At 39.2% G+C, this 72,089-nt stretch overlaps 2 protein-coding genes and 1 pseudogene across 2 annotated transcripts; 1 reads left to right on the forward strand and 2 right to left on the reverse strand.

Annotated features, from left to right (window-relative positions):
- Positions 1-5,391: 5,391 nt before the first annotated feature.
- On the reverse strand, positions 5,392-16,019 carry LOC132350617 (guanylate-binding protein 1-like). The gene is made up of 11 exons (XM_059899926.1): positions 15,884-16,019; positions 13,778-13,977; positions 13,128-13,255; positions 12,125-12,234; positions 11,664-11,860; positions 10,817-11,059; positions 9,674-9,954; positions 8,821-9,033; positions 8,085-8,187; positions 7,647-7,840; positions 5,392-6,559 (listed from the first exon to the last, which is right to left on the reverse strand). The coding sequence occupies exons 2-11, from the start codon at positions 13,965-13,967 to the stop codon at positions 6,443-6,445; spliced, it is 1,776 nt and encodes a 591-aa protein (XP_059755909.1). The 5' UTR covers positions 13,968-13,977; positions 15,884-16,019; the 3' UTR covers positions 5,392-6,442.
- A 1,465-nt stretch (positions 16,020-17,484) lies between these two features.
- Positions 17,485-36,571, forward strand: LOC132360616 (guanylate-binding protein 2-like; annotated as a pseudogene).
- A 14,664-nt stretch (positions 36,572-51,235) lies between these two features.
- On the reverse strand, positions 51,236-69,414 carry LOC132367459 (guanylate-binding protein 4-like). Its single transcript, XM_059925890.1, has 11 exons — positions 69,298-69,414; positions 65,691-65,886; positions 62,337-62,464; positions 59,708-59,817; positions 59,307-59,503; positions 57,675-57,920; positions 56,513-56,793; positions 55,062-55,274; positions 53,100-53,202; positions 52,578-52,771; positions 51,236-51,595 (listed from the first exon to the last, which is right to left on the reverse strand). The coding sequence occupies exons 2-11, from the start codon at positions 65,878-65,880 to the stop codon at positions 51,356-51,358; spliced, it is 1,902 nt and encodes a 633-aa protein (XP_059781873.1). The 5' UTR covers positions 65,881-65,886; positions 69,298-69,414; the 3' UTR covers positions 51,236-51,355.
- Between the last annotated feature and the right edge of the window lie 2,675 nt (positions 69,415-72,089).

Consider the following 72,089-nt stretch of genomic DNA (forward strand, 5'->3'; position numbering starts at 1 on the left):
TAATAAGAACCTGCTGTATAAAAAAAAAAGTTATGTTTAGTTTTCAGCCTCATGTAGCTATTTAAAATGGAATATTTTGAGTATGCATATGTATTATTACTGTAAATTAATGCTTTTCAACCAGGTAATTATAGCTGTACAAACCTTAGCTTAAATATTTCAAAAACTGTAGTAGAAATTGTTCATTTGCTCACAGAAAGGTTGCCCAGCGTAACTGTGTATCTATTTATCTATCTGTTCGCCTGCCTGTGTATCTTTTCACATACACATTTGGCTGGATTTATACCAGTTCAACTGTTAGTATTGGTTACTCAATATGAGAAAGGCTTCACAGTCTTTGAACAATTTTTTAAAAGAGAAAATGAATTTTGACTTTACAAATCAGTTGGTTAGAAAAAATTCATTCAAAACATGGGTTCCATATGTAACATATAACAATAAAAATTGTTCTGTGGACACACTGACAAGTACTATGCCCTCCAAAACATGGATTAGGTTGCGGCTTCTGGCTAATGTGTGTTAAAAAATGCTGCTACACAAGTAAGTATCACTGCCTTAGAACCTGGTAGAAATTGCTCTTCTCAGGAAGGTGTTGTGTTCCTTTATCATTCTGACTTTACCTCTGGAATTCGTGGCTCACACTGGAGCTTTTCAGCTTTCAGAGTCCTCTAGGCAGGTTCTCAACTCCTGGAGGATCTCTATGGCTACTGACCTTTGCTCCCTCAATTTGTTATGGTGTGCAGTGTCCTTTTGGCACTGCGGCTGGTCCAAAGTCAGTACTGCATGCTTTATGCCAGGTAGATCCCCAAAGCAGTGGCAGGAACATAAATTGACACCAGGTTCTCTAGGTCTCTAAAGAAGGGATAATGACGAAATCCTTTGTGGGGAGAAAGGAGAAGATTCCTTTCTAAATAGTACAAGAATACAAATAACTATCAAATTCTAGAAACATTCAGTATGACTTTAGATAATCAAATGGTAAACTTTCAGGGAAAAGCATCAGGAATGCGGTTGGGATGATAAATGCTGTATATAAGATAGTCATTCATGTGTTTAAAAATACTTATTGTATGGAGGGTTTACTATGTGCCTGACGGCCTTCTAGATCCTGCTGATTCCATGATGAACAAAATAGAGAAAGTTTCTGCCCACGTGGAGCTTATATTCTACTGAGGGAGACAGGCAATAAATATGAACAAATTTAGGTGATATCAGGTAGTGATAAAATACTGTGAAGAAAAATTAAAATACTTGTATTGGCCACTAGATGGAGCTCATTGCTCTCTTCATTTCTTTCACCAATCGCCTGAAAAAGAGAAGCTGAGTGCATGATACACTATTATCATGTTATGTTTTGGGGCCAGGTGATAGACCCTTTGTTTCCTCAGTTTGTCTCTCTTCCTATTTCTCCCTCCCAATTTGGATTTCTTTTCCTACTAATTGATTGATAAGGGGAAACATGGTTAAGACATATTAAGGCATCATCTCAAGATATCTTGGTATAGGTGGATTAGATCAACTCCTTCCTAAATCATAGAAATCCTCTCCCCTCAGTTTCCTGGGTATTTAACTTCCTGCATTTATCTGTTTAATATCTGTATTCACCATTAGACTGTTAGCTCCTTAAGAGAGAGATTTCAACTGTGTTTCTCAGTCCTTGGCAGAGTACAAATCTTTTGAATAGATGATTCCCTTTAGTCTGAGCAATTGCTGATTTCCAGGTAGTCTCATTTAACTTAATAGGGGGATTGTTTTGGAGTTAGGTTGGAAAAAAATCTCCACAATAAAAACTGGGTGAGTTTGCCTGTCTTGTGTTCTATGACTGACTCTCTGTCAAGGACCTCCCAGTGGATGGGAAGAGTGGGATATGTGTGTTTGTATATGATAGGCAAATTATTTGGCATTCTGAGTTCCTGCCCATATTTTTTCCTCTTTCTGTTTGGATAAAAGCCCAATGCAACAATGGATGTATTTCTAGTCCATTGGTTAAGCTCATTTGAACTTAACCAATGTTAGGCACATGCTTTTGTCAGGGTTAACTCTAGAAAAAGCGTCTTAAACCTTCTACTCTTCAGAGAGTGGAAGGGTCATTGTGAAAACTACTAGGGAGATGGAATCTATCCTATAATCTCTTGGTCTTAGATTGGTTTTCAACATCTATACATGTTTTGTTAGATTTACGCCTTAAGTATTCATTTTTGGTAGCTATTGTAAATGGTATTAATTGTTCAGTTTTGGTCTACTGTGGTTCATTGCTTGTATATAGAAATACAATTGAAGGTAGATTTTTGTGTGTTGATCTTGTGGGTTACAACCTTGTCAAACTCACTTATTATTTCTAAGAGGTAGATTTCCTGGGACTTTCTATATGGATGATCTTGTTGTCTGAAAATAAGGACATTTTATTTTATCCTTTCTGATCTATATGCCTTTTATTTCTTTTTCTTGCTATATTATGCTAAGACTTTCAGTATAATGTTGAACTAGACTGGTGAGAGCAGACATCCTTGCTTTTTCCTTTAGTAGGGGCCAAGCACTCAGTTTTTGATCATTAAATATGATGTTAGCTATAGGTTTTTGATAGATGTCTTTTATCAGCTTGAAGAAGTTCATTTTTACTCTAGTTTGCTGGGAGTTTTATCATGATAGGTGTTTTGTCAAGATTTTTCTGCATCTATTTATATAATTAAGTGGTTTTCTTTCTTCAGACTTTAAGTAGGGCGAATTGCATTAATTGATTTTTAACTACTCTTGCATTCACAGAAGGAACCCCACTTGGTCGAGATGCATTATGTTTATGTATTGCTGGATTTGACTTGCTAATATTCTGTTGAGGATTTTTGCATATATTTTCATGAGGATAATCGTCTGTAGTTTTCTGTTTTTTGTACTGTTTTTGTCTGATTGTGGTATCAGAATAATGCTTCCCTTGTAGAATGAGTCAGGAAATCTTTCCTCTTCCATTTTGACTTGGTGTCATTTTTTTCTTTAAATGCTTGATAAAATTCACCATTCATAAGGGACCATCTGGCTTGTAGAATTGTTTTCCAAAAGTTTTTAAATGGTTTTATTGAGGTATAATGGACATACAAAGAGCTACATACATTTAATGTAAAATTTGATGAGTTTGCACATATGCAAACACACATGATACCATCTCTACAATCAAGGTAGTTGACATTTCCAACACCTCCCATAACCTCCCCCCACCTCACTTTTTGTTTGCCGTAAGAACACTAAAAATGTGTTCTACTCTCTTAACACATTTAAAATGCACAATAGCATACTTTTAACTATAGGCATTATGTTGCACAGCAGATCTCAAGAACTTATTCATCTAGCATAACTGAAACTTTATACCCTTTGGACAATAAGTTCCCATTCTCACCCCTTCCCCAACTCCCTGCCTACCACTATTATATTCTCTGTTTCTATGAGTTTGATGATTTTAGATACCTCATATAAGTGAAGTCATAAAGTATTTGTCCTTTTGTAACTGGTTTATTTCACTTAGCATAATGTCCTCCAGGTTTATTCACGTTGCAAATGGCAAACTTTCCTTCCTAATTAAGGCTGAATAATATTCCTTGTATGTATCTATCACATTTTCTTTATCCAATAATCTGTTGATGGACACTTAGGTTGTTTCTATATCTTGGCTGTTGTGAATAATGCTACAATGAAAGTGAGAATGCAGATATCTCTTTGAGATCCTGATTTAAACTCTTTTGCATATATACCCAGAAGTGGGATTGTTGGAACATACAGTAGTTCTATTTTTAATTTTTGTGAGGAATGCCCACACGATCTCCATAGCTGATGTGCCATTTTACATTCCTACTAACAGTGTTTGAGGGTTAAACTTTCACCACATCCTCGCCAACACTTGTAATCTTTTCAGGTTTTTAAAAAATAGTAACCATCTAATAGGTAAGAAATGATATCTCATTGTACTTTTTAAATCTTATTTATTTATTTACATCTTTATTGGATTATAATTGCTTTAAAATGTTGTGTTATTTTCTGCTGTATAACAAAGTGAATCAGCTATATGTATACATATATCCCCTCCCTCCCACCCTCCCCATCCCACCCATCTAGGTGGTCACAAAGCACTGAGCTGATCTCCCTGTTCTGTGCAGCAGCTTCCCACTAGCTATCTATTTTACACATGGTAGTGTATACATGTCAATGTTACTCTCTCACTTCTTCCAGCCTCCCCTTCCCCCCATGTGTCCTCAAGTCCATTACCTACATCTGTGTCTCTATTCCTGCCCTGCCACTAGGTTCATCAGTACCATTTTCCTAGATTCCATATATATGCATTAATATATGGTATTTGTTTTTCTCTTTCTGACTAACTTCACTCTGTATGACAGACTCTAGGTCCATCCACCTCACTACAAATGACTCAGTTTCATCCCTTTTTATGGCTGAGTAATATTCCATTGTGTGTATATATATATATATATATATATATATATATATATATATATATAGCAAATTTTCTTTATCCATTCATCTGTTGATGGACATTTAGGTTGCTTCCATGTCCTGGCTATTGTAAATAGTGCCTTGAACTATTTATAATGAACTATTAATAATGAGCATTGTAGCACATGTCTCTTTTTGAATTATGGTTTTCTCAGGTTATAATGCCCAGTAGTGAGATTGCTGGGTCATATGGTAGTTCTATTTTTAGTTTTTTAAGGAACCTCCATACTGTTCTCCATAGTGGCTGTATCAATTTACACTCCCACCAACACTGCAGGAGGGTTCCGTTTTCTCCACACCCTCTCCAGCATTTATTGTTTGTAGATTTTTTGATGATGGCCATTCTGACTGGTGTGAGGTGATACCTCACTGTGGTTTTGATTTGCATTTCTCTAATGGTTAGTGATGTTGAGCATCCTTTCATGTGTTTGTTGGCAATCTGTATATCTTCTTTGGAGAAATGTCTATTTAGGTCTTCTGCCCATTTTGGGATTGGGTAGTTTGTTTTTTTGATATTGAGCTGCATGAGCTGCTTGTATATTTTGGAGATTAATCTTTTGTCAGTTGCTTCGTTTGCAAATATTTTCTTCCATTCTGAGAGTTGTTTCTATTATATAAAGCAAGGGTCTGCAAACTGTGGCTTCTGAGTGCCACCTGTTTTTGAAAACAATGTGTTCTGGGAACATGGCCATGCCCACCCATTTATGTATCATCAATGGCTGCTTTATGGCAGAGTTGAGTAGTTGAGTCAGAGACCATATGGCTCACAAAGCCATGAATAGTTACTATCCCATCTTGTACAGAAAAGTTAGCCAACCTTGGCTATATAAACTAGAACCTTATTTTTTTGGTGAAAAACTTTAAAAAATCAGAAATGTAAAGTTCAGTGATGCATAATTTATTTCCAGATTGAAAATAATTCTCAATTGCTTTAAGAAACTTCAACCACATACCTAGGGCTTTTGACAATTGTGATAAAGTCTATACTAAGTAATATCAAGAGCATTACTTTACTGGTCAAAAAAAGTAAAAAACAACCCATATTCTCTTGGGGGAAAATAAGCAGGCTTTCAAGTATGACTCTTAAGAATTGGGAAAAGATAGCCTAAACTCTAGGGTTATAAATGATCTAATAATTAATTTAGCTCAGTTTTCTAACACATTATCAGTCATCATTTCAAGTTCATCTTTGCAAATTATAAATTGCTACAAACACACAATGTATAGTTGTCATCATGTTACTATGTTTAGTCCAGGGTCACTTACCTAAAGATCTAAAGAGTCCCATTAAAGTTAAAATCTGGTTGAACTGAGCAAGAAGGGAAAGTTTCCTTCTTTAGCCCATTTATTTATGATCCAACTCATACTCATGCTAATGGTTTCTTCCATCTTCCTATGGAAATTCTGTAGAGCTTCTAGATCACTATATAAGGTGATTTGCTTTAGCTTGGAATTCACCAGTAAGCATTGCCCATTCCCAGTGTCCAGGAATCACATCATTGCTGACAGAATATACAGTCTTGAAACAATGGGACACTGTATACTGTCTTCACTAAGAAGCTAGAATGGTTGTCCCTGATATTGGAACTTGTGGTGCACTTGGCCAAACCCATGACCAACTATGTCTCAAGACTTTAACCTAAGACTTTGCTCAGTATCCACTTGTCTAACTCATAGTCATCTGGAAGAAGAAGCTCCTGGGTGGTACCAGGTTATGATACCTCCTGGGTTGGCACAGAGGTAAAATGCATCTTGTTACACAGTTTACAATATTGTGAGGAAGATGGACATGATTTCAATTATAGTACTGCATGTCTTTGCAAATATTTAGTATAATAAAACTGTGAAATCTAAATATTATCAAGTGTGGTGACATTTTTCTTAATTTTAAACTGCTTGAGTAATGCCTCTGATAAGAGTGACCAGGAAAGCTCTATTTTTTAGTTCTTTAGCTTAGGCAACATTGCTGCCTTGGTTTGTTCATCTTCTTCTGGAGATTCTGTATTTCATTATGAAGTCGTCTGTTCTCTTCTTGGAATCCTTCCTGTAGTAGTTGGGCCTGCTCCTAAAAAAGTACAAATGGAGACTGAATAACGTGTCACATTAAGTAAATCCCTAACTTCTATCTAGTTTCCACATTCATAGATTTTTTAAAAAATATTTAATTTCTTCTTGAAATTTTCTCTACCATTAATTTCATTATACTTTCTCTTGGGCCTTCTAGCTCTGTGATTACTTTTTCTGAGTCTCCTTGAGTCAAGAAAGATTTGGGACTTATATCTCCCAATATGTTGATGAACCTAAATTACCAGTATTAATTGTTTTGTTCCATTAATTGTACACAACCTTTGTCGGCAATCTTAATGAAATGTTTGGCTTCAGATCTTATCTATGCGTTATGATTTTTTTATGCACACACACACAACACACACACAATAAATGAAGAATTTTCAAAATCTGATGCAGTATCTGAATCTCAGATCAGGTAATTTGATCTAAGCTTCCACAACTTGGTGGCAGGGGGAGCAAAATACAGGTAAGGGAATCAGGGCCCCAGACAGACCATACTGGATTTCTGCACATAATTCCCAACTCAACACATACTAGGAGCAGGACAAAGAAAACAGGTAGGAGTGATAGACTGACACAGTGGTGTGAGAGTTGAGTCCTTCTGCTTATGAAGGTTCTCTTAGAGCTAAAAGCTGTGACAGAAGAAAAATTCATGGATTCCTCTAACTGGTGAAGACTGTTCAGATATCTTCCCAAGCACTGTGGCCCTATAAAAATTATTTAGTCTTGTCTGAACCTCTGTTTCGTCTCCTAAGTAATACGGACATAGCAGCTCTTGCTTCGTATAGTACTAAGCAAGAGATATGGATAAGACTTTTTTATAATGTCTAGCAGATAATAGCTACCATGATTGGCAGATATAGTGATAATGGACTGGGTGTGGCATAACTGCAAATAAAATCTTTTAACAACCAGACATTGTAGGGGCCAGTTCAGGCTGGCAGATAGGGATTGAAAAGTACAAGTGGGCAAGCAAGGTCCTTTTCTGGGCTTCATGTTTTCACTGCCATGCCAAGTTTGTGAACAGGGAGTGTGGAGAGAAAACAGAATAACAGGAACCTCAAGGTGATGCAATTAAATACCTGAAGTTTGAGAGAGAGAGTTCTCTCTTGCTCTTCCAGCAACTGGGCCCTGTCCGTCTCCATCTTCTTAGTCAGTTGTTGCACATGTTCCTGATAACTCTTTTCTTTCTGTTCCATCATCTGCTGATTCTTTATTTGCATTTCCTCCAGCATTTTTGCTGCAGCCTGTGCAGATTCAGCTTTCACACGTTCCACTGTCAGGAGGAAAAGGAAAAAGAAAAATGAATGTGGGTGACCATGTTGCTTCTCTCTTCCATGTACACTTAACCTGTCACTGTTGCTACTGACTGTGTATGCCCTACTCAAGAATGACTTTAGTGAGTAAGAGGCATCTTTTCTCATCTTGCTATAGTTTAAGGATCCTGGGTTCACCCAGCCGAATTAATTAGAACTTTTAAGCGCTTTCAAGGCTGTCTAGTCTCTTGACTCGCTCCTCACCTTCAATCAACTTTTCCTTCTCTGAGAGAGTCTGGTCTGTCTGTAGAATTGCACCACTCACAGACTCCTTGGACTTCAAATATTCCTGAAGAATTTCTTCAGCCTAGGACCCAGAAAAAAATGGGGTTAGTAATAGGAAATGGCTGTAAGCACTTATTCCTATTTGCCCACCATCTTTCCCTCTAGGAATTGCTCCTCTTGGTCCTGGCATGCCTGGTAGTCAAGATTCCCTGTCACTGGGGTGAGCACATGCGCCAGGCTGGCCAAGCATGACAGCTTCTTGAGCAGAATCCTTTATAAGAGATTGATATAGATATAAATAGTGATTCTCTGTTCTTTTAGACTGAGGGCTCTAATTTTGGAGCTGTTGGTACTGTGGTCTCATATGGGGTGAACTTGTTGGAGAATGAAGCCATCATTGAGAAAGCAGATCAGAAAAAGGGATGGAGGGAGGGAAGTGTGAGGTTGAGGGGAGGACCATGCAGAGAGATAAATGATGACATTATTTGAAATTTTGGATACATCTGATAATCCAATTTGTAACTCAGTTGTTAATTGAGTGCACTCTTTTGGATGAGCACATAGGATATATCTGGTATAACAGGCTCCCTGTATGTGTTTATTAGATGAGAGCATGAATGCTGTCGGTCCTGTAATTGCGCATCTGTGTGCAATACGCTTGGTCATATTGTGTCAAGGAACACGTCAGCAGCTTCCCAGAATCAATTTTGGTTACCTGTATTCCCTTCCTGGGCTCCTGAAGATACTTTTTCTTCAGCTCTTGTATCTTTTCAATGAAGAGGCGATAGCCTCCTGGTTTAGAATAAATCCCTTCTTTCACACCTTCTTCTAGAGGACTGAAAATATCCTTAAGTAAAGCTGAGCAATGATCTGATGATGCTTTAAGATTCTTGTTACAAAAGTCATCTCGCTTTTTGTCTAGCTGGGCCTTTAATGTAAAAAATAGGAAGTAAAAAGAATAGTGAAAAGATGTTAAATTGACCTCAGAATTTCTGGAAAGTCTTCTCAAAAAAATAAAAATATAAAAGGTCTGTGACCCCCCTAGAAGAACTTACAGACACTCAGCAACACCATATCCTTCCTGCTGATCCTGACTTTCTACAAAGGTCCCTTTCACCATGGGGGTGATCTTCGGAGCAGAGATTACTAGCTATATACTACACCTTTGGAGCTAAACTCCTGCTTTTCAAACTGGACCAGTGATTGCATATGCAATAAATGTGGTTCAGCATAAGCCTGCTCATGATAACTAAGGCTAAAATTTTCTTTGCTTTTGGCCAAAATATCCAATCAGCCTGATAACAATGAGCATGTAATTTGATTAGAAGCTCTGATTGTTACTTATATGTATGTAATGAAATTATAGGGAAGAATATTAGTTTATTCATGAAAGAAAAAAGTTTCAATGCACCATAATAAAGTATATCATAATAAAATTGTTTCCTCTTATGATAATAACAAATAGTGTTTGTCACCATTTAAAAGTCTAGTAAAAATTGCTTTTCTCAAAATAAGCACCCATTTCATTTTCTAGAGCCTAATCTGTATAAACTTAAGAAAAAAATTACCGCTAATTCCTTTTGAAATAAATGGTCTGTATCTTTCAAGGACCTCCTCATGAAGACTTCAATGGCCTCCTTCTCAATAGTCCTGTGCAGGTCCAGCAGCTCCTGGAGGGTTTCCGTGGGCAGCTGCAGCTTCTGGCCCATCTGCTGGTCATAGTGGGCAATGGCCTTTTTCACTGCAGCTGCGTTCTCGATCTCGGCCAAGGCCAGGACTGCATTCTCCATGCAGGGCAGATCCCCGCTATTGATGGCATTGACATAGGTCTGCACCAGGGTCTCTAGACCTACAAATAGAGAACAAATGATGATGTTTATTGTAGGAGGAGTGAGGAAACTTTCTATTCCATGCAATTCTGATGATGTCTAGTACCAACCATTTGCCTTACAGCCTCAATGTCCTCAGTATCACCTGAAAACTGGCTAAAAGTGCAGACTCTCAGCCTCTGCCCCAGTTCAACTGACTTAGACCCTCGTCTTTGGCAAGAGCCTCAGGTGGTACATATGCACATCAAAGGTTGAGAACCTCTGTTCTAGATAGCCTAGGCCTGTGTTTATTGAGTACATTTACTTCACCCCCAAGCATTGTTAGGACAGAAACCATATCTCTCTCATTTATGTCTGTATCATCAGCCCTGGTAGGTCCGTGGGAAACATTCGATTAATATTTGTGGAACAAATCAAAAGGAGTCCTCCATTTTGTTTATTCTAGCAGAGCATTGTCCAGAAGAACTTTCTGTGATGATGGAAGTATTCTATATGTGCTGTCCAGTGTGGTAGCCACTAGACATGTGGAGTGTGAGCCCTTGAGACACAGCTGTGTGACCAGAATGTTAAATTTCTTTAATTTTAATTAGTTTACATTTAAATTTAGATAGCTGCCCTTATCTAGTGACAACCATATTGGACAGGGCAGGTCCAGTTTGCTAGGACAGTTTTAAGCTTTTAGAGCTATTTTCCTTTGGCCTTTTCTATCTTTCCTCACCTAAGAAATGTGACTAATAAAACCTGTTAGAAGTGTTGGTGCCATCTAGAACTTAACACAATAATAGCAGTAGATGTGCATTTTTCAAAGCCGAAGCTAGGTGGATGTTATTACACCATCTTTTAGTCTTAACAGTGAGAGTAAAGACTGGGAAGAGAACTCACGAGGTCCATTGACCTTGATGCCTCCTGAAAGGGTTTTAGTTTTGGAATTTCTAAAGATGTAGGAACAGAAGACTGCAGCTTGTTGCACAAATTCGGAGTCCAGCTCATCATCACACAGTTTCTCAAGCTGGCCCAGTTTCTTCCTATTAGTGGGCCGATCGAAGATAAAGCATTTCTTCTTTGGGAAGAACTTCCGGATACAGAGTCGAGGCAGATTAAAATTTTTATCTTTTTGACTGGTACCTGGAAGAAGACAAAAAGAATTTGCCTAATATAGGGGCTTGCAAACTTTTTATGTAAAGGGCCAAACAGTAAATATTTTAGGCTTTGCAAGCCAGATGGTCTCTTTTCCAAGTACTCAATTCTACTACTGTAGCATGAAAGCAGCCATAGACAGTCTATAAATGAATGGGCATAGCATTATTCCAATAAAACCTTATTTACAAAATCAGCTGGCAGGCTGGATTGGACATTATTTGCCTGTGAGCCATCCTTTGCCAACCCCTAGACTAGTGCACGGTTCATGCTTTTATTTATTTTCTTCAAATAAATTACCTATTCTACTCCATATTCTTTGGTTAATTACAGCACCACAAGCCCTAAGCAGGGATATAATGTAAGTCTAATCACAGCACAGGGAAACGTGAAAGAAATGAAACCTGTTCTTAAAACAGGGAGTAAATAAAATCAAATCTATTAATTCAGATAGTAAACAAGTGTTAATTTTTAGTAATCACCCCGAAAAGAAATAGAAACTATAAATATAAGAAAACTGTTGATAGAAAACTAAAGAACGATAGTTTTTAGTGTTTTGTCATCCCATTTACCAATTCTAAGTTCCCTTTACCTTTCTTAAGCTTGAGTGAATTCTCCAGGTACTCGTCTGCTGTGATGGATTGTCCATCTGCCTCCAAGTCTAGGGAGAAATCCCTCAGTGTCCATACAAAGTCTGGAAAGAAGCTCACAAAGTCAGCTGAATCCTCAACCCCATCCACTTCAGGTGAGACTTTTGCCCTGATTCTATCTGTGAGCTCCGTCACATAGCTGAGCAGCAAGTTAAGGAAAACTGGCATAAAAGAACAGTGCCCACCACCCTATATTAGTTACATATACAAAACCCTTGTTTCGCCTTTGTTCTTAACCCAAGTATCAATTCTTCAGTAGGTATTGATACGTAGGATTTTCCCCCTGCCCTTGAATTATTTTTTATGTTTCCCTTTTTGTGCTTGATTCACAAGGACTCACAGTTAGGCAGCTGTTTTATTAATACCTCTGACTTTGATGCTGGTTTGAACCTGAAAAGGATACTGAAGTTGGTCCATGGCCTGCTGGTTGATGGTTCCCATACTATTGTACACAAAAGTGCTGCTCAGGAGTATTGCTAGGGCAAAGATCCAGGAGTCATTCTGGTTGTCACCCTGGAAATCAGAGTACATTTGGACCAGGATTATTTTTCATTCTCATGGCACTTTTCAGATCAGCAGTAGTAAAAGGATGCTCATTTAATTAGAGTTTTTTTTAGACTAATACCCTATAAGAGGAAACCAAATCCAAGCAAAAATGATCGTTAGTAGGACTTGAACTTTGAATAGTTTTCTGATTAGTGTTTTTGGTTTACCCTGATTCTCACTAGACTGTCTTATAATCATTGGTAGATAATTGCAAACAAATAGTCATTGCTTGTGGGCATTCTAAGGCCTTAAATATAATTTAAATGTAAACTTTTCTCTTTATTTTTACAGAACAATTGTCTTAATATAAGGGTAATAATACATGTATCTATCTCACTGAGCAACTGTTGTGCACCTAACACTTTCCATTACTTATATTTTAAGTATTCAAAACAATACTATGAGGCAAATGTAGATCTATTACATCTGTTTTACAGATCAGAAAGCTGAGGTTAAAAGAGATCAAATAATTTGCTAAGATCATTGAATTACTGACAGACTTTAAATTTAAAGCCAAGGGTATGGGACTTCAGAACCTAAATCCTTAACTAAAATTCTTTGCAGGATAAGATTCATTATTTTGAATTTATTTGTATTCCCTTTATGCATCTGGGTTAACTGGCTTAGCTTACAGCCTTTTAAAAATTAGAATACTGTCAACTGACCACTATGCTCTTCCTCTAGGATTCTGCCTTATAAATATTTTCCTGACCCCTCATTGCTAAACTGGGTCTCATGGCATGTAAACAGAAATGAAAAAACGTGGTTAAGTGCAAGGTCTTATTTAAAGAAAAATTAAATAGTGTAGAGAATATTCAGACATGAGGGGCTTAGTCCAAATTTGAATCCTCAGTCCTTACCTTCTCCACATCCCCCAGGCCCTCAGTATCAAGCAGAACTAGAGTATGGTCTGGCTTCTTGGGATGAGGCACACACCACATCCAGATGCCCTTCGTGTGAGATTGTACCGTGGAGCCCAGAGAAAAACCTGCAAGGGGGCATGGGGTTAAGAAAGGGTGGAGTTTTAGTAGCAGATGGATCTTGAAATTGAGATAATAGTTAACAAAATCAAGGTTTAAAGACACAAATGAAAACATAATCAGTATTGATCTTAATTGCAACCAGAAAAAGAGAGAAATTAGAACATTCAGTACAAACTGAAATATTTATTTTACCTTAAAGATCAGTATAAGCTTGATGTTAATCCACATACATTTTAGTAAATGTTTTATTGTTTATTATTATCTGCATTAATTTTCTTTATTACTACCTTACTCCTTCCAGAAAGGCATATTTATACTTTAAAGAGAAAATTAAGGCAAAGTGGTGAGAAAGAGTTGACTCTTATCTTCCAGCACAGAGTAAGTGTAAGAAGCCCATCACTGTATTGAAAGTTAGCTTTCAATATTCCTCCCAGATCTCTAACTTCCTCTCCTCACATCACTGTTCTGCACGCTGGGAGTGTGGGTGGGCAGAAGGGACTCGGCTGGGCTTTGCTAGTGCCACTCACCCTTGTTCTTCCCAGACAGCTTGTTCATCAGGTAGGATTTGCCGGTGCGGTAGAGGCCCACGATAGCCACCACCACAACGGGCTGCTGAATGGCAGACAGGATCTTCAGAGCTCTCGGATTAACCAACAGTCGCCCATTAGTGTTCTCGATGAGGCACTCTGGGCCTGACATGTGGATCTCTGAGGCCATGTTCCCTTGTCTGCAGGGGAAGAGATGGGATGAATTAGAATTTCTGGTCTAAGCAGATCAAGAGCTTTCGCAAGGTTATTTTGCATTCAGAAGGAGGAATCATAAAATCCCCCAACATGACCTAGTTTTGTGTCAACAGTGAGATAGATGAGGGAAAGACATTTTAGAAAGTTACAGAAGTATTATCAAAGTAGTCCATTAAAAAATATTGATATGACAGTGATTTATCAACATTCAACCACCCTCATGAACAAAATCTTCCATTTAGTTTACCATGGAAAACTTTTATTTTGGACTTTCATTTAAAAATTTATACTAGACATTAAATGTAAAATAGAATAAGATTCAGAGAGATTCGTTGTACATCCTGGCTATGTGTGAGAAATACAATATTTATTTATTTATTCACTAATTCTTACTATGAATAAAGAATTTCATGAATAAATGTTCGTCATTTGATATATGTCTCTGAACAATTTCCAGTGATTTGAAATGTGTTTTTTCTCACTAGTTATCCTTATTTTTACTGGGATAAGGGTCCACAGAACTTCTCACACTGCTATTCTAGAAGTGGAACTTACTTTGGCAAATTTTATAAAAATATGTGACCTTGTGAAACACATGGCTAGGGACCCTTGGTATGGGCTTGTGGAAGCAAGGGGCTCTGAAACTTAAAATTTATTAGCTTCAAAATAAATTAGCCTCCAACTAAGTGGGGGTAAAGTGCACATCTGCAAATACTGCATGTTGCTAAAAATCGTATTTGTACGTGTGTGTGTGTATATGTGTGTGTGTGTGTGTGTGTGTGTGTGTAAGGGAACAAAAGACAATGAAATAAAGATTAAAAGCTCAGGAGACGGATCAGGAGAACTAAGGAAGAAAGTTGTTGATAGAAAATATCTATATTTCCAGCCATGCACTTCCAGGTTTTCTGTTTTCTTCTTTTTTTCCATTTTGTAGAGGAGAAGTAGAAACAGGTAGAGGAGGAAGAGGAGTAGGGGTAAAGAGGAGGGGATGGGGATGGAAAAGGGGAGGGGAAGCTGAAAAGAAGAGAGAGGTGTCAGACAAGGTAGGTGATGAATAAGCTAATGCCAAGCCAAGGAATTCAGAGGAAGAGTTTCCAAAAGGCAAGATCAAAACTTCTTGAGAGCACAGAGAGGGCAAAGTAAACAAAGGTGGTGCCTTCAGTGCTGCACCACAGTAGATTCTTTAAAGAGGAAGCTTTTTAGTAAAGTAATGGGGCTGAATTCTGCTCCTAAGGGGTAAGGAGTGAGTTGACACCAAGAAATTGGATCTAGTGAACTTGAGCTATTTCTAAAAGAAGAAGTCCACTTTGAAACAAAGTTCAAATGTAGGACTGAAGAGTATGGTATTTTCATGAATCTACATCTTTCACTTTGGGTTTCAGTTATTTTCTTTGTCTTTAACAGTGTCATGTAGCTGATTCCACTGCATCTCATTTACTATTCTTTCCTTCTCATGAAAATAACATATTTGTCGCCCTTTCAGTTTCTTAGCTGCAGTCACATCAGTATTGAGCAAGTTGTATCAAAGACAATGGTAATTTAATTGTGTCCCCAGTCAACACAGACAACATCAGCAAAGAGAAAGACAATCCTAATGCATTTCAAGATCTTAGTTTAGCTCCATGTCCCTGGTGCCTAATTCTACACAAGCACAGTAATGACCCAGGGATGTGCTGCCACCTGATAACACCAGGATTTCATCTGACCTCGTGTCCCACATTAGGCTCAGCTGCAACCTATTTTAATGCTGGTCATTTTTTAGAAAACTAACTAACCCTTAAAAATCCCTTCCCACCCCTGCACTAATCTTAACATGGGCTCCTTTTCCCAGAGCAAGGCTGCTTTAGCACTGGAGACAAAGCTGCTTTGAGGAAAAAGTAGAGTTCTTACCTGTTTTCTTCTCAGTTTAGGTGGAGTGGTTCTGTAACTTCTCTGTCTCTCACTAGATGGTTAGACTTTTATTTCACCCATCCAATGTCATGGGGCTTGCCTGATTGCCTGTAGAGACCAGACAGAAGAAGTGAAGCAACCTCTGTAAGAGATTTAGAGTAATATGAAACTGAAAGCACTGAAAACAGAACAGTGACTCAATAACTGTAAAAGGAATTTTTGGAAGCTATCCTCTTTGGAGGGAACACGGGTTTGACACTACTTCTCAACTAGAACCTTCACATTAATTTTTTTTGAAAGACATCTTAGAAACAATTTAGTGTTTAAAAAAGTGTCTATTAGATGCTTAAATATAATGGAATGTATCCCGGGATTGGGGGTCACTTTGGGAAACCTAGAATGAGGAAGCATATTTTTAGGTTTAATTTCTTTAAGTAATGGACACACTTACAGTGGACCTGGCTCCTCATTTGTGCATGCCGTAAGTGAGGAAAAGGACACATCTTACACATTCGTGAACATGCAGCCCCTGGAACTTAATACCCAGTGCACAGGCTGGAAGGGGCTCCATGTGTTGCACATGTGTTCCAGGCTCAGTGCTGTCCGTTCTACATGGGTTAAATAACTGATATCTCATAACAAACATTTCCCCACCATTTTATAGAAACTGAGGCACAGAAAGATTTAATGTCTTGTCCCAAATCACAGCACTGTAAATAATCTGAACCGAATCATTCTTGATTCCAAACCCTCTTGTTAAGCCACTTCATTATACTGCCTTTCCATGTTTGCTAAATGAATAGCAGAAGTAACAGTTTTATTTCTTGATTGCTTTCTAAGAGGTACACATGTTACATGTCTAATTCAGTCCTGAATACAGTCATGCAAAATAAGCGGTATTGTCTCCATCTTGCAGGAGGCTTGAGGGAGGGTAAAATAATATGCCTGTTCAGATTCATTAAGCAAGTTATAGAGGTGGGATGCAAATTTGAAACTCTGTTTACCCTTAAACTATGTTTTTTCTCCCCCTGAACAATGTTTCTGAAGGAAGGAATAGGGACGTGAGGAGAAAGGGAGATATCTGTAAGTTTCTCTCCTGATCTCATAGTATAAACATATTTCTCCACACCTGGAAGCCAGTGTCTGAAATTTAACAAATAAAGTACACTCCTTTCTTTCCTTCTTTGCCATTATCTTTTAAAGTGTCTCTGAGTAAGTAGCACTTTAACTTGCTTTGAAAAATGTGATTTATCTGGGTCTTTCAGTTGCTGGAACACACCTAGTTTCTTCCTGCCTTAGCGATCTATGTACAGCAATTTTCTGCATCTGAAACTTTCTTACCCCTGATCTTGGCAAGATTGGTTCCTTCTTAATCTACTGATCTCAGCTAAATGGCATCTTCTCACTGAGGTCTTCCATGAAAGTTAATCTCCAACCCATCACCTTGCTTTTTTTTTTTACTTTTCCCTATGACTACCTGAAATTCAAGTTCATAAAAACAGGGACCTCATGTGTTCACAGATGTGTGTGTCTCCAGCAATTAAAACAGAGTTTGGAAGAGAGTATAAACTCAATGGATATTATGTGTGACTAAATATAAAATGGCTCCAAATATGAAGGTAACCCCACATTTTTCCAATTTGAAGTGTAGAAGAAATAGTAAAATGCCTATGTAAAGTATTTTGTTTGTCAATTTAGTTATGCTTTTAAAATTATATATTTTATGTATATATAATATTGATATGTTGGTTTTTTCTTACATTTTATAAAATAACTTTTAAATTGAAATATAGTTGACATACAATATTATATTAGTGTCAGGTGTACTACATAATAATTTGACATGTGCATACATTATGAAATGATCACCACAATAAGTCTGTAACCATCTGTCCTCATACAAAGTTATTAAAATATCATACAAAGTTTTAAAATATCATCTGACCATATTCCTTATGCTGTATATTATACAAAGTTATTAAAGTTATTAAAACATCACTGACCATATTCCTTATGCTGTATATTACATCCCTGTGGTTTATGCATTATATAACTAGAGGTATGTACCTCTTAATCCCCTTCACCCTTTTGCCCACCATGGCTCTGTATTTGCAAAAGTGGACTGAAACACTCTGGTGCTGTAGCCTTATTAACTATACTAACATTCTGATTAGTCATTTTATAAATTAAAAGCCTCTGGCTCTCCTCTACTTTTTCTCATGAGAAAAGGTTTTCTTATGTCAATTAAAGCCAACTTGCAACTATTTTATTGAACACATGCCAATGGAAAGCAAAAGCAGGTATAAACTTAGTTTCTCAGAAATTGACCGGATGTTAGGAAACCAGCTCCTTCCTGATTGGTACAGGAAAGAGAAACTGACTCATAGATACTATTTTTAGTTAATTGCTTTCACTTTGGAGTATCGATTGTTGCTTTATTTATTTAAAACTCTTTTTTAGTCTTTCAGTATTATTGTGCAGTTTTCTATATTTCAGTTCAAATTGTTATGCATATTCTTACATTATTATGTTTCCTTTTTAATTGTGGTTAAAAAACAACATAAATTTTACCATTCTATTTTAAGTGTACAGATTAACTATACTTACATGTTAATTATATTCCATCATTGTGGAACAGATCTCCAGAGCTTCTTCATCCTGCAAAACTGAAACTCTATACCCATTGAACAACTCCCCCTTAACCTTTCACCCTAGCCCTTGACAACCAGCATTCTACTTTATGTTTCTATGAGTTTGACTACCTTACATACCTCATATAAGTGGAGTCAGAAGGTACTGAACTTTTTCTAACTGGGTTATTTTTTTAAAATAACATCTTCATACTTAACCCATGTTGTAGCATGTGACAAGATTTTCCTTTTCTAAGGCTAACATTTTTTTAAATTTTAATTAATTTATTTTTTATACAGCAGGTTCTTACTAGTTATCTGTTTTATACATATTAGTGTATATATGTCAATCCCAATCTCCCAACTCATCCCACACCCTCTCTTTCCCCCCTTGGTGTCCACACGTTTGTTCTCTACATCTGTGTCTCTATCTCTGCCTTGCAAACTGTTTCATCTGTACCATTTTTCTAGATTCCACATATATGTGTTAATATATGATAATTATTTTTCTCTTTTTGACTTACTTCACTCTGTATGACAGACTCTAGGTCCATCCACATCTCTAAAACTGACCCAATTTCATTCCTTTTTATGGCTAATATTCCATTATATAAATATACCACATCTTCTTTATCCATTCATCTGTTGATGGGCATTTAGGTTGCTTCCATGTCCTGGCTATTGTAAATAGTGCTGCAGTGAACATTGGGGTGCATGTGTCTTTTTGAATTATGGTTTTCTCTGGGTATATGCCCAGTAGTGGGATTGCTGGGTCATATGGTAATTCTATTTTTAGTTTTTTAAGGAATCTCCATACTGTTCTCCATAGTGGCTCTATCAATTTACATTCCCACAAACAGTGCAAGAGCGTTCCCTTTTCTCCAAACCATCTCCAGCATTTGTTGCTTGTAAATTTTCTGATGATGACCATTCTAACTGGTGTGAGGTGATATCTCATTGTAGTTTTGATTTGGATTTCTCTAATGATGAGTGATGGTGAGCATCCTTTCACGTGTTTGTTGGCAATCTGTATATCTTCTTTGCAGAAATATCTATTTAGGTCTTCCACCCATTTTTGGATTGGGTTGTTTGTTTTTTTGATATTGAGCTAAATGGCATGCTTATATATGTTGGAGATGAATCCTTTGTCAGTTGTTTCCTTTGCAAATATTTTCTACCATTTGAAGTTTGTCTTTTAGTGTTGTTTATGGTTTCCTTTGCTGTGCAAAATCTTTTAAGTTTCAATAGGTCCCATTTGTTTATTTTTGTTTTCATTTCAATTTCTCTAGGAGGTCAGTCAAAAAGGATCTTGCTGTGATGTATGCCATAGAGTGTTCTGCCTGTTTTCCTCTAAGAGTTTTATAGTGTTCGGTCTTATATTTAGGTATTTAATCCATTTTGAGTTTGTTTTTGTGTATGGTGTTAGGAAGTGTTCTAATTTCATTCTTTTACATGTAGCTGTCCAGTATTCTCAGCACAAGTTATTGAAGAGACTGTCTTTTCTCCATTGAACATCCTTGCCTCCTTTGTCAAACATAAGTTGACCATATGTGCGTGGGTTTAACTCTAGGCTTTATATCCTGTTCCATTGATCTATATTTCTTTTTTTGTGTCAGTACCATACTGTCTTGATTACTGTAGCTTTGTAGTATAGTCTGAAGTCAGGGAACCTGATTCCGCCAGCTCCGTTTTTCTTTCCCAAGATTGATTTGGCTATTTGGGGTCTTTTGTGTTTCCATACAAATTGTGAAATTTTTTGTTCTAGTTCTGTGGAAAATGCCATTGGTAGTTTGATAGGGATTGCATTGAATCTGTAGATTTTTTGGGGTAGTATAGTCATTCTCACAATGTTGAATCTTCCAATCCAAGAACATGGTATATCTCTCCTTCTGTTTGTATTGTCTTTAATTTATTTCATCAGTGTCTTATAGTTTTCTGCATACAGGTCTTTTGTCTCCTTAGATAGGTTTATTCTTAGGTATTTTATTCTTTTTGTTGCAGTGGTAAATGGGAGTGTTTCCTTAATTTCTCTTTCTGATTTCTCATTGTTAATGTATAGGAATGCAAGAGATTTCTGGGCATTAATTTTGTATCCTGCTACTTTACCAAATTCATTGATAGCTCTAGTAGTTTTCTGGCAGCATCTTTAGGATTCTCTATGTATAGTATCATGTCATCTGCAAGCAGTGACAGTTTTACTTCTTCTTTTCGAATTTGGATTCCTTTTATTTCTTTTTCTTCTCTGACTGCTGTGGCTAAAACTTCCAAGACTATGTTGAATAATAGTGGTGAGAGTGGGCACCCTTGTCTTGTTCCTGATCTTGGAGGAAATGCTTTCAGTTTTTCACCATTGAGAATGATGTTTGCTGTGGGTTTGTCATATATGGCCTTTATTATGTTGAGGTAGGTTTGCTCTATGCCTACTTTCTGGAGAGTTTTTATCATAAATGGGTTTTGAATTTTGTCAAAAGATTTTTCTGCATCTATTGAGATTATCATATGGTTTTATGCTTCAATTTGTTAATATGTTGTATCACATTGATTGATTTGTGTATATTGAAGAATCCTTGCATTCCTGGGATAAACCCCAATTGATCATGGTCCTTTTAATGTGCTGTTGTATTCTGTTTGCTAGTCTTTGGTTGAGGATTTTGCATCTATGTTCAGTGATATTGGTCTGTAATTTTCTTTTTTTGTGACATCTTTGTCTGGTTTTGGTATCAGGGTGATGGTGCCTCATAGAATGAGTTTGGGAGTGTTCCTCCCTCTGTTATATTTTGGAAGATTTTGAGAAGGATAGATGTTAGCTCTTCTCTAAATGTTTGATAGAATTCACCAGTATAGACATCTGATCCTGGGCTTTTGTTTGTTGAGAGATTTTTAGTCACAATTTCAATTTCAGTGCTTGTGATTGGTCTGTTCATATTTTCTATTTCTTCCTGGTTCTGTCTTGGAAGGTTGTACTTTTCTAAGAATTTGTCCATTTCTTCCAGGCTGTCCATTTTATTGGCATAGAGTTGCTTGTAGTAGTCTCTCATGAGCCTTTGTATTTCTGCTGTGCCAGTTGTTATTTCTCCTTTTTCATTTCTAAATCTGTTGATTTGAGTCTTCTCCCTTTTATCCCTGATGAGTCTGGTTAATGGTTTATCAATTCTGTTTATTTTCTCAGAGAACCAACTTTTAGTTTTATTGATCTTTGCTATTATTTCCGTCATTTCTTTTTCATTTATTTCTGATCTGATTTCTTTCCTTCTGCTAACTTTGAGGGTTTTTTGTTCCTCTTTCTCTAATTGCTTAAGAGGTAAGTTTAGGTTGTTTATTTGGAATTTTCTTGTTTTTGAGGTAGGACTGTATGACTGTAAACTTCCCTCTTAGAACTGTTTTTGCTGCATCCCATAGGTTTTGGGTCGTCGTGTTTTCATTGTCATTTGGTTCTAGGTATTTTTTGATTTCCTCTTTGATTTCTTCAGTGATCTCTTGGTTATTTAGTAGCGTATTGTTTAGCCTCCATGTTTTTGTATTTTTTTACAGTTTTTTCCTGTAATTAATATCTAGTCTCTTGGGTGTGTGGTCGAAAGGACACTTGATACAATTTCGATTTTCTTAAATTTACCAAGGCTTTATTTGTGACCCAAGATATGATTTATCCTGGAGAATGTTCCATGTGCACTTGAGAAGAAAGTTTATTCTGTTGTTTTTGGATGGAATGTCCTATAAATATCAATTAAGTCCATCTTGTCTAATGTGCCATTTAAAGCTTGTGTTTCCTTATTTATTTTCATTTTGGATGATCTGTCCATTGGTGGAAGTGAGGTGTCAAAGTCCCCTACTATTACTGTGTTACTGTCGATTTCCCCTTTATGGCTGTTAGCATTTGCCTTATGTATTGAGGTGCTCCTATGTTGGGTGCATAAATATTTACAATTGTTATATCTTCTTCTTGGATTGATCCCTTGATCATTATGTAGTGTCCTTCTTTGTCTCTTGTAATAGTCTTTATTTTAAAGTCTATTTTGTCTGATATGAGAATTGCTACTCCAGCTTTCTTCTGATTTCCATTTGCATGGAATATCTTTTTCCATCCCCTCACTTTCAGTCTGTATGTGTCCCTGGGTCTGAAGTGGGTCTCTTGTAGACAGCATATATACGGGTCTTGTTTTTGTATCCATTCAGCGAGTCTGTGTCTTTTGGTTGGAACATTTAATCCATTTACATTTAAGGTAACTATCGATATGTATGTTCCTATTACCATTTTCTTAATAGTTTTGGATTTGTTATTGTTGGTCTTTTCCTTCTCTTGTGTTTCCTGCCTAGAGAAGTTCCTTTAGCATTTGTTGTAAAGCTGGTTTGGTGATGCTGAATTCTCTTAGCTTTTGCTTGTCTGTAAAGGTTTTAATTTCTCCAACGAATCTGAATGAGATCCTTGCTGGGTAGAGTAATCTCGGTTGTAGATTTTTCCTTTTCATCACTTTAAATATGTCCTGCCACTCCCTTCTGGCTTGCAGAGTTTTTGCTGAAAGATCAGCTGTTAAGCTTATGGGGATTCCCTTGTGTGTTATTTGTTGCTTTTCCCTTGCTGCTTTTAATATTTTTTCTTTGTATTTAATTTTTGATAGTTTGATTAATATGTGTCTTGGCGTGTTTCTCCTTGGATTTATCCTGTATACTCTCTGTGCTTCCTGGGCTTGATTTACTATTTCCTTTCCCATGTTAGGGAAATTTTCAATTATAATCCTTCAAATATTTTCTTAGACCCTTTCTTTTTCTCTTCTAATTCTGGGACCCCTATAATCCGAATGTTGGTGCATTTAATGTTGCCCCAGGTGTCTCTGAGACTGTCCTCAATTCTTTTCATTCTTTTTTCTTTATTCTGCTCTGTGGTAGTTATTTTCACTATTTTATCTTCCAGGTTACTTAACCATTCTTCTGTCTCAGTTGTTCTGCTATTGATTCCTTCTAGAGAATTTTTAATTTCATTTATTGTGTTGTTCATCATTCTTTGTTTGCTCTTTAGTTCTTCTAGGTCCTTGTTAAACGTTTCTTGTATTTTTTCCATTCTATTTCTGAGATTTTGGGTCATCTTTACTATCATTACTCTGAATTCTTTTTCAGGTAGACTGCCTATTTCCTCTTCATTTGTTTGGTCTGGTGGATTTTTACCTTGCTTTTTCATCTGCTGCATAATTCTCTGTCTTCTCATTTTGTTTAACTTACTGTGTTTGGGGTCTCCTTTTCGCAGGCTATGGGTTTGTAGTTCCCGTTGTTTTTAGTGTCTGCCCCCAGTGGGTGAGGTTGGTTCACTGACTTGTGTAAGCTTCCTGGTGGGGGGCACTGCTGCCTGTGTTTTGGTGGGTGTAGCTGGATCTTGTCTTTCTGGTGGGCAGGGCTGCATCTGATTGTGTGTTTTGAGGTGTCTGTGAACATAGTATGATTTTAGGCAGCCTCTCTGCTAATGGGTGAGTTTGTGTTCCTGTCTTGCTAGTTGTTTGGCATGGGACGTCCAGCACTGGAGCTTGGCTGGTTGTTTGGTGGAGCTGGGTCTTAGCATTGAGATGGAGATCTCTGGGAGACCTCTCGCCAATTGATATTAAGTGGGGCCGGGAGGTCTCTGGTGGTCCAATGTCCTGAACTTAGCTCTCCCACCTTGGAGGCTCAGGCCCAACACCTGGCTGGAGCACCAAGACTCTGCCAGCCACATGACATGGAAGAAAAGAAAGAAGAAGAAGAAAAAAATAGACAGCACCCCAAAACAAATAGTAAAAGCAAAACTAAACAAACAAAATCACACAAAGAAACACACACACTCATAAAAAAAAAAAAGAAAGAAATGAACAGACAGAACCCCAGGAAAAATGGTAAAAGAAATCTAAACAGACAAAATCATGCAAAGAAACATACACACACACACACACACACAAAAGGAAAAAGAAAAAAAAAAAAGGAAGAGAGCAACCCAAGAAATAAAGAAACCCACCAATGAAAACAAGCCCTAAAAACTAAGATAAACATAATACCAAAAACAAATCAAACACACAAAGCAAACCCCAAGTCTATAGTTGCTCCTAGAGACCACTGCCTCAGTTTTGGGAACATTCATTTTCTATTCAGGTATTTCACAGATGCAGGATTTATCAAGCTGATTGCAGGATTTAATCCACTGCTCCTGAGGCTGCACGCAGAAATGTCCCTTCCTCTTGTTTGTTTGCACAGCTCCTAGGGTTCAGCTTTGGTTCTGGCCCCGTCTCTGCATGTAGGCTGCCCTCAGGCGTCTTTTCCCCACCCAGACAGGAAGGCGTTAAAGCAGCGGCTGATCAGGTGTCTCTTGCTCACTCAGGCTGGGGAGACGGAGGGGTATGGTAGTCATAATTGGAATGCAGGGTGTGCCTGCAGTGAAAGAGGCCGGCATGACATTGCAACAGCCTGAGGCATGCCGTGTGTTCTCCCAGGGAAGTTGGCCCTGGATCACGGGACTCTGGCAGTGGCGGGCTGCACAGGCTCCCAAGAGGGGAGGTGTGGAGAGTGACCTGTGCTTGCACACAGGATTCTTGGTGGCAGCAGTGGCAGTGGTAGTGGTCCACGCCCGTCTCTGGGGTCCAAGATGATAGCCGCAGCTCGTGCCCATCTCTGGAGCTTGCTTAGGCGCTGCTCTGCCATCTTTGGGCACACAGAACAGGAAGCCCCTCTTCTTGCGCACCCTGAAACAATGGTCTCTTGCCTCTCCGGCAGGTCCAGACTTTTTCCTGGACTCCCTCCTGGCTAACTGTGGCACACTAGCCCCCTTCAGGCTGTCTTAATGCAGCCAACCCCAGTCATCTTGGGGTCTGACCGCTGAAGCCCAAGCCTCAGCTCCCAGCCCCCACCCGCCCCGGTGGGTGAGCAGACAAGCATCTCAGGCTGGTGAGTGCTGGTTGGCACCAATCCTCTGTGTGGGAATCTCTCCACTTTGCCCTCTGCACCCCTGTTGCTGCACTCTCCTCTGTGGCTCTGAAGCTTCCCCCTCCCTGTCCCCGCAAGTGAAGGGGCTTCCTAGCATGTGGAAACTTTTCCTCCTTCACAGGTCCCTCCCAGAAGCACAGGTCCGTCCCTATTCTTTTTTCTCTGTTTTTTCTTTTTTCTTTTGCCCGACCCAGGTACATGGGGATTTTAATGCCCTTTTGGAAGTCTGAGGTCTTCTGCCAGCATTCAGTAAGTGTTCTGTAGGAGTTGTTCCACATGTAGATTTTTTTTGATGTATTTGTGTGGAGGAAGGTGATATCCATGTCTTACTCCTCTGCCATCTTGAAGGTCTCCCATAGTAAGTTTTCAATAAATGTTTGTGGAATGAATGAATTAATAAACTAATTAAGAAAAATTATTTTATATAAGCTATGGGAGAAAATACAGCATAAAAGGTACTACTCATTTTCTGCAGTTTTCCTATGTTAGCATCTCAGCTATGTGACAAAACTGACAGATCGAATCAGGGCAAAATCCTCACTTGGTGAACATGAGGTCAAAAATCAGCTGAGTTTGTGAGCTTCTTTCCAGACTTTGTGTGGACTCTGAGAGATTTAACCCTGGAGCTGGAAGCAAATGGACAACCCATCACTGCTGGAGTACCTGGAGTTTCACTGAAGCTAAAGCAAGGTTACTGGGCCTGATGATTGGCTAACATAAAAAGAGAAAACAATATCACAATGACCATTTCTATGTAGGTGCTGAAAATTATAATTTCATAACTTTGTTATCCTGACTGTTCTGTTAGAGGAAATGAAACATTCTTTAGATGAATCAATTGGGTCTAATTTTAAGTTACCTCCTTCTTGGAGAAGAAAAGAAATTTCATTTAATTTAATTTTTTGGTCTGATCCATGATTAGTTAATATTTACCTCTTAATATAGGATTTGTGCAAATTACTAAGTTGAAGGGTCATATATTTGAAGCAATCAGCCTGAAGTTGTACTACCTCTAATTTTCATTCCTCCAGGTACTGATAAAAAAAACTAAAAACTTTAATGAACCTCAGTTATGTATCCAAAAGCTCTTCCCAGAGAAGAAGTGCTTCATCTTTGACCGCCCTGCTCAGAGGAAGTACCTCACCCTCCTGGAGCAGCTACAGGAGGAAGATATGAACCCTGAATTCAGAGAACAGTTTGAAGACTTCTGCTTCTACATCCTCAGCCATTCCAAGGCCAAGACTCTCTCAGGGGGCATCACAGTCAAAGGGCCTTGTGAGTCCCTCTCACTGCCCCTCCTTACGTGGACTTTCCTATTGCCCATTGTAGACGATGGAAGTGGGAACCATGAGGGTTACTTCTGACAAATACAGAGTCTAATGATGCCAAGGAAAACATACCACAAGGATCACATTGTGAATTTTACATGGGAACTAAAACTATTTCTAGTGTTATCTAATATTCACATGAGCAAGGTGAATAAAGGAAAAGAACTAGAATCCAGCCTTCTCAGCTCCCTATTTATGAAATTTCCTTCCAGGAGAGCTATAGATTGACAAAGTCAGGAAAAGGCAAATACACCATGTATGTGAGGCTTTGCCGTTAACCTTAGCACAATTCTCTTGTTTATCAATTCAAAAATATGTGAATTGATTAGGAGTGCCTGCAATGCACCAACCACTAGGCATAATCCTCATTCGAGCATGATGGGAGCAAAAGGTATTTAAACAATTTATTTAACCATAATGACAAGCAGTGATAAGTACAATAAATCAAAATAATACACTGCTATGAGAAAGGAAGGGGTGTAGGCAGGTGGGAGAAAATTTGCGTTTGAAGGCAGAGAATATTTGTCTCTGAAAGTGACATGTAACATGAGAACTTAAAAATGGGTAGGAGTTAATCAGAAGAACAGTCAGAGTAGTTTTCAGACAGAGATAATATCATGTGAGAAGGCCTGAGACAGAAAAGATCTCTGCAATGTCAAGAATGTAAAGGCAAGATAGTGTGATTTGAACAAGAGTAGAGTGAATAAGAGTGGTGTCATGGTTGGAGAAGTGTGCGGGGAACCATACCTGAAAGGACTAGTGGATGACTTCAAGGAGATTAGAGTTTGAGCCCAGTGAGAGGATCTTGAAGAATTATAGGCACAGAGGTAATGTTATATAATTTATGTTTAAAACAATCCTTCTGAGTATTTTGTAGATAATGTTTTGGAGGGATGTACATGAAACAATAAGAAGATGAATGATATTTGCAATATTTTAATAATAAATAGGGATTATGCTAGGCTAAGACAGTGGCAAATGAGATTGTCAAAATAGATAGAATCCACACATATTTTGAATGTCAAATTCATAAGTTTTGATGATGGAGGGCATATGGGTGTGTGGAAGGAATTAAACGGAAGTGTCAAGCCTGACTCCAGGGTTCTGAGCTTAAGCAACTGCTTGAATGGATGTTATTTACTAAGAGAAATACCTGGAGGAAGAATTGTTTTCCAGAGTGGATGAAGGTGTTTAGTTTTGGATTATTTAGTATTTTCCTCTGATGTGTACAAGAAGGAATACCATCCAGATATTTAAATACACAAATCTAAAGCTTAAAAATCAAGCCAAAGCAGGAAATTAAAATATATGTGGTACTTAAAACTATAGAAAGAGAAGGCCCAGGATTGAGTCCCCAACACTGATAGTTGTAGGGTGACCCAACCACTCCAGTTTGCCTGAGGCTGTAATTTCCTGATATGTGAGATTTTCAATGCTAAAACCAGCAAATCCCTGGCAAAGCTGGATGAAATGGTCACATTGCATGGAGCTCTGATGAGAGAATATCTAGGAAGACCCTGTTATTTAGGCCAGACACAGGACTAATGGCCTGCACCACATGTACGCATACACTCACACACATACACGTGCTCTTGTACACTTGTGCACTAAACTGTCTCCTTGACCTTTTTCATAAATTAGAAGTTAGGAGGGAAATAGAAAGAAGGCAGACAAAAGGGAGATACAGGAAGGCTAAGAAAAGATCAAGACCTAATATCTCATCACCCAAATATCCTTATTCTAATCCATTCATTCCAACATCTTCCTTTTGGTTGAGGGAAGGAGAAAGAAAGAGCAGCTTTAAACTCCTCTGAACTAAGAGGTTAACAAAATATTCCATCACAATTCTTTCTCAAAAAGTCTTTAAAACTACTGTTTGTGACACTTGAAAAGCATACAAAATACTATAGCAGTTGATTCAAAATAATTAAATTTACATTCTCAAGACTAAATAGAATACATTTTTGGGACTTCCCTGGTGGTGCAGTGGTTAAGAATCCGCCTGCCAATGCAGGGGACACGGGTTCGATCCCTGGTCCAGGAAGATCCCACTTGCTGTGTAGCAGCTAAGCCCATGTGCCACAACTACTGAGCCTGTGCTCTAGAGCCTGCACGCCGCAACTGCTGAAGCCTGCATGCTCTAGGGCCCATGCTCCGCAGCAAGAGAAGCCACTACAATGAGAAGCCTGCTCACCGCAGTGTAGAGTAGCCCCCACTCACCACAACTAGAGAAAGCCATGCACAGCAACGAAGACCCAACGCAGCAAAAAAAATAAAAAATAAATAAAAACCATCATTCACTTAAAAAAAAAATTAAAAAAATAGAATACAGTTTGTTCCTCTCTCAACAACTGATAACTACTATTTCTTAAAATCCCCTTTCTTAGGTCTAGAGACCCTGGTGCTGACCTTTGTCAATGCCATCAGCAGTGGGGATCTGCCCTGCATGGAGAATGCAGTCCTGGCATTGGCCGAGATCGAGAACGCAGTCGCAGTGCAAAACGTCATTACCCATTATGAAATGCAGATGGACCAGAAGCTGCAGCTGCCCACGGAAACCCTCCAGGAGCTGCTGGACCTGCACAGGGCCAGTGAGAAAGAGGCCATTGGAGTCTTCATGAAGAACTAACTCTTTCAAAGATGTGGACCAGGTTTTCCAGAATAAATTAAAATGAGATATTTGCTATTCTGGTTCATGAGGGGCAGAAAAAATATCTTGATATGAGTAGTCCTCCCAGACTCAAAGACAGCCGCACTCAGTTATGTGTACTCGCTTGCAGTCTTTACTAAAAGAATAGACTGCTCCTGACCTTATTCCAAGAGACTATGGTACAATGACTGACTGATGATTACAAATATCTTCTTCTGTTAATTTCCGCCCTCTGGATGCCATATTTTAAGCAAACAAGTAAACTGTAAAACTGTATTTATATGAGATGATTTTATTTTTTTCATTTAGTCAAAGACACAGTACTTTCATGTTCCCTGCTAATAATCTGGGAGGATTCACTTCTTTCTGGAAACCCTAAAAATGTATTTTGTTTAATGTAAGGCAACGGTAAAACATTCAGAAAGCCAGGAAAGAGAAATCAATCATAAAAATGCTATTTGAAGACATGAGTCCTTCCAAATTAAGGAAGGATTGTTGCATGACAAATACTCATCACTTGATGGTTCACCATCCCTTCCCTGGCTTGCAGGGCAGGATTTTACAGATCATACCTTTTGCCGTATTCAGAATTTTGATGAAACTAAATAGTGAAGGTCAGTAGACAATGGACATTTTTCTAGACTAAAGAAAAAGTTTAATGTATAAGTTCTCTTTAATGTTTTAATGTAGGTAAATGTTATATTAGACTTTCGTAATACAGAAAATACCTGGGGTAAAGTCTCCATTACCTTCCTTAACCTTATACTGAGAAAATATGCAAAAATATTATAATTTTAAATGTACCACTGACATTGACACATTAATGAACATTTATGGAAAAGTCACTGAACTTAGCACTTTACATCACCACATATAATCCTGACAAGATATCTGTGACATAGATATAATTTCCCCTGTTTTACCAACAAGGAAACCTCATTTTAATAAGGTTGAGTGTCACTAAATCACAAAGTGGTGAAACCAGGAACTCCCTGCAGGCCTGTCCTACTGGATGTTTGTGCTCTAAACTATTTCTGAAATTAGAGACTTGAAAAAAGAAGTTTCATATGGAACAGCGTCTGTGCTTTGAGAATCATTCTCTGAAGCAAGAGAAGTATGGAAAAGAAGCTTCAGATAATCACACAGATGTAGTTTTTAAACCAGCACTCTGTTTAGGGGTATTCTAGAATCTCCCAGCTTGGTGAGGGGTGTGCCATGTTTATACGCCACAATCTTTGCAGGAGAAGCATTTCCCAGTAATTTATGTGTGGTTAACATCCTAGTCATGTCTTACTGTACCATCTGTGCAATTTTTTTCCCTTCACAGGAACGGTTAGAAGCAAAGCAAGATGACTTTTTTTTTTTTTTAAAGATTTATTGATTGATTGATTGATTGCTATGTTGGGTCTTCGTTTCTGTGCGAGGGCTTTCTCTAGTTGTGGCAAGCGGGGGCCACCCTTCATCGCGGTGCGCGGGCCTCTCACTATCGCGGCCTCTCTTGTTGCGGAGCACAGGCTCCAGACCGCAGGCTCAGTAGTGGTGGCTCACGGGCCTAGTTGCTCCGCGGCATGTGGGATCTTCCCAGACCAGGGCGCGAACCCGTGTCCCCTGCATTAGCAGTCAGATTCTCAGCCACTGCGTCACCAGGGAAGCCCCAAGATGACTTTTGTAAGCAGAATATGAAAGCATCCTCAGATTACTGCATGGCTTTACTTCAGGATACTTTTGGCCATCTATGTGAAGATGTGAAGCAAGGAACATTTTCTAAACCAGGAGGTTATTGGTTTTCTGTTTGGAAGAAGCAAGAGCTAAAGAATAAGTACTACCAGGCCCCCAGAAAGGGGATACTGGTAAACTACCTACTGAACACCATTTCTTGGGCCTTGCTGAAGTGACTCTTTCAAACTACAGTGGGAACAACCAAAATGTGATTGGTAAACAGTGCCTCTACCTTTCATTGATCCATTCATTGATTTATTCAGTAGGAGAGACTACCATGGGATGAATAGCAGATTCCTTCTTGGAAGCACAGATGGAGCCCTCAAAAGTGTTTGTAGAATTTATTCAATAATTTAGTCATTCAATCATCCAACTATTGTCTATTCAGGCCTAACGATATGCCAGATATTATCAAATTTCTGGGGTTAGGGCAATTAAATAAGAACAAACTAGTTCTCTCAAAGTATTCATCAAGCAATCAACAAATTATAGCTTACAGAAAAAACTAATAATAATAACAGCTAATACATATAGAGCATATTTTGTTTCAGACAAATGAATGGGCTTAACTCATTCAATCCTTACAACAACGTCAGGAAATACATATTGTTAATATCCCCATTTTATTAATAAGAAAACTGAGACACAGAGAAGTAAAATAACTCACCTGAGAATGTACAGGTAATAAGTGTACAGCTGGACTGGAAATGCTTATAGCAACTCTGTGCTCTTAACTATACTTCTATGCTGGTATACTCAGGTGATATCAGTTAGAATTAAGTTTGGGCACATATTACTCAAAAACAAAACAAAATAAAACAAAACTAGAGTGGCCTAAAATGGCAAAAGTTTCTTTCTCTCTTACATATAAGAAGTAAGGCAGAGGGAGTCCAGGCTGCCATGACAACTCCACAATCATCCTGTTCCCAGGCCCTTTCCTCGTTCTGCTCCAGCACTTTAGCGCCCAGCTTCCATCTTCAAGGTCAGTTTATGGTCTAAGATGGCTGCTAGAGTTTCATCTATTACTTCCACATTACAGATGGAAAAAGATCATCCTGTTCCCAGGCCCTTTCCTTGTTCTGCTCCAGCACTTTAGCGCCCAGCTTCCATCTTCAAGGTCAGTTTATGGTCTAAGATGGCTGCTAGAGTTTCATCTATTACTTCCACATTATAGATGGAAAGAAAAGGGGAAAACAGAAGAGTAAATGTCTCTGGGTCAACTGTCTTTAAGGTGTTCTGCAAAAAGTACCATATAACACCTCTGTGTAAGTGGTATTGGCCAGACTTTAATCGTATGGTCACCTCAGCCACCAAGGAGGTTGACTAGAAAATGCAACATTTTATCACGGTCCACAATGTGCCCTGGTGGAAAAAAATGAGTTCTGTTTCTAAGGCAATGGGGAGAATAATATTTGGGTGACTCCAGAAGTCACTATCACAGTGACAAAAAGTACCCTGAAGAAAAACAATGTAGGGTACAGTCATAGGAGAGGAAGGAAATGTGGTACTATTTTATATGTAGGTTTTTAGAGAAGGCCTCTCTCGTGAGGTACTGTTTCAGAAGAATCTTCAAAGAAGTCAAGGAGTGAGCCAAATGGGCATCTAGAAGAAGAAACTTTCAAACAACAGAAAATCCCAGAAGGATAAATTGGTTTATGTTCTAGGAATACCAGGAAATGTGGCAAGAGGGCAGTGAGCAAGGGAAGAGGTGGCAGGAGGTGAGGTCAGAGAGATGCTCAGAGGCCAAATGCTAAACAAAGTAGCATCCTGGAGGCCACTGAGAGACGTTTCAATTTTACTAGGGAAGAGTTGGAAAATCAGCAGAGGATTTGGTGCATCAAAGTGAAGTGATCTTTCTTAAAGTAATATAACACAACACTAGCTGATCTGAGGAAAACAGACTATAGGGAAGCAAGAGTGGAAGGAGGTAGGGAGACCAATTATGAAGCTAATGTCATGGTCCAGGTAAGAAGTGATGATGTCTTGGACCAGGTTGTCGGGAGGAACAGGTGACAATTGATAGGCCCTGGCTGGTTTTATCTTGAAGTCAGAGCAAACACCATTAGCTGATGATGGTACCTGGGACTTGGGAGAAAAAAAGGACATAAAGGATAACCATAAGGTTTTTAACCCATACAATTAGAAGACAAGATTTACTAATTAAATTACTAAAATTGTGGTGACTGAGAATAAAGCAAATTTGAGGATGGATCCAGAATTGGGTTTTAAGCCAGTTTAGGTTGAAATGGTATTTAAATTCTAAAATGGGTGCTAAAATGAAATTGAATTAAGAGACATACTGCTAGGTTTTACTTTGACCCATAGTTTCTATTTCCTAATTCTAATTTCCTCTGTTATCAATAGGCAGAAGAGATACTGAAGAAATATTTGGATTCCAAGGAGGATGTGGCTATGCACTTCTACAGACTGATCAGTCACTTACAAAAAAGGAAAAAGAGATCGAAGGTGAGAACAGCTGAAAACACACTAGATAGTTGGAAAGCCCTAGAAATGTTAATGTTAGCCACAGTAGTCCACCTGGAATATTACTATAGAGCAAAAAATATCAAGTATAGATCATAGCTTTAGGGGATTCTTTTCTTAACCAATATTTATGTTAATCTGTCTTCTGATTACTCTTCTGATTACTGAGTGCAAAAATTACCCAAAGAAGTTTTCTATATGAAATAAGAATAAAACAAACAAGCAAAAAGGGGTGAACGGCAAAACAAAGCTATAACAATTTAATCCTCATATTTCTCTGCTTATTTTTCTTCTTCAGTGGAGTGGAGAAGTCTGAATCTGTAGAAGCTGCAAACAAAATTTTGGAGGAAATGCAAAAGAAGAATGGGCAGATAATGCAAGAAAAAGAAAAGAGTTGTCATGAACATATGAAACAGTTGGCTGAGAAAATGGAAAAGGAGAGGGCCTAGTTAATGGCAGAGCAAGGGAGGGTTCTAATGCTTAAATTTCAGGTATTCGATTGTGTTATCTCCATTCTGTGCTGAATCAAAAACACTGCTTAGTTTTTGAAAGAACGTCCATACTGTTCTCCATAGTGGCTGTATCAATTTACATTCTCACCAACAGTGCAGGAGAGTTCCCTTTTCTCCACATCTTCACCAGCATTTATTGTTTGTAGATTTTTTGATGATGGCCATTCTGACTGGTATGAGGTGATACCTCATTGTGGTTTTGATTTGCATTTCTCTGATGAGTGATGTTGAGCATCTTTTCATGTGTTTGATGGCAATCTGTATGTCTGCTATGGAGAAGTGTCTATTTGGGTCTTCCACCCATTTTTGGATTGGGTTGTTTGGTTTTTTTAATATTGAGCTGCATGAGCTGCTTGTATATTTTGGAGATTAATCCTTTGTCAGTTGTTTTGTTTGCAAATATTTTCTCCCATTCTGAGGGTTGTCTTTTCTTCTTGTTTATGGTTTCCTTTGCTGTGCAAAAGCTTTTAAGTTTCATTAGATCCCATTTGTTTATTTCCATTACTCTAGGAGGTAGGTCAAAAAGGATCTTGCTGTGATTTATGTCATAGAGTGTTCTGCCTGTGTTTTCCTCTGATCCAGGAATCCCACTACTAGGCATATACCCTGAAAAAACCATAATTCAAAAAGACTCACGTACCACAATGTTCATTGCAGCACTATATACAATAGCCAGGACATGGAAGCAACCTAAATGTCCATGGACAGATGAATGGATAAAGAAGATGTGGCACATATATACAATGGAATATTACTCAGCCATAAAAAGGAAAAAAATTGAGTCATTTGTAGAGACGTGGATGGATCTAGAGACTGTCATACAGAGTGAAGTAAGTCAGAAAGAGAAAAACAAATACCATATGCTAATGAATATATATGGAATCTTAAAAAACGGTACCGATGAACCTAGCGGCAGGGCAGGAATAAAGACACAGACATAGAGAACGGACTTGAGGACACAGGGTGAAGGGGAAGCTGGGATGAAGTGAGAGAGTAGCATTGACATATATACACTACCAAATGTAAAATGGATGGCTAGTGGGAAGCTGCTGCATAGCACAAGGAGATCAGCTTGATGCTTTGTGACCACCTAGAGGGGTGGGATATGGAGGGTGGGAGGGAGACGCAAGAGGGAGGAGATATGGGGATATATGTATACATACAACTGATTTACTTTGTTTTACAGCAGAAACTAACACAACATTGTAAAGAAATTATACTCCAGTAAAGATATTATAAAAAAAAAAACCACTTGTTAGAAGTTAGAGCACTAGGTTAATTTAAGAACTTTTCTAGCCCAAACACTAGTAGACATTTCATTCTCTTACTGCTTCTACCCCTGACCATCTCTGGTTACTAAAGGCTATTTACTTGCAGGATCAAATCTCATGGAGCCCTTCATTACTAAATTACTAATAAACCATAACTATTCATTACCAGGCACTGCACAGTGACTTTACAGATATTCTGTGATCAAATCCTCATGTTATGTTACAGGTACATGTTATATTGTCATGTTTCAAAAGAGGAAATTGTAATTTCATGAGCGATAAGTAACTTATCTGAGTCCTTCCTTGTGGGAAAATATCTGGCCTGTCTCACCTACTGAGTGGAGTCCACAGTGACTGTTTCTGCCATACCTGGTGACTTTATCTCTGGAGGCACCCTAATGAGTAGGAAGACTTCATGACCATCTACACAATTAACTACATAATTAAATACCCAGGCTGCTAGTACTCCATGCCCTACTCCAAGTCTATATTGATTTGGGTTGTCCTCCCAGAGATACAGTAAGGACCAGTGCAGACTTGATGTCAACTGTTTTCTATTACCTCTGCCACCAAATTTTGGAGACTGTTATTAAATTTCCTGATCAAACATCTGCTGTGATTCTGAATCATGTAGTAACCTTCCTATTGGATTTCATCCATCTTCCTTACCTCCTTACCTTAGATATGTATTTAAGAGTCCACACTGCATAGATCAGAGTTGAGGGGGTAAAAAGAGTTTTTCCAGAAAGACTGTGTTGCCTGTGGCTGAAGGGGGCCACAAAATTAATTCTGGGTCACTAATATTTTAGAAACTATAAAGCGAAGAACACTTCTGCAACTAAAGCAAGCCCAGAAAAATTATTGACAGGCATAGGAGACTCAAGGAAGAGTGATATAATGGAAGTTAAGGGAGGAAGAGATTTCAAAAACAAGTTTCAAAAATTTATGAGGGATTAATGTAGGTATGGACAGGGGAAATTATTTAGCAAATGTGGGAAATGTTTTAGGTTGTGTGAGTACAGTCTCCACTTTCCCTTTTAGGAAAAAGAACGTCTTCTTGAACAGGGATTCAAGAAGGAGAGTGTGAAACTTCTTAAAGAGATTAATGCTATCCAGATGAGATACAGAGAATCATTCCCAACATGTAACATTTTCTAAAAATCCAAGGAATGTAATTTCCTAACCCACTCCTGTCTGCTAGGAACAAGTTAAACAAGCAACTTCAAGAAGTCAAACAATTGCCACTAAACTAAACTCAAAAACATGAGACTTGAATTTTTGTTGAGCCATAAAGTTTGCAAAGATGAAACAAAATGTGAAGGCAATGTGTTAACCTAGAGAGTACTTCAATTCATCCTCAATTATAGTGATTAGTATGATCCCTAACTGGATCCTATATTTTAAATCATGCATATTGACTCTAGAGAGACTTTAAATTGGGGTGCATTTTACAATGGAACGATATCAGACAGGTTCTGTTCAGGGTAGACTTTTTTCCCACTCATACACCACCCTTCTAGATTTTCTCAGCTCCATGCTCTTACTCAAGGGTTTACTTTGGACCTGGGATAGAGTTGGAGTGTTGTGTACACAGGAAAAATCTGATGGGAGTGAACAAACCATGGAGCACAGTTAAGCATCACTCCTGCCAAGTGGTCATTGGGTCACATGACGACTTCCAATAAGGGAGGTGTGGGACAATTAACTTCAGGCTGCAGACAGTGTACAATTCTCCATTGGGTGGAGGCTGCATTGCTGTGGTCACTGATGGGACTCCTGGACACTATTAAGGGAAGTGCTTACGCCTGTGCAAAATAGATTTATGAATGTATGTTCAACTTCTCTGTCTATAAAATCCCTCTAGATAATTACTGTCTCATTTCCAGGTCACCCAACATCTCTCTCTTCCCCTCTTTTCTTAGTTTTACCCTATTCCCACAGTTCCAAGTATAATTTCTACAATCACAAAAATGGAACTCTAGCTCAAAATACATTCCTTTCCATTCCTCTGAGAATCATAACTATAATCCAACAAAACCGAAAACTTGACTCCATTTTTTCTTTCTCCCCCTCTGCTGTGACATCACACCCTGGGAGCCACTCAGGGAAAATTTCTAGCATGGAAGGACAAGAAACAGAGGAAAAGTAAAAAACAATTTATTAATACAAAAATATTAACCTACCAAAATTGTTTCAGCACATGTAACGTTCGAGGATCTTTTTTGCACCAAATGGAATCTCCTCAGTAACTTAAATAAAAAAGGAAATTGATTTTTAAGTCTGATGGGCAGCAGACAGATTCTCTAGGATGGCAGGGTGGCCAAACTCTACTGCTGTTTCACCAAGAACAATACCAACCACACAGTGAAGACATCTCAAGAGAAAACAGCACATCCATTACCACCTGGCATAATGGTCTCATGTCAGAAGCTCCACCAATGTCAGCTCTGAATGTATGGATGCCTCTGCCTTCATATCTGCAGTAAACAAGTTGCATATTGGGTTGCTCATGTCTCCATACCAGTCTCACATAGGTGTATCTGCTTGACAGAATATAAATCACATGCCTCCCCATTGGAACGTCTGGGAATGAGAGTTGTCTATCTTCCACTTTGGTGATTAGCGTCTCATAATGTGAGCAATTTCCATCCATGTTAGAGTCAACCAATTCTTCTAGGTACCTCTCTGGAGATATACCTCATGTTAGAAATAATAATAATAATAAAAACTCAATAGTATCATGTACATCACATACAACATTCATTATTTTTACCATGATATCTCAATATTCTTTTTAACTCTTCCTCTATTGTTTTGTAAGTCATACACTTCAGTTTGTTAACATTCTTCAGTTACTCTTATCTTTTAACAGTCATACTTAACAAAGCCTTAAAAGTACTACAGAACAAATATCTACCTCACTCCCCACACATAGCATCTAACATACTACTTTGTTTGTATTTAAGCTTATCTTATTTTTATTCCTTAAATTAGATATTGTTCTTACATTTGAACAGTTAATATTTTGTACCTAGTTCTGTGTAAGCAGAAAACAACTTTATTCTGTCTCAAAAGTATCCATTTAAACTACTTTATTGGAGCATTCTTTCCTGCCATTAGTTCATTAGTCACTCTCAGATTAATGAATAATCTTTTTTTCAAAGTAAATAAAAAGTTCAACTTGATATAAATTTTAAAATCTCCCTCTCAAATTTGATTCAAAGTTCCTCCTCTTTTTTTCACCTCGCATTCAGACCCCACTTACATACCCAGGTCTGATCAGCATTGTAAGCACACAGCACAGGAGAAGTATGTCTTTTTCCCTCTCATTTCCCAGCTCTACCTTCCCCTGGACACACCAACTCATGTTTATAATACCTTGAAGTTGTGACCTTGAAGTCCAAGGAATTAAGGAAAAGGAAATCATCTTACATGATACACTAGTAATCTGGCTTTTTTGCCCTGTGTATGTGACTTAGATCTTTTTCCTATAAAAATGATTTGAGTTATTTGCTGATCCCCTTCTTGGACCCTCCCATTGGCAGTTTCCTCCTGTGGTCCACTTTTGATTCCTTTCTTCAAATACTCTCTTCTAGAGATTTATTCATTCATATAATCTTCTTTCTGTATTGAAGTCAAACACCTGTCATTTAGACATCTTGTGATCTTGTGCAGGGTTTATTTCAAGATCATCCAAGTCCAGAGACACCTCGCCACCAGTCAGTACACCCAGGATAAAAACTCATATGTGCCTGCTTAATTGACCACTAGAAGGGCAGGCTGCTCCCAGCAGCCCTCTCTCTTCTCTCTGTTGCTGCAAACTACTCCGGTCAACCTTTAACTATTAGAAGATTTTAGGTATGTGTTGGGCACCAATGTTAGTGTTTCCATACTCCAGGGAGCAGATGTCAGCTTCCGATAGGATCTTTGAAGTACCTAACACTATTTAACTTGTGGAGGAAGTGAGAAAGCAACACTCTTCACTGTAAAAACTAAAAGAGTTAATCAATACTAAACCTACCCTAAAATAAATTGTTGATGGATCTTCTCTAAGTGGAAAAGAAGAATCAACAGGAAATGAAAAATCCCACTAGGAAAGGCAAATATATAGTAAAGACTGAGGAACAACCACTTAAATAATTCAATACAAAGATTAAAAATAAAAAAATTATAAGAGCAACTATAACTACAATAAATACTTAAAGGATAAAGATGAAGATGTAAAATATGAAATCAAAAACAAAATGTGGGGAGGGGAGTAAAAAAGGTAGATGATTTAGAGTGTGTGTAAACTTAAATGACTAGTAATTTAAAACAAATAGATACAGTTACAGGTCAACATATATGAATCCCATGGTAACCACAATTTTAAAATCTATAATAGTTACACAAAAACTAAAATGAAAGGAACAGAGCATACTACTAAAGAAAAACATCAACACAAAAGGCAAGAAACAAAAAGAAGAAATGAACAGAGAACTGCAAAAACTCCCTGAAATCAAGTAACAAGATGGCAATAAATACATATCTACCAATAATAAATTTAAATATGAATAGACTAAATGCTCCAACCCAAAGACATAGGGTGGTTGATTAGATAAAAAAATAAAACTCTTCTATATGCTACCTATAAGACATTCACTTCAGAGTTAAAGACACACAGACTGAAAGGGAGAGGATGAAAAAAGATATTTCATGAAACAGAAATGGCAAAAATGTGGGGGTAGCAATATTCATATCAGACAGAATAGACTTTATATCAAAGGCTATAGCAAAAGACAGAAAGGGAATTATATAATGATAAAGGGATCAAAACAAGAAGAGGCTATTATACTCATTAACATATATACACCCAATACAGGAGCACCTAAATATATAAAACAAATACTAAGAGATGTAAAAGGAAAAACTGAAAATAATACAATAATATTAGGAAACTTTACCACCCCACTTATATCAATGGACAAATCATCCAGACAGAAAGTCAATAAGGCAACAGTGGTCTTAAATGACACCATAGACCCATTGGACTTAATAGATATTCACTGGACATTAAATCCAAAAATAGAATACACATTCTTTTCAAGTGCACCTGGAATTCTCCAGGACAGATCACATCCTAGACCACAAAACAAGTCTCAACGAATTTAAGCGGATGGAAATTATATCAAGCATTTTTTCCAACCACAGTGGTATGAAACTATTGGGTGGGCCAAAAAGTGCCTGTGGTTTTTAAGTAAAGATAAAAGACACATTTTTCATTTTCACCAAGAACTTTATTGAACAACGTATTCACCCTTTTATTCCACTACCTTCTGCTGTTTTTCAGGCAACTCCATAATTGAATCTTCCCAATACTTTTTACCTTTTTGAGCAAAGAACTGTTCCAGGTGCCTTTTACAGTCTTCCAGGGAATTGAAATTTTTTGCATTAAGAAAATTTTGTAAAGACCAGAATAAATGGGAATCCAAAGGTGCAATGTTTGGTGAACATGGTGGATGAATCAGAACTTCACAGCCAAGCTGTAACAGGTTTTGCCTGGTCATCAAAGAAACATGCAGTCTTGTGTTATCCTGATGGAAGATTATGCGTTTTCTGTTGACTAATTCTGGATGCTTTTCATTGAGTGCTGCTTTCAGTTGGTCTAATTGGGAGCAGTATCTGTTAGAATTAATCATTTGGTTTTCTGGAAGGAGCTCATAATAGAGGACTCCATTCCAATCCCACCATATACACAACATCACCTTCTCTGGATGAAGACCGGCCTTTGGTGTGGTTGGTGGTGGTCCATTTTGCTTGCCCCATGATCTCTTCTGTTCCACGTTAGTGTATATCCACTTTTCATCGCCCATCACAATTTGTTTTAAACACGGAACACTTTCATTACATTTAAGTAGATAATTTCATGAGGAAATACGGTCAAGAACGTTTTCTTCACTTAACTTATGGGAAACCCAAACATCAAAGCAATTCACATAACCAAGCTGGTGCAAATGATTTTCAGTGCTTGATTTGGATATTTTGAGTATGTCGGCTATCTCCCATGTGGTATAATGTTGATTGTTTTCAATTATTGTTTTGATGTGATTGCCATCAACTCAACTGGTCTACCCTACGGTGGAGCATTGTCCAGCAAGAAATCTCCAGCACAAAACTTCACAAGCCACCTTTGACACATTCGATCAGTCACAGCACCTTCTCCATACACTGCACAAACCTTTTCTTGAATTTCAGTTGTGTTTTTACCTTTCTTGAAATAATAAAGCATAATATGCCAAAAATGTTGCTTTTTTTCTTCCATCTTCAATATTAAAGTGGCTACACAAAAATTCACCAATTTTGATGTCTTTTTTTAAATGAACATTGATATGACAGCTGTCACAATACAATCTAACAAAATTGTTTCAAATGAAGTTAAAGACAACTAAGTGCTACTAGAGCCATCTCACAGAAAAAGCCAAACAAATATTTTGTCCAACCCATAGATATCAATTACATAGAGAAAAATGGGAAAAGATTAAACATGTGGACATTAAACAACACACTACTGAAAAACCAATGAGGCAATGAAGAAATCAAGGAGGAAATCAGAAAATATTTTGAGACAAATGAAAATGAAAACACAACTTTCCAAAATCTATGAAATGCAACAAAAGGACTTCTGAGAGGGAAGTTTATAGCGATACAGGTCTTCCTCAAGAAACATGAAAAATTTCAAATAAACAACCTAACCTACCACCTAAAGGAATTAGAAAAAGAAGAACAAACAAAGCTCAAGGTCAGTAGAAGGTGGAAAATATAAAGAATAGAGAAGAAATAGAGACCAGAAAAAAAAAAAAAAAAAAAAACAGCACTAGAAAAGATCAATGGAGTCAAGACTCGTTTTCTTTTTTTAAGAGGGACATTTATTGTTTCTAGATTTTTTTTTTAACATCTTTATTGGAGTATAATTGCTTTACAATGGTGTGTTAGTTTCTTCTTTATAACAAAGTGAATCAGTTATACATATACATATGTTCCCATATCTCTTCCTTCTTGCATCTCCCTCCCTCCCACCCTCCCTATCCCACCCCTCTAGGTGGTCACAAAGCACCGAGCTGATCTCCCTGTGCTATGCGGTTGCTTCCCACTAGCTATCTATTTTACGTTTGGTAGTGTATATATGTCCATGCCACTCTCTCACTTTGTCACAGCTTACCCTTCCCCTTCCCCATATCCTCAAGTCCATTCTCTAGTAGGTCTGTGTCTTTATTCCCGTCTTACCACTGGGTTCTTCATGAACTTTTTTTTTTTTTCCTTAGATTCCAATAATAGGTAGTCTTCATCTGGAGAAATGTGTCAAATATATCTCTGTACTTTGAAACACATACACTGTCCTAACCCAGCCTTGGTCCTGGTTTCTCTTAAGTCTGTCCCTGGGCAGGGTCTGGGTCAGATGGAGGAAGTCAGACACCCCAGTGGCTTCCTCCTCTTACCGTACAGGATGCCCCCTGGAGCTGCCAAGGCCCATCTTGTCTTCCAACTCATTGGTCCTTAATCTTTGCTCTGTGTCTGCATTCACATGTTTTTCACCCAGGCCTGATACCTCAGTCTGACTCTTACTCTGTTGATTTTTTACTCAATCATGTTTTCAGATTTTGATCTCTCCGCATTTTTAAATTTTATTCTTTATCACTTCCATATGTATTAGCTTGCATATTGCTTTAAATTCATTCAGGTAATGAAGCTACCATCATGAAACATTCTCTGATGAATCATGGCTTATTTTTTTCTCTGAATTCTAGTCTACATAGTGTATTTATTTACACAACTGTAGGCATGGCGTCTTTAACCAGGGCTAGGTGATTCGATAATTTTGATACTTTTGTAGAGCTAAAAACAGTGAAAGACTTCTGTTAGTAGTCTTTTCTGTGTGTTTTTAATTTCAATGTCTCGATCTTGATAACTTGAGGTGATCATGATCCAGTATTTGTCAACTCTTTGAGATACAAATAAACACAAAACATAGCACCCTGGTTTTCAGTCTTACCCTATAATGAAGAATGATTTGCTTCCAGTGTAGAGTTGATTATTTCTGACCTGCTCACACTGAGGGCTTATTTCTAAAAGGATGCCAATCCTGTCCCCTATTTAGTTTCCCAACTCTTCAGAGGAAAGCGGTAAAAGAGCCATTTTTTTCCCCTATGATCAGGACCCATTTCCTCTTACAACAGGCCTACAAGATTTGTTGGACAAGGTGATAGTCTGTTCAACTTTATAGCATGAAGCATACCATGATAAAATGGGAATCAATCAATGGCTGACTCAGAAAATATGGACTAGATGAATTGATGATGAAAGTCCATGTGAAGAGAGAGGTCCCAGTCTTCAGGCCATCTCACTAAGGCCACAGACATGTGGATGAGGCAATGCAGGGTCCTCCACCTCCTACTGATTGGCTAGTGGAATGCAGCCACATGAGTGATACCAGGTGGTAAGAACTGATCCCACCAGCCATGTGAATGAGACCAGGTAAAGAACTACCCACCCAACTCACAACATTGTGAGAAATAAAATAATTGTTGCTTTAATCCAGTAGGTTTTGGGTGTTTGTTATGCAGCAACAGACAGTAGAGTCCACCAGTTGGGAAAACTGTTTGGCATTATATATTAATACTAAAGTTTAACATAAGCACCCAAGGACTTGGCCATTTCACTCTTAAATATATTGCTATCAGAAATGTATGCACATGCACACCAAAGAGATACATATAATGATCATATCATCAATATTTATAATACTTCAACAGTGAAAATAGCCAAATTGTTAACCAACAGTAAATAGATAAGTACATTGTAGTATATTTGCACAGTATAACTTATAACTCCTTATAATCCCTATAAAAGACTTACAGTATGAAAATTACAAAATTACAGTTATATCCAACAACATGAATGAATCTCCCAGTGGTAATGTTGAGTGAAAGGAACCAGACACAGTAGAATGCATATTGTTTGATTCCATTTATGTAAAGTTCACAAACAAGAAAATCTGATCTCTGATGTTAAAAGTCAGGTAGTAACTATCTACAAGCTAAAGTGAGGAGTTAATGTTTTAAAGGGGTATAAGAAAACTGCGTTTGGGAGTGTTCTTATTTTTGACCTGGGTAATAATTACTGGCATGTGTTCATTTTGTGATATTTCACCTATTGTACACTTTTGAACTGAGCATTTCTGTGTTCCTTTGTCATGTATTAATTTAAAAATTTAAAGATCTTTTGGGAGAAAACTTACACTAATAGAAAGGCCAGTTGAGGCCTCCAATTATCAATACTTTTTCTCAAAAACAGAGAACAATTAAAACATGCCCTGAACTGCTGCTTCTTCTATGTCACAGTCAGGTCAAAAATTTAGACTCTTTTTAGTCACTGGACAATATCAACCTGATCTAAAGTTAATTTCTTGCCAAAGCTTTCAAGAAAATAATGTCAGATCCTCAAATGACAAGACATTGTTTTGACAGAATTTAAGACTCTATTCAACTCTAATCTGAGAAAAATTGGGCAAGAATGCATGAATTCTGCCTGTCTCTCTCTTTGCCTTTCCTTTCTTTTGTCTGATTAACATTTTGTTAATAAGGTCTAAAGTTCATCCCCACCTTTCTTCAAGAATGTAAAGTTCTGGTGTCAGTTTCAGGACAAAATTTGAAACCCGATTTATGGTTAAAGAAGGTGAGATTGAAAATGAAAATCAGGCAGGACTACTTGAAATAAGACTAATGCTAAGAGATTAGCTGCTTATTCTCCTGAACAATAAAATCTGCTTTTTATATCAGGGAAACAAAAATTTATTCTAGGGACAATTAAAACTTTTTGTGAACTGTGTCTGACATAAAGGTAAATAATGGTGAATTCTTTATGTTTGTAACCTGAAAAAAGGGCAATTTACCCATCTCCTTTTTAGAGTGTTTCTTTGGACACAATTGGGCAAGAGTCCTTTCCCCACTTCTTTTAATATAACTTTCATGTGTACAGCATTATAATTTGACATTTGTATACCCAACAAAGTGATCACCACCACAAGTCTAGTTGCCATCCATCATCCTAAAGTTGACCCCCTCACCAGTTTTGTTTACCCCGACCCCCTTTCCCTCTGGTAACCACAGATTGTCTGCTGTATGTATGAGTGTTTTGTTTTATTTTATTTGCTCATTTGCTTTTTTTAGATTCCACATATGAGTGAAATAGTATGGTATTTGTCTTTCTCTGTTTGAGCTATCGATATTTCACTTAGCATAATACCTCCAAGGTCCATCCTTGTTGTTGCATACGGCAGAATTTCATTCTTTTTTATGGCTGAGTAGCACTTATTTTATATATAAACTATTCATCTTCTTTATCCACTCATCCATTGACAGGCACTTAGGTTGTTTCCATATCTTGGCTATTGCAAATAATGCTGCAAAGATCATAGGGGTGCATATATCATTTTGAACTAGTGTTTTCGTGTTCTTTGGGTAAATACCCAGAATTGGGATAGCTGGGTCACATGGTAGTTCTAGTTTCAGTTTTTGGAGGAAACTCCATACTGTTTTCCATAGTTGCTGGACCAATCTACTTTCTCTAAAATTCTGAATGCCAATAAAACTTCCCAGGAACTAATTAAAACCATTGGCAGCTTAACAACCCAGAGAGGTCTCCAAGTGTTTGGGCTCCATCCTTTTTGAAGTGTGAACACCTAGAAAGTTAGAGCTCCAGGCTGCCTGACACCTTGGGAGCTTAACCTAGGCTCAATCCTGGCTGTAACCATTTCTTCTCAGGGAGATAAGAGGAGTTAGATTATTCTTTTAGGTGAGGGCAATTAACCAAACAATGGTGAGGGCAATTAACCAAACAATGGATACCTCAGTTCCCAAGTTAGCATAGATTGAAGTCTATGAAGGTAGGTACAAAAAGTTCATCATATAACAGCAAACTGTGCTGTCCAGTCTACTTATGGGAAAACAGGATACAATTGATTCTAAGAAAACATGTTTTATACTGGCTAAAAATTGTGCAATGTAAAAGGATTCATATATGCTTGCATATATAAGTAACATTATTTTATTCTTTCTAGTCATTTCAATCTACCTATATGTATGTACTAGGTACTGCTTATTCAATAATATAACAAATTTCCTTCTATTTATATTGTTATGGAGAGGATTTTCTTTGTTAAGACTTTTAATTCACCGATAATACGCAAGAATGAATTTCCTGGCTACAGTGCACATACATTTCCAGATGACCAAAGTTATTGTCTATAGATAAATTTGGGCATGTTGGTTGTGAATAATTCAATTCATAATAGGTACAAAATTATTCTATTTATGAAAAAATTTATAAGCTAATAAAAAAACCTTGATCATTATATGTTTCATTAGTAACAGCATCTAGCTCATGGTTGGGATTTTAGTTTACTATTTTTATTCTTTCTGTGACTAGTGAATTTTTAAAATGATTTTGAATTATTTTATAGTCATAGAACACATACACAGCGGTAAATTACTTATCTTTTGAAAAACAAAAATCTTTTGCTTCAAGAAAAAATTTCTGCTAGGTGTTTGGTATTGAAATCCATCTTTCATTCATTTATTAGATGAGTATTTACTAAGCAATGACACTGTACAAAGTCGGTCATATATAGTGTTCAATGTACACAGATGAATTATCTTAATCAAGTAGGTTACATAGGAAATGTGACCACAATGAGAGATTTTACTAGTCCTCTTGGTTTGGACAGAAACCAGGGAAACCAGAGGCAATTGATGAAGTTGGAGGGTACAATAAAGGTGTTTTATTCTAGTGACCAAGTAGGAGACAAAGATTCAAGACAATAGCAGCTTGGAACTGGAAATAATTACTTTTTTCCGTGTGGTAATTAACATTAAAATATTTCAGAAATATAAGTGTGCTGTGTAGTTTTACATGCTGACTCCAATTTATACCCGTAGGGTGGTTTATAGAATGTGAATTTACCAAATCTAGAATAAAACGTCTTAAGATAAGGTGATTTTTGTACAGGATGTCTTCTTTTCTGAATTAACAAAAAGAGTTTGCTAGCTGGCATAACAGTCAATAATAATAATGAAGTCAGTGTGGCTTAAAAGAGAGAATTGAACAGGTCCCAACCCCCTTGTATGAACAGGACATAAGGTAGGGCAGGGGCAGTGGCTCCTGCCAAGTGTGCATGTTCCTGGGTTCGCTCCTGCTGCCCTGCTTCTCCGCACTCCAGAGAGGACCCAGGCCCTGATAGAACTTCAAGCCCAGAGGACCTGCCACAGCTGCTCGCCGCATCCACCATGGACTGTGCCTTGGCTTCATACAGAAGGACATCCCGAGGGTGCAGACTGGTTGTTTAAATGTTCTTGCCTGTGTTACACTCAATGTACACAACGAGCAGAATTTAACCTAAGCCTGAAGAGACCAAAGGAGACCACCTGACACTGTCTTGTCAGTCTTGCTTCCTTAAGAAGCTACTTCCTGTATTCTTGAAGAGAAGTCTCTTCTATTTTTTTTGCATTTCTAATGAGTTCCTGTAACCCATCTGTAACACTGAAGAATCTCCTTAATAAATACATTCTGTGAGGACTATACAATACCCAGCTAACTGGTGAGAGAGCACTTGTGAGACAGGCTATACACAAATTTGAGGAGAAGGGGAAAGGAAAGTAGAAATGTCCAGAGTAGCTCACTTCTTCCTGCTCCAAAATACTGTGTGAAAGAATGGTTGTGATGCTGCCTTCCTACAAAATTGTTGAACAAGTACTTGTATAGATCTTTGATTCCTTCAGTAACTTAACAATTATTTATTAATTATCAAGTATGGAAGACACCTTTCACCTGGAGCCTTATCTTGAGATGTGTATAACTTTATTCCAACAGATGCCCACTTATGACTGAACATCAAAGTAGTGAAGATTCCTTTCACTCTGCTATAATTGTCCTTTCCCTCACTCCTGATCCCTTCCTTTCTCTAAACCATGATCACTTCATGGCACCAACTTGTGTGCCTGTTTCTTATTTACATTGCTTGTCATGTGTGTTGGGGAGATTTGATGGGGAAGCAGAAATCATCACTGCCCCCTCACCCCCTTTTCCAGACCATCCAGACATTCGGTATTCAGGGCATTCCTTCGGTGACACCAGAGGGCCTTTGGGGACTGGACCAGCTGCAGGACTTATTCCAGTGGCTTTGATCAGAGAAATGGCAACTGAGCATAAACTCGCAACCCTTAAGAAAGCAGAGCCATCCTATAGATTCCACAGTCTGTCAGCCTGTGGGTGTCATGTTCATTGAGAAACTGATCCTCGTACCAAAAACATAGTTTTATTTCAACGGAAGCTCCTTGAACAGGTGACAATTGTGGTGACAATGAGAGCTTTGCCAATTACTGGCTCTTTCTTTACTATTTTAAACAATATCCTTGTTCTGTGAGCCAAAGGTGGTGGCTTCATTGCTGGCTAAGTTTCCTGGGAGAAAAACTCAGGGAACTCAGAGCACATGGAGTGTCCATCTCTCTCAGAGAAGAGCAGCAGGTTCAGACAGGCGTGCATGCGCTTTCTTCCCGACGTCTTTCAGTACTAGTTCCTAAAACTGTGCACTTCATCTTGAGAACACTAGGCAGCAGTTAATAGAGTAAGGAAATGGCAATTTTGGGCCCTGATGGGTGGAAGCTTATGTATTTATTCACATGCATTGTTTGAACACCTGGGGCTTATGTGGTGGGTTTTGTGGTGGGAGCTAAATACACAGTGAGGATCATCAAGTAGATGAGATCATCATGTGGTAGGGGATACAGAATGTAAATCGGTCATTTCAGTTATCTAAAAAGTCCTGTGGTCGGAGGGAAACATGGTACAATGGCAGCACAGAGGAGGGACACCACACCCAGTCTCAGGAAATCAGGAAATCGGAGACCGTTAAGGAGTAACAGATGTTAGCAAATAAGGGGTACAGGGGGAGGAAGCCAGGGTGTGTAGTGAAGTCTGTGTCCTGTGTGCAATATCCCTGAATCAAGAGAATTTGTCCAATTGTGGAATTAGAAGCAGTTTATTCTAAGTACAAGGGTCAAGCATTAGACAACTGAGAAGAATTCCTAAAATGCTGAGTTGAACTTGAAGAGAAATTTTCCTTTGAAATCACCATCTTTATAAACCTGAGTATTTAGAGAACATTTTAGCCAACATCCCAGGGGACGTTTTATCTGTAAATAAATTAGGGACTAGAATTTCCAGGCCTTACCAAGAGCCCCAAATGACAAGAAAATTAGGATGCACATCTTATACTTCTTGTTTCTGGCTGTAATAAGTAGATTTTTCCTGTTGAGCTGGCATGTTATTCCTAGTAGTGTTTAATACTTTCATCCTGGGACTTCCCTGGTGGCACAGTGCTTAAGAATCCACCTGCCAATGCAGGGGACACTGGTTCGAGCCCCGGTCTGGGAAGATCCCACATGCCGAGGAGCAACTAAGCCCATGTACCACAACTACCGAGCCTGCACTCTAGAGCCTTGGAGTCAAAACTACTGAGCCCATGTGCCACAACTACTGAAGCCCGCGTGCCTAGAGCCCGTGCTCCGCAACAAGAGAAGCCACCGCAATGAGAAGCACACACACCACAACTAAGAGTAGTCCCCACTCACCACAACTAGAGAAAGCTCGCGCGCGGCAACGAAGACCCAACGCAGCCAAAAATAAATAAATAAATAAATATCCTGCATGCTGCAACTAAGACCTGGTGCAGGCAAAATAAATAAATAATAAAATAAATGTAAAAAAAACCCTTTCATCCTGTCATGGGCACTTTTCCAGTCCATGTATTATTATTTCTGATTTTAATTTTAATAACTGTATTTATTTATGTTTCAATAAGCAAGAATTCATACAAAATATAAAAGGCACAGAAGAATGTGTCATGCAAAGTTAGTTATCCTCTCATGTCTTACCTCAAATATGCAGGTCCATTCCTGTTGTGTTCATGGATACCAATTTCTTTTGTATTTTCCAAAGATAGATGATAATATATGCATATACTCATTATTTTTTTAAATTGGTACTACAACTATACACACTTTCTGCATCTTGAGATTTTCTCATGTTAGCACAAATAAGAGTTTCCCTTTCCATTTCAGTGACTGTAGAGTATTCCTTTGTAAGTGTGTCTCAGGATTTACTTCACCAGTATGTGACAGAGAGACTTGAAAGTTGTTTCCAGTCTTCTGGAATTACAACAATCCTTCAACAAATATACTACTACATAAGCCATTTTCAACTTGGGTAAATAAATCTGTAAGATAAATTCCTAAATGTGGACTTCTGTATCAGCAGTATTTGCATTTAAATTTTTGGTATATATTTGCATCAGTTTGCACGCTCCCTAGCAAATATCAGAGACTGCCAAATTCCTGGAACTCTTGCTAGCAAGTGCCCTGTCCAAACTGTACTTCCTGGCCCATCTGAGAGGTGACACAGGTACCTCCTAATTTTACCTTGTACATCATTTATAATCAGTAAAGTTAAACACATTTATTCTCTTGGTATATTTTCGCACATTTAAAAAATTGTGTTTGTTGCTCTTTCCTCACTGATTTATAAGGGCTCTTTATAACTTAATGAATTGATCTCCATGACTGTATCATAGATTGTGAGTGTTCTTCCTCTTACCATTTGTTTTTTTGCTTTTCTTAACACTTTTTTATAATTAATCATTATCCTCCAACTTGTTTTCCATTTCTTTAAATTAACTAATTCTCAGAATTGTTTGTTTTTTTGCATTTCAGGCCCTGGTAATCACTTTGGTAATTCTTTGGTAATCAGTTTTTATTTTTAAACTCCTCTTCAACAAAACTGTTGTGACAACATATTTAAAAAATGAGCTACAGTGTTACACTATTAAAACATAAGAAGCCTTTCAAGATATACTTAATAGGGATTCTCAGCCCTTTTCATAGCATCACTGAGAAGTTTCACTCCCATACCAAGTACTTTATACCCCCCAGGTAGTACTGCAACTAATGCCATGCTAGCCATATCAAGGACCTCTGAAATCTTTATGGACGTATTATTTTTAGTCATTTCAATGTCTTCTTTTAGTTGATCTATCTCTTTATTTAACTCTTCAGCTTCCTTTTTAAATCCTTCTGTAAGTAGTTCTTCTTGCATCTGTAAAAAGGAGAGAGTCCCTTTTGAAAATAGCCCAAATCAAGATTTTGTATCAAACAACTACAGCAGGTAAGTATGTGTGTCTATTTCTATAATACCTTAGATGCTTTTTGACATTTGTCTAATATTTGCAAATGTTTGGACCTGGGTAGTGAGAGCATCCAAGGTTTAGAGCTTCCCATGTTCCCTCAACACCATCTACCTGGGCACAGAAAAGATGGGCCTAGGTCAGGCCTGAAAACTACCCCAGGACTGTGTTCCAGCCCTAATAATGCACTTTGGGAGGGAATGTAGGTGAATTCTAAATATTTGTCAGTTTCATTGAGGGAGGATGACCACACATATGTCACAAAAATGGCACTGCTGACTCTCTTTAGGACACTGTCTATCAAACTCCAGGTTGCGACAAAGAATGCATTTACTCTAGGTATTTAAAATGAATCAGGCAGACCTGGAAATGAATGCAACAAATTTTAGAGCTTTCAGAATCCAGTAGTTCATACCAGGCACAATCTGATACTTTCAAGAGTAGATGGAACTATTCCAGGTCTCTGATGGCTGTACCAAAATCCTAAGGACTCTAAGACTGAGGTCCTGTTCCTTGGGGGCAAATGCTACCCTATCATCACCACAAACAGCAGTCCAGGAACCTGGGCCATGTTATTTGTATGCTCCAAACCCTAACACTACACAAGGTGCTCCAAACCCTAACACTACACAAGGTGCTCCAAACCCTAACACTACACAAGGTGCTCCAAACCCTAACACTACACAAGGTGCTCCAAACCCTAACACTACAGAAGGTGCTGAGTCTTAACAGAGGTAAGTCTTCAGCACGATCCACATCTCTTTGACGTTACAGAGAATCACGTGTCTTTGGATTTCCCTCTGGGATCTGACTTAAGGTCAAATTTCTGTTCCTTTATTCCTGAGAGGCTAACGTTTTGTCCATCAGGCCCTGCCCAGGCCCATCCAGACTTACCTTCAGCTTGTGCTTCAGCATTGCTTCCTGCTCTCTTAGAAGGTTTTCTCTTTCCCTATCCATCTTCTCTTCCAGTTGGGTCATATTTTCCTTGAAGCTTCTCTCTTGTGCCGCCATTTTTTGCTCCTCTTCATTCTGTTTCTCTCTTAGCAGCTGCTGTTCCCTCTCAGCTGCATGCTTCTTGGCACACTCAACTGTTTCACAAGAGTTTTAAAGAGGGAAGAATATAACAGTTACGCCGAGCTGTCACCTCCTTAGCTCAGAGATAAAATGACTTTAAAATGGTGGGAAGGAATCTGAATATTCTTACTACCACATCAGAAAACATGCTTCAGCATGTGATGCAAAGGCACTGATTGGATGTACATGCAACCCAAACTCCCCTGGTTATTTTCACATGCAGCAGAGAGGTTCCACAGAAGAAGAGGAAGCTCCCGTGTCAGGAAGCTGTTTGTTTTCACACGTGCCAAAGGGAAGCACAAGAGCCACCTTTCCCTTTGTGAGCTCAGCCCTCGCCTGTACCTGCCATGGCCTTGTCCCCATCAGTGAGGGCTTTGTCTGCCTGCAGGATGGCTTCCTCTACTCCTGCCTGGGACTGCAGGAAGCTCTGGAAGACCTCATTTGCCTGAGGACACAACAAGGAGCAAAGACTTGTCAGGCAGCAAAGATGTAGTGTCTTGCTGAGGAAATTATTGTTCAATAAACCTACAGATTGGACCCTTTAAGTTCTCCATCCTTTGTAGGATCCCCAAATGGTTACAGACCCCAGAATTATGTGCAATTCTACAAACATCCACCCTCCATTTTGTGCAACTCCTATATCTGCACATTGTTTTTCTTCCGACTAATGCTCATCTACTCTTTCTTTATTACGATTTCATTTATGGATACTTCAACTTGTAGCTTCTATCTCCTCTTCCAGGAAGCTTTCCTAAGCCTTATTCTGAGTTTTGAGTGACTGCCAAGACATTACATTTGCCCTATCAGCACTACCACTTGATGACTGTGTGATCTTAGGCAACTTAGTAACTTTTCCACACCTCATATTTCTCAGTTTTATAGTGGAGATGACAGCAGTACCTAATTCATTTTTTTGAGGACTAAATTGATTATCTCGGCAATATGGTAGAGCAGAAAGATCCTGAGCTCTCCTCTTCTCACAGGCACACTGAAGTCACAACTATTTGCAGAACAACCATTGGTGGAAAAGATGGAACCTATCAGAAAAGATCTCCTACAACTGAAGATATAAAGAAGGAACCACAGTGAGATGGGTAGGAGGGGTGGAGTCTCAATATAGTCAAATTCCATACCCCCGGGTGGGTTATTCACAATCAAGAGAATGATTACAACCTCAGAGGTTCTCCCAGAGAAGTGAGAGGTCCGAGCTCCATACTGGGTGCCACAGCCAGGGATCCAGCACCAGGAAGACAATCCTCCAGAGCATTTGGCTTTGAAAGTCAGTGGGGTTAACTTTCGGGAGTCCCAGAGGGCCTGGGGAAATAAAGTCTTAACCCTCAAAGGGTGCACTCTAAATCTCACATGCTCCGGGACCCAGAGAAGAAGCAGTAATTTGATAGGAGCCTGGGTCAGACCTACCTGCTGACCCTGGAGAGTCTCCTAGAGAGGCAGGAGGCAACTGCAGCTCACCCCAGAGACATAGGCACTGGCAGCAGCCATTTTTGGGAGCTCCTTCTACCACATGGACATTGGTGCTGGCATTCGCCATTTTGGAATATTCCCCCTAGCTTATTAGCCCCAAGACCCAGCCCTGCCCTGGTCCAGTGGTCTGCAGGCGCCAGTGCTGGGATGCTTCAGGCTAAGCAACTAACTGGGCATGGACAGAGCCGCACCCACCAGCAGACCTCCTGAGCCCACCATCGCCTCTGGACATGGCCTTGCCCAGCAGAGGTCCAGGGACCTGGTCTCACTCACCAGGGCACAGGCACTAGACCTGAAACCCCCAGGGCCCTTTAGCCAGAGACCCTGGGACCCAGCTCTACACACCAGGGGGAAGATACCAGTTGCAATAAAACCTCAGTTTCGCAGTCTGCAGGGCCAGCCCACCCACTAGCAGGCTATATCCTGCCTTGGGACCAGCTGGGCTCAGGCCTGGACCAACATGAGGCCAACAGAAGCTTCAAGACACCCCCAGATCCAGCAGCCCAACTGGCTGTACCCAACAGTGATCCAACAGATGCTCTGGGACTCCTGGGCCCTGCAACCGGACTCCAGGATCTGGCTCTGTCCTCCAGAAAGCTGGCACTAGCCCCCACCAGTGGGCAGGCAACAGTCCTGGGGTCTCCTGGACACTTACTCTGCTCACCAGAAATGCAGCACTAGACCCAGAGCCCCCCGGGGTTCCACAGTCAGCCTCCTTGTGACCAGCAGCCTCTGCACAAAGCAGGACCTGGCAACCAAATGAACCAACAAAGACCCTCTGACTCCAATCTTCTGTTCTTTCCCACTCCCATTACTCCTCACCTTAACTCCTTTCCTGGGAACCAGTTTATAGTCCTGTTCAAACTTGCTCCTTGCTTCTAAGTAGAGACTGTGTCCTCCAGGGACAAAGAAAGTTCTTCCTGAAATACTTTTCATCAAGGATTCTGAAAGCTTCTTAAGCTCAGCCTGACAATATTTGACAGAGGCCTCTTCATTTTGGATCATGAAAACATCCTTCTTTTTCTCCATGATGTCCTGCCAGGGAAATATGGGGAAATCCAATAGAAAGAAGCTGTTAGAGGGAAGGTCCAACTGTGATCCTCTTGGAAGAAGTAGTCTGACAGCATCAGGTACATGAGACACAGAATAATAGATGTGGAGTCAGGAGTCTAGTTTTAGTTCCAGTTCTGACAAACTCTTTGTGTGATTTGTATGAAGTCCCTTAAATCCCCTGGGCTCAGTCTCAACATCTGTGCAATGATGGGGTTGGCAGAGGCAAACTACTACTTTAACAGTAGTAGCATTAATAGTGATCCATCCATCAACAATGAACAATGAAAGTACAATTATGAATGGAAGTAGGGTTTCCTCTTCAAACTTGGGTGCTATGGATAAAAATATGTACATAGCAAATCAACTTCCTACTAATGAATTAAGTATACACTGAACAGAGTTTTGAACTCTTTTTGAATTCTTGTTTCATTGAGGATTTGAGTGTGTGAAATTATAGGAACAGAAATTTTTTGCTTGTACTTATAAATTACAATTGAGCTGGTTTTACTCTGTATGTACTAAGAGATCTTTGTAAATTATAGGATGGTCAAGGGAGACTGAAAGTCAAACTTTCAGTGAAGGTGCCAATGGTAAGCAGAATTATGATCTCCAAGAGTTCTCTCTGCTGGTGTCCACACTCTGCATAGTTCCTAGACTTGTGAAGATGATGAACAATTATTCTGTGTTTAGACTATATTACATGGAACAGGTTGACTTTAAGAAATGGAGATTACCTAGGTGGGCCTTACCTAATAACAAGCCCCTTAAAAGATGTTTTCTCCAGTTGGTGGCAGAAGAGGTAGTCGGAGAGATTAGAAACAGAAGAAGGAAACAGTGCACCACTGCTGGGTTGAAGATGGAGGGGGGTTCCCCAGAGCCTCCATGTGAGTACCAAGGCCACTTGAACCTTGTTTTCAGCTATGGTACATGGAGCAGAATACCCATAGACCCTGGGCTGGTATCTGACCTGAAGAACTATAAGCTAATAGATGTGTGTTGTTTCAAGCTGCTAAGCACAGTGTAATTTGTTTTGCCACAACAGAAACTAAAAGCCCAACTTTTAGAAAAGAGATGGACTGTAGCCTGTAGAGCCTTATCACTCACTAGAATCTAAACTCCTTATATGATGAGAAGCACATGAACCATGGTGTCAAAAGGGGGAGTCTAGGTATCATTCCAGAAGAAAGGAATCAGGAAGGATATATTCTAGGGCACATTACCACCAGCTTCTTCTGGAACGTCTGCTTGTCATCCTTGAAGGAGCGCCCTAAGAAGATTGCAATGGCTTCCATCTCACAGGCTGCGTGCACCTCCAGAAGCTCCTGGAGCGTGTCCGTGGGGAGCCTCAGTCGCTGGGCCATCTGCTCACTGTAGTGGTCGGCTGCCTTCTGCACAGCCGCTGAGTTCTCACGCTCGGCCAGAGTTATCACTGCGTTCTCCAAACAAGGAACTCCTCCACTGTTGATGGCATCTATGTAGGCCACCACCAGAGTCCCCAGCCCTGAATGAGACATGATATTTATGAAATGGAGAGAGAATTCTCACCTGTTTTAATAGCTTTAGAGATTAGCATTCTAAAAATCACTAAAATTTTATTGAATTTGAAGTTTTCTTTTCTTCTATCGATTCTTCTCCTCATTTTCTTCATTCTTGTAGCCTCCTCCTTTTTGTTCTATGAATCCACTTCTTTATAATAACATCACTGTGTCTCCTATTCACTCTACCTTTTATGGTTCTCAGATTCATCCCATTACAATATTAGCCGAATGATTTCAAACGATATGCTCCAGGGTCCCCCAGAACACTTTTCCCATTTTTATAAAATAAACCTGTAAGTAAATTACATTACTTGTGGGCACTATTTGTAAATGAAAATTTCTTGATGAAAATGTCATCAAGAATTTCAGGACAGTGACACCAACATTAAACCAAGCAGGGCCCATCTCAGCACATTACACTGTGACTGTCCAGGTTGCATGTCCGTGAAGCCAGCCCTGTACATAAGATTGTATTTACATTTGTTTCTCAGACTCTCAATGAGCTTACATGGATTCATGGACTACTATTTATTTTCCGATTCATGTAAATTCACAAAATATCTTGCATATCCTCACTCGAAACACTTATCCCGTCAGACACCTCATCACCATGAAGATTTCAATCTTTAACTTACATCATTAGTGTAATACTTTCATGACATTTGGTAGCCTTACATAGGCTTCTTTTAATGAAGAAACATGCATTTACATGTGTTGCATGAACATACATCTTTCCAAGTTACACAGAGAAGAAATCACAATTGCTGACAAACCCAGAGTGCAATCACAACTTCATCACACACACTGAACCACAGAGAGACATGCTGTAGCAAAGGAGACTCACTTCCCCCTGTGACAGTGATTCCTTCTCTTAGGGTCTTGGACTTTGCATGGGTAAAGATATATGAGCAGAAATTTTTTGATTGCTTCTGGAAATTCTCATCCAGTTGGTTATCTGGCACTTCCTCAATATGGAGTAATAATATTTTGTCACTTGTAGGCCGGTCAAAGACAAAGCACTTTCTTTTTGGAAAAAACTTCCTGATACATTCTCTGGGCATGTTGGAATTTCGGATTTTGGGATTCTTGCCTGCAGGAATGGAAAGAGAGCAATCACTGAAGGAACAGCCTTCAGGTGAGGGGGCTGAGGACTTTCATTTCTGTGGATCTTTGCATCACTGTAACTACTGTGCCTGTGTATCTCCTATTATTGAATCACGCAAATCAACCTTATGCTAATCTATTCAGGACATGGAAAATCCCCCCCCTCCCGCTTTATTTTTGTACAGAGCTAAGAGTGAAGGAAGTACTTCTGAGGAGGCAGGGGAGGAATCCATTCCAAGTGAAGAAACTACTGATTATTTTCCTTACCCGTCCATGGCGGGCAGTGGATCAACTATTTATTAGATGTTTCTTGAATGATAGATTCATCCAAGAAATTGTCAGAAATATTTTTCTGACATTATAGTCCCTATGTCAGAAATGGCATGTAATGTAATGTAATGTCAGTAATGTAATGGTAGACACAAAGATATTTATGATATTGCTGAGAAAATAACCCGTGGAAGACAAATGATACTCAGGACAGTAAAGAGAAGATTTATATATCAGAGTAAATACGTACACATACTATAAATATGTTTGGAGATTACTTTAGCGTACACCATCTCATGGTAAGATTAGCCTAAATGAAACTAGGAGACCTCATCCATCCTCTGCGTCATTTTACACTGGACGTGACTATCATACAAAGGGATTCTGGGCATATATCAGTAGTTCAACAAATATTTATTGAAACAATGAATAAATGATTAAATTAAAAAAATGAATATTGCTTCTAGGTACCACCCATTATCCTCTCTGCTATAATAATCTGAGTAACTAATTTATTATATTAACATGACATATACGGTGTTAGGTTCTAGAATGAAGAGTGTGATACTATGAGGAAGAACATATTAAGGATCTGACAGTCTCACTGGAAGGACATGGCAATGCTTTTTTTTCTGAACTCTTTATTGTATAAATAGCCTATCTATCAATATGAAGGATGTAGCTATGTATGCTGGTAAGATACACTGTGTTAAAGGTATTTCAAAAATTAGTTCTTTTGTTTATCTTGTGATTCTGTGTTTCCAATTTGATGGATTATATTTCTCAAATAGGAAAGGAGAAGCACTTAGACTTAATATGTAATATAAGTATGTGAGCCTTTTTTTCCCATGGTGTCCATTTTTCTAAAATCACTTGGTCTAATATTGGATTATAAATTTCCTCTGTGAGCTTAAGCTCTGGTCACTGAGGTTTTCCCAGTAACAATAATGACTGAAGCCACACCCACCTGCCATTCACCAAGCACCATTAGCATGGCCTCAATCCAACCCCAAATCAAGACCGACATCAAGTGCTGAATGTCAGACCTCTGTTGACCCCACCTCCTACTGAACCTTCCACCACCCTGGCCCTGCTGTGATACCTGGAATCAACTTCAAGGCATTCTCCAGATACTCATCTTCAGTGATGGGGTATCCATCTAACTCCAGCTCCAGCATGAAATCCCGTACAGCCCAAACAAAGTCTGGAAAGAAACTCACAAACTCGGCTGAGTCCTGTACTTCATCAGAGCTGGCAGAGGATGTTGTCCTGATTAGCTCTGTTAGTTCAGTCACGTAGCTGGGATCGTAGCTAAGGAATAAGAAGTGCCCTCCAACACAATTTCCAGGTCTCACCCCAGAACAAGTTTTATCAACATTCCCATTTGCCCCATTTTCCCTTCTCATGAGCCACGAGAAAGGAGTCATGGGAAAGAAGAAACAGTGTCAGTTGCTATTCCCATAAACTCAATGAAACATGGTGGTTCAGTTCCTGGAAGGATACTGCAGCTGCTCCAGGGCCTGGTGGTTGATGGTGTTCATGCTGTTGTAGACAAAGATGCTACTCAGAAGCACGGCCAGGGCAAAGATCCACGAGTCATTCTTGGAGTCACCCTAGAAAGCACATTGCAGCAGGGGACTGAGGACGCTCCTCCTCATTCTCTCATTCAGTTGTTCATTGACTATAACAGCTGTCCTGTAACTCAACAGTAAGGCAAATAACATAAATTTTCAAGACAGTGCTAAACGCAAACCTTTCTGGTGTTGACACTGACACCTCTCAGGGCCTCAGTTTCATTAGCTGTTAACAGAAGTGAGCGACGTGAAATGTGTCAACTGTTTAATACAGTGCCTGGAACACAGAAGTTATGCAGTAATAAGTGGGCCATGATTCCTTTGCACTTTTTTTCTTGATCATGGGCTATATTAGGGACTAGTGCTATTCAATTAAATTCATCATCTATTCATTGTGCATTTAGAAAACAGCAGATATTGCATCTGCTTGTGTGGATATAGAGTTTCATATGAGAGTCCCTGCCCTAGAGAGATGGAGGGGCAGATATACCTGGGAACATATAAATACATTCAAGATGATAAACCGCCAGGCATGGAACCAAATATTATCATGTAAAAGACAAAGGGGCAATTCCAAAAAAACAGAAAAAGTACTCTGTGCATTCAGAGCAAGAAGTGATTATGTCTGACAGTGATACGATGGCATTAAGATGAAAATAGCTGGGCTTTAAAGAATTGACAGAATGTGGATTTGTGGAGCTTTGGGGATCATGCAGGTAGAAGGACCCACAGAAGCTGATCACAATTGCCAGAAAGTGTGGTCATATAGAGGTATTACAAGGTTACTTTATTTGACTGAAGTAGTGGTTACCCATGTGGTAATAGATGATGAGGCTGAAAATGAGATTCAGGACAAGTCATGAGTGACTTTGGAATAGATTATATATACTACCAAAATACACTACATGTAGTAAGGACAGCAAGTAGTTCTACTCTATCAGTTTGCAATATGGTGTGCTTTAGTTCCTTGACAAATGCAGTTAGATAAAAAGAAGAAGATTATACAAACTAAAATCTAGTAGGAATCAGTAGGCCATCTTGGGCTGACACTGAGGTGATTATTGAATACTTTAAATCTGGATTTTTAAATTCACAATTTCTTAAAATTCTTTTAAATTCACAAATTCACAAATTCATGCCCCAACCCTTGCCTGCAGTGATGAAAGCCAAAGATTCACTGCTACTACTTTAATTTAGATGCAGATTAATATAAATAAGGAGAAAAGACTGATTGCAAGTAACACTGTGAAGACAAAATACCTAATATTATCCCATTTACGTTTTTATGGTGGGTCTAGCTCATGTTTTTATAGAATTCATTGAAGGATTCATCTTCAGAGCCCCGAAACTCAGAATAAAATGTTCCTGGTATAGTGGAAGCTTTTCTGGAGATTTTAAAAATAGTTTATTCACTGAAAACGTATTTTCATGATTCTTACCTCTAACCCCATATACCTTAACCTGTAGAGCCAGTGGATTCCATGGATTATAGCTTCCACCAGGATGTCTTCCTGAACCTGAACAACTGGGGTAAGGTCTCACTTTTTTTGTCCATGTCTCCCTGTATTGATAAGACTGCATATTTCTTATCTTCCCAACTCAGCTCTGGGCCCATACCTCACTCACTGTGAGAGAAAAGCCCTGGAATTCAGATGCCCAATAAATATTTGTTAACTTGTATCTTTCACCCCAGTGTTAAAAATAAGGCGATCGGGCTTCCCTGGTGGCACGGTGGTTGAGAATCTGCCTGCCAATGCAGGGGACACGGGTTCGAGCCCTGGTCTGGGAAGATCCCACATGCCGCGGAGCGACTAGGCCCATGAGCCACAACTACTGAGCCTGCGCGTCTGGAGCCTGTGCTCCGCAACAAGAGAGGCCGCGACAGTGAGAGGCCCGCGCACCGCGATGAAGAGTGGCCCCTGCACCACGATGAAGAGTGGCCCACACTTGCCGCAACTAGAGAAAGCCCTCGCACAGAAACGAAGACCCAACACAGCCATAAATAAATAAAAATAAATCAATAAATAAAATAAAATAAAAAAATAAGGCGATCTATCCCCAATAACGAAAGTATTGATCTTACTAAAGAATAAATTCAAGGTAAGAGAATTTAGCCTCATTATTCATAATTGGATTTGCAGTTTATAGGAACATGTTATAAAAGTTGAATTGAGGTGGGAAGTTGAGGTGTAAGTGGAGTATCAAGAGCATAGAGGATTGGGGCTTCCCTGGTGGCGCAGTGGTTGAGAATCTGCCTGCCAATGCAGTGGACACGGGTTCGAGCCCTGGTCTGGGAAGATCCCACATGCCCCGGAGCAGCTAGGCCCGTGAGCCACAACTACTGAGCCTGCGCGTCTGGAGCCTGTGCTCCCCAACAAGAGAGGCCACGATAGTGAGAGGCCCGCACACCGCGATGAAGAGTGGCCCCCACTTGCTGCAACTGGTGAAAGCCCTCGCACAGAAACGAAGACCCAACACAGCCATAAATAAATAAATAAATAAGTGAAATTCTTTAAAAAAAAAAAAAAAAAAAGAGCATAGAGGATTCCCCGCCTTACCTTTTCCACATCACCCAGGCCCTCGGTGTCCAGAAGGACCAGGGTGTGGCTCTCCTTGGAGGGGTGGGGCACACACCACATCCAGATGCCCTTAGTTTCAGACCTCACTGTGGAGCCCAGACGGAAACCTGCAAAGAAAGAGGAGAAAGCAGCACACAGTAAGAGCAGATAGTCCAGGCTGCCCAGCGGTTACTTTGGGTAAACTTGGCGGAAGGTGAGTGCCTGTCTCAGAGGAAGGTGCTTCCATTTCAACAAGGACAGAAAATCCAACCTCTGTACACAGTCAGAACCTTCTCAAGAAGCACTTTGTGTCCCCTATTCACCTCCTCATATTAATGGCTCAAACTGTGTCACAGTTCAGAAATAATGTTAGCTCTATTAACCTTTCTATATTTATCCACCACTGAAGAGCTCCCTTCTCCTCCACTTTCTGATGGACTTTTGCCAGTGAGAGGTACCAGCAGGAGATCAGAAGTCAGCCTCCTGTTCCCCTGGCGTCCACCCTGGTGAGCCACAGTGGCCCACTGTCTCTGTCCCTCTACTTTGGTCACATCTCCTTTCATTTAGCTCCAACCAGTACCTCTGGTCTCTGCCACATTCTGGAATCTACACATTGCCTCTTCACACTACAGGAGTTATAAAGGCTACCTGGCCATTGTTCCTGCCACTCTCTGGCTACTCTGTACCTTCATTGGTTCCCTTTGCCCTGCTTGTGCCCTTGTAATTGTGCCTCCATTAAACATCTTCAGTTATCCTTTAAATGGATTATCTGTGTCCTTTCAGGACGTGGACTGATAGATCAGCTTTTTAAGTTTTTTTTCCTCACTTCCTCCTTGTATTGTCCTCATTTCTGTTCTCCTCTTCAACAAATGATGAATTCTTTGTTCATTGACTCATGTGGTGATATAATAGAAGGGAAAGCAGAAAAGACCTGTGAGAATTGCTTGCTTTTCTTTCCAAAGGCTTAAGCCCACAGGGGAAGAGGATATGAGATATATGCTTTGGAAGCTGCAGGTAATGTATCTCGTCCAACAGTCCAAGATATTGACCATATGCCATATGCCAATGCTCCCTTTAACTGAGAATGGAAATGGATATGATGAAATACCTAGGGGAGCATTGTTCAGCATGGCTCAGGCCCCTCAATTGCCACATCCTGTACGTTCTGCTCAGAGAAGGTATAAGACCTGAGATGATCTGCACTCTTCTACATCGTGATGGTATTTGACTGCTTGCTGATTAATACAGAAAAATCTGAACTTCCCCAGGTAGAAAAGACAAGGTGTAACTGGAGTTCATCAGTGCAAGTTATGTGAGGTAAAGAACAGACAAAGAAGTCATCACAAGGAGAAAGAGTAGTGACTTGGTTCTGCTAGCCGACTTTGGGTGTTAATTTTGTTTGTTTGTTTGTTTGTTTTTGTTCTTCCTGTGATATGACCGGGGTGGTGAGTCACAATTCAGGTGTTTTAAAACAAAACTAGGTTAGGTATTTCCTCAGTAAGGGAAATCACCTCCTTGTTACCTGATGTAATCTCAAGTAGAAAAACAAGATTGTTGTTGAAACTCCTTGTATGTATCTTTTTCTTAGAGTTCTCCAATCTTTAATCCCTCCAAAAATGACTTATTTATTAATTTAGGCTGTCAAGGAAAAGTGTCCTCCCCTGACTGGTGATCAACTTCCTCTCAAAGAAAGACAAACATAAAATGTTTTGTTTGAAGCCAATAAGAGATTGCAAAGCAAAAAAGAGAGAGGGAGAAAGGAAGAAAAAAGAGAGATGGGGGAGAGAGAGATACAGAGACAGAGATAGTTTGAGGGAGAGAGACAATGAGATATTCCCAAGGATCCTTAGAGTTTAGTGGACTGAGGTTCTACCCCCTAATTGTGCTGAGCTGCTGGGCCACAGAGGAAGGCATTAAGAAAGAAATGGTGTGTGGTCTTCTTAGAACTGCCCAACAGGACATAGGCGGATTGTCCTAAAAATCAATAAGAAACAAGTCAGGCCACTTGGTAGGAAAAAAAACCCCTTTTGAAATAGGAAATGCAAATAGCAAATATGTGATAAGGTGCTTAAGCTTATCTGTAGTGAGGCAAATAACATGCAACTACACAGACACCAGATCAGCAAAAGTTAAGAAGTGTTTTTACCAAAATTTTGTAAGGATGTGGATAATTTTAAATTACTGCTAATAAGCATATAAACTGACATAAAGCATAAAAGGCTTTAAAAGGTTTGATAAAGCTTAAAAGGTTTAAAAAGCTTAAAAGGTTTGATATTATCTAGAAAGGCTGAAGACATAAATAATTCTTGATTCAGCAATTCCACTTCTGGGTCTAACATAAGGAAGTTAGTGTACACGTGCACCAGGATATAGATGGAAGAATAATCATGAGAACACCATTTTTTGTTCATCAGCAACAAATGGATGAATAAATTGTGGTATCCTCTGTCAGCTGCAAAGTACAAAAGAGTGAAAATAATTGCAGACACATATGACAAACTAGATGAACCTCACAAACTTCTTATTGAGAATATGAAGCAAGATCCCAATGAATATCAGAATGAAATTCCCTATAAAGTTTAAGCTATTTTTAAGAAATGTTTACATAGATTGTAAAACCATGTTTAAATAGGAAGAGGGAAAGAATGCACCATGAAAATCAAAACATTGGTGAGCTCTAGTGAGGGTGTGAGAGGGTGTGATTTGGGCTTTTGGGTATTGGTGATGTTTTATTTTTTGATCTGGGCGGTGATTGAACAGATGATCATTTCATATTGATCAACTTTATTACATGTATATATATTTTTATGCCCTCTTCCATATGTTTTAGAGTTCACGTATTACAAAAGACTAGTTAGAGAAAGAGAAGGGGTGCAGTTTATCAAAGTTTTGCTGTGAAATTAAGCCAAAAAGAATGCATGGTAGCCCCACTGAGATATGGGATATAGGGATTTTACTGTCTGTTCTTCCTTCCATCCCTTTTTGAAAATAAGACATGTTGAACAATATTTGTGTGCTGCTTGGAATGACTTTGGTTTAAAGCCAAAGTGAGGAAGGAGGAAGGAAGGGAATAACTGTTGAAGATGAGCCCCTGAGCAGATGACAGTGGATGGGACCAGGACGAATGAGGTGGATGTTTCCATGGGGTTGGGAACACTTGATTACTGGACAAAATTACTGAACATTGTGGGGAGACGGGTTTGAAGTTATAAATTTGGTGGTGAGAATTAGAAGTTTTCTTCAGCGGGAGGGGTTAGACTCTTTCTTAACATGACACTAGAGGAGGATGGTCCACAGCCTGTGTTATCGCTGCTTCCAAGCAAATGGTCCTGAACAACACTGAACGACACTTACCGTGGTTCTGCCCTGCCAGGCGGTTCATCAGGAAGGATTTTCCCGTCCGATACAGCCCTGCAACGGCCACCACCACCACAGGCTGAGAAATCTGGTCAAGAATCTTCAGTGCTTTTGGATTTACTGTCAGCTGATTGTTCTGGTTTTCCACCAGACAGATGGGGTCCATTATGGTGGATCCAGACTCCATGGGAAGCTGTAACCCAGAGGAACGACTCAGTAAAACACAAGATCCACAAGTTATCTCTCACGATGCACATCAGGCTTCTGCATTTGGAACTTATACATCAATTTTCTATGTTTTGTATGCTTCTAAAAGGTGAGTATTTAGCCTAGTGTGCCAAGGTCTGTACAGATACATTATGTACATCATCTTATTGCTCCTTACATGAACCCTAAAGCAACCTTATCCATGTGATGCATACAGCGAATAGAATGAGAAAACAAAGCATTGATGATGGAGCCATGAGAACACTAACATTTTGGGGGTACGTAGAGGCAGAATGGGACATGAAGGAGATGAGGAGTGACCAGAGACGATTTCTGGAGTTCCAGAATGATTTGGTCACTCATTAATTGCACAAATATTTATTGAGAACCTACCATGTGCTGGAGATTGTTCTAGGGGCTCAGTATCAAACAGTGAACAAAATGGGTACAAATCCCTGCTTCATGGAGATCTATTCTAGTGGAGAAGACAGATAATATAGAAAGTGGAAAAGCAAAATACATGTATGTATATTAGAGGATAGTAAATGATCAGAAAGAAATGAGAGGGAATGGTGTTTAGAGTGTTGGGGGTTGAATTCACATAGAGTTGAATCAGGGAAAAACTTGCCAACAAAGGAAAAATGAATGTGATTGGTGACCTTGATGAGGACAGATGCACTGAATCGTTGGGAGCAGGCTGGAAGAGGAGTTACTGCGAGAGAAAGGAGACACAAAGAATGTAGCTCTCCCTCAAACACAATAGGACAGACCTTAAAGGTAGCTAATAAAGTTGTGCATGCAAGAATTAATTTATTGACTGAAATTACAGGACATTTCTTATTATTTAAGCTGACAGGGAAGAGAGGCAAGCAACCAGGGTGTTTTAAGGTCTGCCTACCTATGTCACAGTCTCACATCTGGGCCAGGCTCTACTTTAAATGATTTCGTCACAATGATTGGGTGTTTCATGATCTCAAGAGACAGACAGCAGTCAGAGAGTTTTAACTGTCCCTTTATTTTCTCAGACAATACTAAGCAACGTCCACATGTGCCCATACTTTACTAGCTGTGTGACGACTGGAAAGATTAATTTCTCTGTACCTCAGATTTCTCTTCTGTAAAATGGTAACCCTAAAAGTAAAATTCAGTCTGTCATTAGGGTCATTAGGAGGGTTAAATATCTCATAATGCTTACAATGCTCTTAAAATTATGCTGGTACATAGTAAATCCTATATAAGTATTGTTTTAAAATTAAGTGTCTCTGAAGACAGAGAGGGTAATTTCTGAATGAAAGTGGAGGATTAGCTTTGGCCTGAAACAGTTACACTTCCTTCCCTGGTTGCAAGCAAGTGGGAGGACACAGCCCATGAGGAAGATGAGCAGGTAGGGGAAGACCAGTGATAACAGCTGAGAAGGAGGAGTCAGGCTGGAGGAACTCAGAGCTGCCCTGGGATGTCAAAGTACAGGTTCTGGAGTCCGGCTGCCAGGGTTCAAACCCGAGGGTTTAAGTCACTTATTGTCTGTTGAGACCTTGAAAAAGGAAGTTACCTCCACAGCCTGCATTTTCTTATCAGTTTATAGGTAAAGCAACAATTCTTGCCTGATTCATTACTGTATAGCTGGTAACAGATAGGCTATCAATTATGGAAAAAAAAATTTCCTGGATTCATGTACTATTTCAATAATCAGCAATTAGACATTGCGTTATAATGTGTCAATGAATTCTGTAAGCTGCAAATTGCCAAGAAATATAAGGTACTGTATCTAAAATCTTTTTATTAGAGAAAAACATGAATTTATTTAACAGCCTTCCTCTGTACAATTTCTTTTCTTTTTCTATAGTGGATTGGGAGCAGAGATGGGGGAGTAAAACATGACCTTTTACTGCTGTGTTATGTGAAAATTAATAAAGGGAAACCTGGGGAATTCCCTGGTGGTCCAGGGGTTGAGACTCCGAGCTCTCACTGAGGAGGGCGCTGGTTCCATCCCTGGTCAGGGAACTAAGATCCCACAAGCTCGCGCCGTGCCCCCAACCCATCCCCATCACAAGGAAACCTCACTGACATGGAGTCAGCAGGCCAGAAGGGGGAGCTCTCATGCAGAACTACTGCCTGGAGGTCAGTTACAAGAAGAATTGTCAATTACAGACCACAGGGGAAAAATCTTCAACAGGAAGGAGTCATCAACGACAGTCCCCTATAGGAAAAGGTGTACATTGCATCTCCTACAAGAATTGACTACCCGGCAACTCAGTCAATGAGAATCTGTCATCACCCTGAACTCTGACTTTTCTTTACAAACCACCCTTCCCAGCCCCTTCCTTTTCTCTATAAAATAAGGTTCTTCTTTGTTGGACTTGCCTGTGGCTTTTTCTATAGCTTGCTTGTCCCAAGTTGCAATTCCTCTGCTATTCCCAAATAAACTCACTTTTGCTGGTAAAATAACTGTTTTATTTTTAAGCTGAATAGCTGTAAGCAAGAGAAATTGTAGAGCTTATTTCTTAGATTGAATACTGATAAAGCTTTGTGTAAGTCAATGTGTCTACAAAGATTCTTTTTTAATTCAAAGTATACTGAGGTACCAAAACCAGAAGCTTTTAACTTCAAAACTAAACAAGTGGAAAAGAATAGTGCTACTAGATGGCAGAAGGCAAGCAACAGTTTCCAAAGGTTACTGTTCAGGAGAATAGTTAACATACCCCAATCCCTGTATTTTCAGCAAGTACCAGAAATTATTCTGATGCAATTAATGTTTAGGCCACACATGAAAAACAATGTATGATAAACAAACATGATTAGACCTTAACAGTTATTATTAATAGTTTTTTTTAGTGAGAGTGAGATTGAATTATTCCGTATAATACAGTTCTGCAGTATTCGGAAAATCAAATGTTAAGTCAAAAATAATGCAGGGTCAATTTAGGATTTAAATTGTCTCTATGTCAAGGACCATCTTTTCCCTGTTTCTCCAGTGCCCAGCGAGGCGCAGTCAGGATGTGTCCGAGGAGGGGAGGAGGGGGCTAGAGGAAGAGACCGCACCCAGCGCCCCTGCAAGGGGCCGGGGGTTTGGGCCTTCAATTCTGAAAAGGACTTCAGCCCCCTTTCCTCAGAAGATATAGCATGCACTCCTCCCTCTCCCATGCAGGGCTTCTTGCTGCAGTCCTGCGTAGATGCTCGAGGAGGAGAGTGCATCCCGGCGACACGCCTGGCGGCCGCCCCGGATCCAAAAGGAGACGCTGCGCTGCCCAAGCAACGCGCCCGCCGGGCCGCACACCCTCCGCGCCGCGCAGGCGGCCGCGGCCTCCCCTCCTGCAGTGTGGAACCTGCGCGGGGGGATTTATTGTTGTTATTTAACGGAAATGTGCTTGGAAGGTATAAAGTTTAGCAGCAAACTTACGTGGCGCGGTTGCGGCCGGCCGGGGTCAAGTTAGCTGCTCCGGCTCGCCCCTAGGGCTCCTCCTGCGTCTGGCTCCTTCTGCATCTGGCTCCTCCGGAAACCGACTCTTATTTAGAAGCTGAAAAGCCAGCCGATTATCAAAAGCCATCCCGTTATGGGTCGGGTTTATGAGAAACAAAACCGAAATCGAAAGGACATCATAAGGACACGGCTTTTTTTTTCTTTTCCTTCTTTTAATGGAAGCAGGAACCCGAATGAAGTCGGGGAAAGACAGGGAGACAGGGAGGGGTTCCTCCACACCTGGCTGGGTAAACCCAACTTTGTCCCTTCTCCACAGGTGGCTTAGGTGTCCTTGACCCCATGGTGAACATGGCCCAAGTAATGGTAGGATGAGAGAGTTCAACAGCCTCTCTCTCAGGGGCGTCTTTGTGAGAGAAGGGATTTCTTTATTAATTTTTCTTCACTTGAAAAATGTTTCATTTGTTCATTTCCTTTCTCTTTCCTTTTTAAAAAAGCGGGGTTTTTTGTTTTTTTTTTTTTACCGCGGTGGTTTTTTTTCCTTAGCAAGAAAAATACGTGTGTGTATAAAATCCATGATTTTATAGCCCAGACATATTCACTATTATTTTGTTACAGCTTTTCTTTTCCTTTCTTTTACTAGGGTGCATCCAGATTTAGGGGTTGGGGGTTGGGGGGGGAGGACTGTTTATAATTTGAGGGTGGATGCAAATTTGGGGGTTGAGAGTTGATTCAGATTCCTTCCATCCTGTTCTGTATCCTTTAAGGCATTGTACTTACCTACAAGTTAAAAACTTGACTGCTGCTGTTAGGGAACCAGGTTCTTTTGCTCGAGGGGCTGCAAGCCAAAACACTGAGACGCTGAGGTTTGCAACAGAGAAAAATTTTATTTGTGAGGCAACCCAGTGAAGAGGCAGGAGAACAAGTCTCAGGTCTGCCTCCCAGAAGGAGAGGTGGTTGGAATATTTAGGGGACAAAGAAGCAAGGTGGTCTTAGACCTTGGGGAAAGGTGATCGGAGGTGGGGAAAAGGTAAGGTAATTGGAGTTCTGTGCAGGCTTATCTGAGTTGCATGCTTCTTCATGGGACGCCTGTGCAAATTCAGGGAGATTTGGTTTGAAACAGGTCGGAGAATTTGGGGCTGTGATGACAAAATTCACCTATGGGACAAGCAAGTATATTCTGTGCAGACTCTGATCAGCCGTATTGGTTTCACCTTGTTTCAGCCAGTTTTGTTGTATTACAAGAGGAGGGATTTTCGATCTGTTCCCTTATCTGCTGTTCTGTAAGATGAGCTCAAGAATTTCTGTTAGTCACCAGTTTCTGTTACAGGTTTTTAACCCTATGGAGCAGGGTTTCACTACCACACCTGTATTTCAGACTGTAGTGAGGGAAAGCAAGGACAGGGAGAGTATAGTCTCAAAGTTCTATGGCCAAGACTCCCCAAGAGCAAGTGCTTTGACACATATTCCATATGCAGACTTATCTAGCTTCAAAAGCAGCTAGAAAAGTATAATAATCCTTAGCCAGATTGCCCTAAGTTTATTCTGTAAGATAGAATGATACCATATTTGAAGGTGCAAAGCATGTTATAATTCTAAAAGTATATGCAAAATATTGACAGATTTTTCTAGACTCCTGAGTTGAAACTTGGCAGATTCAAGACTTGAACCCAAGCTGGAAAAATTACCGTGACCCCATAATTCCTGAGCCACCGAGATTGATTTAAGGGGAGATTGAGCACATGACCTAAGGCCAGATAAAGTTAATCCTTTCTCAGTTACCTGGATCCAAGACATTTCTCTCTTTTTCTGTATCACTCTTGGTCTTCTTCTGACTCTCTTGATCTCCTGTCTTCTGTTTTCATTAACTTTTTGTTGTTGTCAATGAGGGTATAAAGATGTGTGTTTCAAGATGAAGACTGTAAGGCCACTTAGGTATGTTTGGCTCTGAAACATGATATATATCATTACTTACAAAGGGGTAGAATACATTTGGAGTCTCACTTCCAGCTTCCATGGTTGTAATTGCTTCAGGAAAAATCCAATAATATTGGAAAAGGAAGAATGATTAAAATGGGTTCCTAAACTGAAGGCAGTCAATGAGACTTGATTTAACTGAAATGAAGTTTTTTTCAGTTTCTATTAATTTAACTCCAGAAAAAGTGGTCTAGCATCTTGTTTTAGAAATTGTGCTTATTTGTCACCTAGTGTACTCAGCTTTGTGTCTAGTGAAAATTCTGAGAAGAAGAGTCTCATTTTCACATACTGCTACTCAGAGTTTAGTGAAAGACCACAGCTGTGGATGGACCAGAGTTCTAAACAGCTCAAACTTGAAGCGCTTTCAGTTCAGAAATATGAGTGCAGTTCATCAGGTGAGGAAAACGTGGGTACAAAGGAAAAATAGTCCTTTGGGGATAAGATTCTTAGGCTTGGGGAGTCTAGAATTGGAGAGAGTAGCCACTGTGACAAAATGTTTGTAAAAACGAGGCAAAACTAAAAGCGCCTTGGATATTTAATGTTTGTAAAAACGAGGCAAAACTAAAAGCACCTTGGATATTGCAGAGAACAGAAATAAACAAGATAAAAGAATAGGCATTCAAGACTATACAAAATGTAAGGCAGTAGACCTTGATGCTTATTTGGCTATAATAAATATGTCAATTTACTCACAAGTTGGAGTGGAAGTGTATCACCTGAGGAAATTCAGCCTTAGTGTATCTGGAACATGAGGAAAAGGGAATACTGAAATTCCAGTTTTCTGCATCTGGTTTGGT

Source organism: Balaenoptera ricei, chromosome 1, assembly GCF_028023285.1.
Source record: "Balaenoptera ricei isolate mBalRic1 chromosome 1, mBalRic1.hap2, whole genome shotgun sequence".
Taxonomy (NCBI): domain Eukaryota; kingdom Metazoa; phylum Chordata; class Mammalia; order Artiodactyla; family Balaenopteridae; genus Balaenoptera; species Balaenoptera ricei.

Coding starts and splice junctions, on each gene's coding strand:
- LOC132350617 (XM_059899926.1), bottom strand. CDS start 13,967: ATGGCCTCAGAGATCCACATGTCAGGCCCAGAGTGCCTCATCGAGAAC. Junction 9,955..10,816: donor CATCAAGGTCAATGGACCTC/GTGAGTTCTCTT, acceptor CTCTATTTGTAG/GTCTAGAGACCCTGGTGCAG. Junction 9,034..9,673: donor TATTTCAAAAGGAATTAGCG/GTAATTTTTTTC, acceptor TTTACATTAAAG/GCCCAGCTAGACAAAAAGCG.
- LOC132367459 (XM_059925890.1), bottom strand. CDS start 65,880: ATGGAGTCTGGATCCACCATAATGGACCCCATCTGTCTGGTGGAAAAC. Junction 62,465..65,690: donor CCTGGCAGGGCAGAACCACG/GTAAGTGTCGTT, acceptor CTTTCTTTGCAG/GTTTCCGTCTGGGCTCCACA. Junction 56,794..57,674: donor AATCACTGTCACAGGGGGAA/GTGAGTCTCCTT, acceptor TGTCTCATTCAG/GGCTGGGGACTCTGGTGGTG.